We start from the raw sequence: 71,081 nt of genomic DNA, 5'->3' as shown, positions 1-71,081 counted from the left end.
GCCATCTCCAGAAATGCTTTGGGTCACTGTCTGCTGGCTTAGTGCCTCCTTCCCTCCCCGCCTCATCAGCCAGGCAGGGCTGGGTCCCCTAGCTCTGTATCTGATGAGTGAAGGATGCGCTGAGATGAACATTTATTGCCCCTTACAGCTGGGGCAACTAAGGCTGGGAAAGGGGAGGTGAGTTCCCTTGGGGGCCACACAGCTGTGTTGGGGTAGGAACCTGACTGGCCCCTGGGGTCATCCATCAGAAAAAAAATGCTTCAGTGGCTGCATTTCCTCAGGGCTGGCTCACACCCCCAGCTCAGGCCTGGGATCAAAGGCGACGCTGCAGGAAGCCCTTCCCATCCCGACTTCCCCAGAACTAGGACACGCTTTGACGTCAACACGTCCACATTCCTGCCCTCCAGCCCCAGGGCGGGGGCACTGATTTCCTCCCACCAGCCTTGGCATCACAAACAGGAAGCTGGGTCATGTGGGCAGGTCGGGCCAGGGCACCGGCAGGAGGGGGCGGGAGTCCAATCCAGGCGTCAGCTCCCAGCGGCACCTACCGGGCTTGGGGCACCCAAGAAGGGCCAGGGAGTCATGTTATACTATATCACCAGGGTCACAGTTGTTCCTAAGGCACTCACGAAGGGCCGTCAGTGACTTCATCCCTTTTGGTCTTCACAAACTATTGCACTCATTGATTATGACTATCTTACTGATCAACAATAATGGCTACCTTACATTGAGCACTTACTCCAGCGTGAGCTTTACCTGGGTTCTCTCACTTAATTCTCATAATCCTCTTATTTTCCTTTAACAGATGAGAAAACTGAGGCATTGGCAGGTTAAGTCAAAAAAAGTCTGCAGCAGTGGGGAGTGGGCAGGGCAAGGATTTGGACCCTGTCTGGCCTGGAGCTGGTACTCGGAGCCCCAGTGGGTGCAGCATCCTCCCATCTCAGCCTCTGCCAGTGCAGTGTTGGAAAATGCAAATCTGATCATGTCTCTCCTGGGCTAATCCCTTCCAAGGCTCCCCTTTAGCCCAGGGGCAAAACTCCATGCTCTGAGGATGGCGCTCTACGCCCTTTTCCTCCTGCTGCCTCCACTTACCCAGCCATGTCTGGTTCCCAGAACTACTCTCATTTTTCATTACGACCACATTTTATACAGGAGGAATCCAAAGGTCGAAGAGGGGACAGAAAGTGGGTCAGGTCACAGAACCAGTGAGGGGCAGAGTCAGAATTTACACCTGGTCTGGCTAGTCCAAATCCTTCCACGCCTGAGGTTCCCAGTGTCACAGTGCAGAGAAATGGCGGGGCCCTGATGGCAGCTTTCTGGGCCCAACTAGGGATGCAGGGGGGAGGCCTAGAGATCATGGTCAGTGATCTCCCCAGGGGGAGTCTGAGCACCTCCTCCTCAGCCCTCTGAAGCTCCAGGGCTGTCTGAGTGGTCCCACTTATCCCAGAAGCTGCAAGACACGCTGTGAGGCTTTTCCTGCTGGTGGGTCCTGCCCTCCCGGGGTTCACGTGAGCCAGGGGCTACCTCAGCTTCCCGCTCCTCTTTCTTGGGGCCCCAAAGTGGCCCCTCCACGCTTCCTTCCTCATTGTCCTCCCCTGCCCTCTGGGCAGGTGCATTTCCCACAGCGGAGGAAGGGCTGCAGCAGCCTGGGGTACCCACACTTGACTGTGCTTCAGAATGTCCCAGAAGGCTTTTATTTATTTATTTGTTTGTTTGTTTGTTTGTATTTTTGGCTGCGTTGGGTCTTCGTTGCTGTGTGGGCTTTGTCTAGTTGTGGTGAGCGGGGGCTACTCTTCGTTACTGTGCACGGGTTCCTCATTGTTGTGGCTTCTCTTGTTGCGGAGCACGGGCTCTAGAGCACAGGCTCCGTAGTTGTGGCTCACAGGCTCAGTAGTTGTGGCTCACGGGCTTAGTTGCTCCGCGGCATGTGGGATCTTCCTGGGCCAGGGCTTGAACCCGTGTCCCCTGCATTGGCAGGCGGATTCTTAACCACTGTGCCACCAGGGAAGCCCCCAGATGGCTTTTAGATTGCCAGGCCCATCCCCGAATCTCTGGTTTGGCGGCCTGGGTGGGGCCTCAGAGCATGCATTTTTGTTTGTTTGTTTTTGTTTTTTTGGTTTTTTTTTGTGAAGCCATCTCATATCCCTATGATTCCTTCAACTAAAAGTACAAATTCTCCGAATATCTAAATGAGGAACTTTAGGTTTGTTGTATATCTTTAGCAATACCCGATCACCAATTTTATTGAGGATTTATTTCTGGGTCTTTTCTAGAATTTTCTTTCTTCAAACTTTGATGTTTTACATACGTTCAGCCCTTCTCATAGCAAGTGTAGGGACCCCTGCTGCCCTGCCAATGGGAGGATATTATCCCTGATGGCACAAAATGAAATCATTCTGGGTCATTCAAGGTTACCCTTAATATAGGACTCTTTGGGTTAGTTTTAAAATCTCATTTGGAAAAATGAACAGAGGATCTGAATAGAAATTTTTCAAACAAAGACATACAGATAGCCAATAGGCACATGAAAAGATGTTCAACATCACTGATCATTAGGGAAATGCAAATCAAAACTGCAATGAGGTACCACCTCATGCCTGTTAGAACGGCTATTATCAGAAAGGTAAGAAATAATAAGTGCTGGAGAGACACATTCCTCCACGGTGTGGGAACCCTCCTGGTGGGAATGTAGATGGGTGCAGCTGCTATGGAAAGGTTTGGAGGTTCCTCATAAAACTAAAAATAGAGCTACCATATGATCCAGCAATTCCACTTCTGGGTATCTATCCGAAGAATAGGAAAACACTAATTCAAAAAGATATATGCATTCTTATGTTCATAGCAGCCAATAACCAAATATGGAAACAACGTAAGTGCCCATCGATAGATGAATGAATAAAGAAGCTGTGTTGTGTGTGTGTATATATACACACACAACATAATATTATTCAGCCATAAAGAGATGAAATCTTGCCATTTGGGGTAACGTGGATGGACCTTGTGGGTATTATGCTAAGTGCTGTAAGTCAGATGGAGAAACACAAATACCATGTGATTTCATACATACGTGAAATAAAAAGAAACAAACAAAATAAGCAAACCAAACCAAACAAAAACAAACACATAGATACAGAGAACAGAGTAGTGGTTACCAGAGGGGAAGGAGGGTGGGGGGTGAGGGCAAAACTGGTGAAGGGTGACAGATGGAAACTAAACTTTTGGTGGAGAGCACACTGAAGTATATTCAGAAGTTGAAATGTAATGTTGTACGCATGAAACCAATATAATGTTATAAACCAATGTTACCCCCCAAAAAACCCAATTCACTTGGTATCATGGTGTATCTCAGAGGTCCTACACGATCGCTAGCAATCACTGAGTGTATCACTCAGACAGACAGTTTGGGAAGATGGATGGTTCCAGGGGGACTGTATACCTCTGGGTGGAGGCATGGATTTCTAACAGGTGCCAGGACCATGCTGCTGCTGCCAGCGGACCACACTTTGAGAAGCACTGGCGTGGAGGAGGCCAGCTGGAGGGGTGGTCAGCTGGCAGGCAGGGGGTGAGCAAGGGCTCACCACGCTCCACCAGGTACAGCTGTGCCTCGGTTTCCTTTTCCATCAAACATGCGGAACAACAAGACAGTCCTTTTTCAGGCTGGTTTCCTCCACAAACGTTTTGGAGCAAATACATTTGTTTCCGCTCCCTGAGGTTCTTGGGCTCTGGTTCTCACAAGGGCAGCGAGGACTTGTGCCATCACCCTGAGGTCTGTGCGAAGGGAAGCACCAGCTCCGTGGGGCGGGCGCTGCTGATTTTCCAACCCCACCTGACAGATGGGGACACGGAGGCTGAACGTGCACTGCTCACACAGCTGGGAAGCCGCAGGGAAAGGAGTCAAACCCGGTCTTAGTTTCTAGCTGCTCTAAGTGCTTCTTAGGGAGGCCACCGCGCTCACCCCTGAAGGAAGAGACCCCAGGCTGCGGGGCAGACCTGAGTCCGCTGGGCGATTTCTCAGGTGACAGCGCCCTCTCGTGGTCGGCGTGCAAAGGCGAGGAAGACCCGGAGCCCGGCCCCAGAACCTGACAGCCGCTCTCTGCCAGGGATTGATCCTTTGGTTTAGTCATCCCTTCAATTCCACAAACACTTTCGGAGTGCCTACTGAGCGTTCGCCGGCGACACGTTGGGACCAACAAAGACACAGTGGCTGCTCTGGCCGCACTTACAGTCCATCTGGGAGAACAGAGAACATACCCACGCTGATGTAGAAATACAGCTTGTATTAAAAATGCATGGAGGAACAATTCAGGGTGTGTGGGAGTGTGTGCCTGAGGCACTGGCCTGTGGCAGAGTCAGCTAAGGCCCCTGGGAGGAGAGGCGTGATTAGGAGTTAAGTGGGAGAAGAGGGTGGCGGAGGAGTGGGCATCAGTGGGGAGTTTTGCGCAGAGGACAGAGCATGTGCGAAGGCTCTGAGTGGAGAGGAAGCCTGGGGAACGTTCAGGTTGGAGGAATCTAGCCAAGCGGGGCGGGTGGGAGGGGGCACCGTGCTGGGAGGAAAGCTGGGGCCGTGGGCGGCCGACCTCACAGGGCCTTCTGAGCCTCAGCCAGCGGGTTTCTTGTGTCCTGGGTGCATCAGGATGGTGTCAAGGTTACAGGTGTGGGCTGTGGCCCCAAGCTGCCTAGGTTTGAATCTTTTCTCTGCCTTTTGCCAGCTGGGTGACCTTGGGCAAGTTGCTGAAGCTCTCTGTGCCTCAGTTTCCTCCCTCTGATAATTGGGATGGTGGCAGAGCTCCCCTCATAGGGCTCCGGTGAGGAGTAAATGAGTCTGCACCAGGAACATGCCTGCAACAGTGCACGGCCCTTGAGTGCTGGCCGATATTGTTATTGTTGTTGTCATTGTTATTGGAGGGTTCTGGGGTGGGGTGACAGGATCAGAATCTCAGTGACAGGAGGACTCCAGGCTCTGATGAGGACGGCTTGGAGGGGTTGGAAACAGGGAGACCAGGGAGGGGCTGCTGCAGCCTTCCTGAGGTGGGGATGATGGTCACATGGGCTAGGATGCTTTGGGGAGGAGAAGACACATTGCTGGTGTAATTAGGAGGTGAGGTCAATGCAGCTTGGTTGATGGATTGGATATGGGAGGTGAGAGAGAGAGGGTCCAACATGATGCCCAAGATCCAGGACTTCACAACAGGCTGGAACACGAGATGAGGCCCAGGGGGTTGCTGTTTGATTGACCGATAGATTGAGTAATTGATAGATGGCGAGGGTGCTGGGGCATTGAAGAGGTCCAGGGTCAGATTGCAGCTCCTAAGCATGGTCTGGAGGGGCTGTCCAGGAGATGGTGCCTGCAGGGTCCAGCGCTCAGAGAGTGGCCCAAGTGAGAAAGGGGTTCTGGATCACCCTTGGAGGGGCAGTTATTAAAGATGTGGGTGAGGATGCCACCACAAGGGAGAGGAAGTGGAGGTGGGGGAGCCCCCCCCTGCAATGGCTGGTTAGGGAAGGACGGACGGAAGGGAGCCTGGAGCTAGAATTTTGGGATCTACCAGCACCTGCCCCAGGAAAGCACCTCTCTGTCTGCTGGACCCGGGCACTCCTTCCTCAAAGGGCCTGTTTGGCCTAAATCCACCATGTGCATTTTCCCTGTTTCCTTTAAATGCCCCTCCCCTGATGCTTTCCTCCACCGTGTGGGCATTCCGGTAATGTCTACTACCTGGCTTGGCCCTCCCTTTCCATGCCCTTCCTCTGTGTGCCCTGCTCAGCTGACATAGTGAAGATGCTGCCAAATGCCCCACATGTCCAGCAACCCTCCGTGCTTTTCATCCCCCCATCACCCCGCAACCCCATGCCCTGAGGAGGCCTCTTCCCTGAGTTCTCTCAAATGGGGGTGGTTTGACTTTGCAAAACTCACGGATCCCGGGGTAAGTCAATGATGTGGGTGCCTTCCTCGGTTCCCCGAACCTCTTCGAGACCTTCCACTTCCTTGCAAAACACCCAGTTCCTTCGAGGTCCAGAGTGTTCAGCAATCCACCCCCCGCCCCCAGCTTTCCTCTTGTACCTCCTTGGCGTCAGCTGCCTTGACCAACCTCCCAACCCTTCTCTGCTCCTCATGGAGAGCTTCGAAGCCTAGGGTCTTCCTGTTCACCTGAAGCTTTGCCATCATCTTGGGTGACTTGGCTGGCCATGGGGTAGGTCCAATGCCATAGCTGTTCCTCTTCCTCCCTGTGTCCATGGATTTGATATTTCTTCTTTCAGTTCTGTCAACTTTTACCTTGTATATCACAGGACCATGTCATTAAGTACATAAAAACTTAGAATTATTATAGCTTCCTAGTAGACTAAGCCTTTTATCATTATCTATCTCTAGTAATGCTTTCTTTAAAGTTTACCTTGTGGGGATAGTAGTACAGCTACACTTTTGATTATTGTTTGCATGATGTTTTTCTTTCCATATTTTTACTTTCTACCTTTCTTATCCTTATATTTAAATTGTGGGGGTTTTTAAAAAGTTTTAATCTGATACTCTTTGTATTTGGTCTATTTAAAAAAAATTTTAATATATATTTTTTAATTAATTAATTAATTAATTTTTCGGGACGGGCTATGTTGGGTCTTCGTTGCTGCGTGTGGGCTTTCTCTAGTTGCGGCGAGCGGGAGCTACTCTTCGTTGTGGTGCACGGGCTTCTCATTGCGGTGGCTTCTCTTGTTGCAGAGCAAGGGCTCTAGGCACGCAGGCTTCAGTAGTTGTGGCTCGCGGGCTTAGTTGCTCCGCGGCACGTGGGATCTTCCCGGCCCAGGGATCGAACCTGTGTCCCCTGCATTGGCAGGTGGATTCTTAACCACTGCACCACCAGGGAAGTCCCTGGTCTATTTTTCTTTTTAATAAATTTATTTATTTTATTATTTTATTTTATTTTATTTATTTATTGTTTCTGGCTGCGTTGGGTCTTCGTTGCTGTGTGTGGGCTTTTCTCTGGCTGCGGCGAGTGGGGGCTACTCTTCGCTGCGGTTTATGGGCTTCTCATTGTGGTGGCTTCTCTTATTGTGGAGCATGGGCTCTAGGCATGCGGGCTTCAATAGTTGTGGCACGTGGGCTCAGTAATTGTGGCTCACGGGCTCTAGAGCGCAGGCTCAGTAGCTGTGGCGCACAGGCTTAGATGCTCCGCGGCATGTGGGATCTTCCCGGACCAGAGATCGAACCCATGTCCCCTGCACTGGCAGGTGGATTCTCAAACACTGCACCACGAGGGAAGCCCCCTGATCTATTTTTATTTCATCAAATTACTTAATGTATTTTGAGTTTATGTCTACCATATTAGTATGTGTTTTCTATTTCTTCTAACTAGTCTATGTTCCTTTTTCTATCTTTTTTTTTTTTTTTGCCTTTGTATCAGTTTCCTAGGGCTGCCATGACAAAGTACCACAAACTGAATGGTTTTAAAACAATAGAAATCTATTCTCTCACAGTTCAGGAGGCCTTGTGGAAAAGCAGGGTGTCAGCAGCATTGTTTCCTGTGGGAGGCTCTAAAGGAGACCCCCCCCACCCTTTCCCCATGCCTCTCTCCTAGCTTCTGGTGATGGCCAGCAAGCCTTGGTACTCTTCAGCTTGTAGATGTCACTCCAATCTCTGCCTTCGTTCTCACCTGGCATTTTCCTGGGTCTCTGTGTCTTTACATGGTCATTTTCTTATAAGGACACCAGTCTTATTGGACTAAGGGCCCACCCCACTCCAGTCTGTCTTACCTAATTATATCAGCAAAGACTATTTCCAAACGAGGTCAGATTCTGAGGCATTGGGGGTTAGGACTTTAACATATTATTTTTGGAGGACCCAATTCAACCCCTAATAGCTTTCTTTTGAATTAAATACTTTTTACTACTCCATTCTGCTTCTGTTAATTTCTTAGTTGCACATTCTATTACTATGTTTTTGGTGATTATCATAAAGATTGCAATATGCACCCTTTACGTATAATATTAATTTAGTGTTTTTGCCATCTTGGACAATGCAAGGACTTTGGAGCACTGTAACTGCATTTTCTGTCACACTTTTTGTGCTATTGTTGCCAGATATATCTTAACTCTACATACATTAAAAATTCTATGCAATATTATTATTCCTGTTTTATATAGGCAAGCTTCATTTACACAAAACCATATAATTATCTTTTCCATGTGTATCTTCCTTCCGCTGATGCTTCCGTCTGAACTTATTTTCTTTCTGCCTGAAGACGCTCCTTTAATAAGTCCTTTACTGGGCATCTACTGGTGACAAGTTATATATTTTAGTCTCCCCTGCAAAATTTTGTCTTCATTTTGGAAGGCAATATCCACAGCGTATCAAATCCCAGGATGCAGGTTTTTAAAACATTTCACCTCTGTTAAGATATTTCATTGTCTTCTATTTCTATCATTACTCTTAAGAAGTTAGCTGTCAGTTGAATGCTCTTTTGAAACTAATGTGTCTTTTTTCCTTCTGGCTACTTATGAGATTCACTCTTTGTCGTTGATTTTCAGCCATTTTTCTGCGAATTGCCTAGGTGAATTTGTATTTGTTTTGCTTGGAGGTTCTTGGCATTTCTTGAAACTTTGGCTTGAGGTCCTTCATAACTTCTGTAAAATTTCAGCTACTATCTTTTTGAATATTGCTTCCACTAACCCCAAGTACCTCTGAATGCAACTGTATTTGGAGGTAGGGCCTTAAAGAAGACATTAAGGTAAAACAAAATCAATAAATGGAGAATCTGTCTTATAGGAGCTCCCAGGAAGGTTCCAAGACAACTACTGTGCATAGGCAAGAATGAGAATGGCACACAGTAGGAGCTCAGTAAATGGTAATTGAACAAGTGATCAAAGGTAGCAAAGAAGCATGGAGGGGGAAGTGTGAAAAATCACTTTGAAAGGTAAAGTTAGATTTGTACTTTAAGAGTTAAAGCAAAATAAATTCTAGATGATTCAATTATCTAAATGTTAAAACTGTATAAATGTACTAGAAGATAATATAGGTGCATATTTATATAATCTTTGAGTTGGAAAGTTAAAGCTTCACAACAAAGGCAAAAAACATAAAGGAAAAGACTGATAGCTTTGACAACATCAATTAAATTTTTTTCTTCTATTAAAAACCATCTAAACAAAACTTGAAAGTCAAATAATAAACGATGAGAAATATTTTCAACCTATACAGCCAGCAAAGGATTGCTGTTTTTGCTAGCACTCTTACTAACCAATAACACTTTGCCAGAAAATCAGCAAGGGTTAAGGAAAAGCAATTCACAATAAGATAGCCCATACTCAAATAGTAAAATGTATATGCTTGCCAATAATGAAATAATGGTATATTGCAACATTAGTGAGATGCTATATATTTAAATATCTAATTGATCAAAGATGAAAAATAAATAATACCCAGAGTTGGTGAGGTTACAGGGAAGTGGATATTCCCACATTGCTGGTGAAGTTGTAAACTGTTTCAATCTTTTCGGAAAGCATTTTGTCAGCGTGGATCTAACAGCTTAAATCTTTGACCTAACAATTCCTCTTCAAGGAATTTATCCTGTGGAAGCAGTTGTAAGATAAGCAAAAACTTCAAGGACCTACATGACAGTGCTGCTAATCATTGAAAGAATTTGCATACAATCAAAATGCTCTTTAATAGAGGGATGAGGAATAAATTATGGATCATCCAATCAATGGAATAATGTGAATTACTTAGACTTGATGATGAAAACATACAGTAGCAATTCAGAAGATGCTAATAACATGCTGTGGGACCATGAGGAGCCGTTGCCCTAGAAACCAGCACTCACTTAGGGCCACAGGAGTTGAACGGGGTCAAACCCGCTCCCCCACCCAGGACCCTCAGGATAATCCCCTCAATGCCTTCAGTCATCTTCCAGACTTTCTCTCATCCCCGTCCTGCCCTGTACAGCCCCTCAGCTGACCCAATCCTGTCCATCTTCCCTCTTCTCCCTCCCTCCCTCCCTCCCTCCCCCCCTTCCTCTCTCCTCCACAAGAAACAAACCAGCCCTCTCTCCTGTTCACTCACACACACATACTCACACACCTACACACATCCACACTCACTCACAGGCCTTCCCATATGCTCACCTTCCCCCCACACTCACACTCACCCACCCACAAGCACACACTCACACTTATGCACAGTAACCTTCACCACCCCTGTGTTCACATGCACCCACACTTTCACTGTACCCCCAACACTCACACTGGACACATCCACACTCACCCTCTCACACCCACACACGTTCACTCTCACACTCATTCATGCTCTACACACTCATCCCCATACAAGCACACACTCACCCACACACCTTCACTCACTGACGCTCACACACGCTAATACTCACCCACCCATGTATCCTCACACACACACTAACACACGCCGTCCACACACACTCCTACGCTGACACTTGACACATTCACTCACACTCACCCATCCACGATCACTCACTCACACTCACTTACACACACACCCCCACACCTCCTGTTCTCTCTGAGGTCCACAAGCCCAACTCTGCCCACGGCTGGCGGGCAGCTGCTCTGAGCCGTCCCTTCCCTCCTGCCTGATGGGACTCGGGCTGCCCTGGAGGACGCGGCACCCTCTAGGTACCCCAGGTGGAAGATGTTTCCACCCTCACACCGGTGCCTGGGAGCCCGGGGATGGATTTGCAGGTTCCTGGCTCCCTCTCCTTCTTGGAGACTCTGCCATCTGGCTCTGTCAGAGGCTGCCTCGGGGCTGCCATCGCCAGTCCCCTGGACGCCCCCTAATTCGCAGATGGCTGAGGACACTTGGGGAGACCTGATGCTCCTGGGAGTGAGTGACCCACCCAGGCCTTGCAGCTTCACCCCCTCCAACTCCAGTGACCTTTCCATCCCTCCACCTCAGCCATCCACCCCCCTGCACGCCCTGGACTCTCATCTCAGAAACCGCATCGCCATCGACCCCTCACAAGTCCAAGTGCCCAGCTCCCGGACAACGCTTCCCGTCCTGCCAGCTCACATACCCAAGAAGCTCACTGTCCCCATTAACCCAATGACCTCAGCCTGTCCTCACTCTCCTCCTCCCCCCTCCCCCCTCCCTCCTTCCCCAGCTTAGATTTCAGGGCCCATCATTTACTTCCCCGCCAACACCCTTTGCGGCTTGGCCCCCTCCTCTCCAGCTTGCTTGCCTGGCAAAACCCTAACCCTGGTGAACCCAACCCTTTGCCTTCTGTGGGCCTGTCCCTGAGCAGCTGATCAATCCCACCACCCAGCTGACGGAGCTCACTTTCAATTCAGTTTTATGATCTAAGCGGTCAGACGGTCCCTCGCTGCCATGCCACCCACCGTGGCTCTCTAGAAGGTTTCCTGTCCCGTTCCCCCTGGGTCTCTTTCCTCAAAGCCCTGACTTCTCCCACGGTCTCAAATGGTGATCTCAGCTCACTCCACGGAGTAACAGAGGTCTCCGGGGGCAAAACTCACATAGCCACCACCGCATCTACCACCTTCCTGCATCTGCCCCACAGAAGCACACGTCCTCCCCACTACAGCCACCATGCCTCTGGGGCTCTAGATCCTTGCTGGCTTCCTCAGGAGCCTTGTCTATTTGGTTTTCTCTCCCTTCAGCATCACCAATGCCTTCTTCTTTAACTGGTCCCCACCAGCATGCAAAATGCCAGCGCAGGGGTCCACAAACCTTGGCCCATGGGCCAATCCTGGCCTGCCAACTGCGTTTGTAAATAAAGTTTTATTGGCACAGCCAGACCCATCTGTTCAGGTACATCTACGACTGCTCCTGCACCACAGCAGCAGAGCTGAGAGGTTGTGACAGAGACCTGATGGTCTGTAATGCTGAAAAACTCTACACTCTGGCCCTTTACAGAATCAGTTTGCCCACCTCTGTGCTACAGCATTGGTTTGTGGCTGTGTTTTGGTATTGCACATGAGGGGGCTTTTGGAAATGGGGGTTGGTTTTTGGTTGTCACTCTATTTGAGGGGCTCTACTGGCCTGTATTGGGAGGAGCCAGGGTTGTTAAACATCTGGTGATGCCCAGAATAGTCCTGGGTCACAAAGAACTCTCAAATGCCAAATACCGTTAAAACAAATCCATCCATCCATCAATCAGTCATTGAAACAAAAATCTCATGATACTATACACTCCCAGCTACCCTATTTCTCTACTCACCTTTACAGCCAAATTTGCAGAAAGATTGGCTGCGCATTTTCATCTTCCTTTCCCTGGTCTCTTTCCAGGACACTTTCATCAGACATCTGTGTCCACCGTTCCGTTGAAATTGCTCTTGTCAAGCTCGCCAGGGCCTCCCCATTGCTAATCTAATGGCCCGTCCCTGTTCTCATCATAAGAACCTTCCAGCAGTATCTTCGCAGTTCACTTCTCTCTTTGAGAAACTCTGCTCAGCTCAGGACACCACGCCGGCCTGCTTCTCTGCTGGCTGCTCTTCCTCTCCTGCTCTCAGATCTCGGGGATCCTCAGTGGTCCTGAGCTCCCTCCTTCTCTCCACTTACATCGTCTCTCCAGCTGAGCCCATAAAATCTCGATTTCTATTTCTATTTCAAATCTAGTCTGTTCCCCCAGCTCTGGATTCATATGTCCAGCTGCCTAGGCAACTCCTCCTCTTGAGTGTTTCACAGTCAGCTCAACACAAATATATCCCAAACATAAAGTGTAGGCTCTCCCCTAAGACTTGCCCTCTCATCCCAAGTCTACTGGCACCACCAACCACACAGCTGCTCCAGCTGGAAACTTAGGGGTCATCCTTGATTTCTCCGTTTCTCTCTCCCAATTTATCAGCATATTCTGTTATCTCTGCCCCCAAAACACATCCTCCCTCTGTCCATTTGTGTCTACTGGCCCCGTACCCCCTGAGCGCAGACCGCCTGCATTTCTGCCCTGGACCACTCCAGTAACCTAGCACGTCCGTCCGCTCGGCTCTCCCCGACCTCAGGTCATTGTCCAGAGCCCTCCTCAAAGACTGACTGAACACCTACCATGTGCCGGGTGCCGGGGATAAAAAGTGAATGAGATAAACTGTCTCTGCTTCCACTCACCTCTGATAGGGTGAGAGGGAGAGAGAGTAAACCGACAGAACGTGGTAAATGCTATGGAGAAAATAAACAAAAATCCGCATAGCATGGTCATGAAGAGTATTCTGAGTAAATGACATTCAAGCTGAAACTTTGAGGTGGCAAAGCCTTGTGGGCCCCCTGTGAGGAGCTTTGGGCTTCATACGAAAATCTTTGAAGGATTTTAAACAGAGGAATTATATAATCTGGTTTAGGTCTTAAGAAAATCCTTCCAGCTGCTCCGTGGACAATGGATCAGGGTCGGGTGAGGTCAGAGGAGGTGGAAAGCACTGATTGGCCAGGCCGTGTTCACAGCTCTCAGCCAAAGCAAGGAGATCAGCCAGCACGATCCACATGGATGGGGTGGGGTAGGGTGGGGTGGATTGGAGTGGGGTGGGTGGCTCCCCTGAGGAAAACTGAGGTGCTGTTTCCAAAATAAGGGGAAAGGGACTTCCCTGGTGGCGCAGTGGTTAAGAATCTGCCTGCCAATGCAGGGGACACGGGTTCAAGTCCTGGTCCTGGAAGCTCCCACATGCCGCGTAGCAACTAAGCCCGTGCGCCACAACTACCGAGCCTACGCTCTAGAGTCCGCAAGCCACGAATACTGAGCCTGCATGCTGCAACTACTGAAGCCTGCGCGCCTAGAGCCCATGCTCCGCAACGAAGAGCAGCCCCTGCTTGCCACAACTAGAGAAAGCCCACGTGCAACAATGAAGACCCAACGCAGCCAAAAAATAAATAAAATTTTTTAAAAAAATTTAAAAAAATAAGGGGAAAGAAGGCTGGGCAGGAAAAAATGTAATAGCTACCCACTTCCGGGACTCAGGTGGAGTGTTATCAGAGGGAGTATTCTGCAGATGAAGAGCTTAAGAAAGTAAAGGGCCTTCCACACCTGGGATATGCGGGGGCTCAAGAAAACTTTACTGAATGAAGAGCTAACATGGGTCTAAGATATGAAGGGCTGTGCAGGCCAGGAAAGAGAAATCTCTCTTCCCTTCCGCTGATTCGGGAGGAGAGTGAAAGAAGAGGCAAGAACTCTCTATCGGGGTTTCTCAAGGATGTAATGCTTATAGAGCTGTGGTCCATGTGGTCCAGTCTGAGAAAATTGCTGTGGGATCAAGACCAGAGTCCAGCAAACAAAAAAAGCAGTGTCAACATCGTACAATTCTTCCACTTGTATCTCTCAGTCACCATCAAAAGGACTAACTTCCTACCTTCCTCTTCCACCCATAGGTTCTCCGACCCTCTCATCCAAATTCCTCTTGCATGCCTCTTGTGCTTCCCCCTACTCTGCGTTTCTTCTGAGAATCTTCCCAAAAAGTGGGCAGGGGGGAAGTGGGACAGAGTCAGCAAGTAGGAGGCAAGAAAGGTTCAGAACACAGTGACAGAGGGGTCATGGTCCCTGGGCATGGCCCAACCTTCCCCAGGCTTGTCTTCCTCACCCACCATGTAGTCATTTGTTTAAGTGAAGAAGTATCTGTGGGATGCCTACCAAGAGCTGGACGCTGTGCTTAGCATCCGGAATAAAAGATGAACTAGACATTTCCCCGGCCCTTGAGAAGCTAATGGTTTACTGAAGGTGATAGAGAAGTAAGCAAATTATCACAGATTAACGCAGCCTGGCGGTGTCGGCGTAAGGGGTGGGATCTACCAGGGAAGGCTTTCTGGAGGAGGTCATGTGGAAACTGTGAGGTTTGAATGGAGAGCAGGTAAGTAGGCATGATCCAGGCAAAGTGTGTGTGAGTGTGTGTGTGTGAGTGTATGCACTTGGAGTATGGTGGGGGAACATTCCAGACAGAGAGAGAAGCATGTGTACACGACCCACTCCATTAACCCAGGCATGTGTGAAATGAGCTGACTTTCCCCACAACTTCATTTCTATTTTGAGACCCCATTCCACTGGGGTTCTCTACCTTTCCGCCAAGGTCATGGCCAAGTTCCAGGGGTTTGTGTCATGCCAAGATGTTGATGGGAGTAGGTGTACAACACAGAGCCAATTCTCAATTCCATCTTTCCACGTGGTAGCCCTAGATTGGTCCTAGAGCATCTACTGTGCACTGGGTCCTTGCACCCTAGTTGTTTTCTGCCCTGTGGCATCTTTCCTTTGAGTATGGAGGGAGGGAGAGGTCCCAGGTAAGGGAGGGAAGTGCCGGGGGTCAGGGAGATTCAGTTAATATTTAAAACGTACAAGCCTTCCACATTTGTAAGGCAGTTTACTCTGGCTAGTGCAGAACAAAGTGGGGTGGCAGGGGTCGTGGGAGTGGAGGAGCAAGAGGGGGGCATGGTCAGGGTGGACCCCACACATCCTCTGTCCTTCATCCATGAAGAAGGGGGTGGCCTGAGCCTGACACGTGTCACTGCTCTCTCCAGTGGAGGTGGGTAGGCTTTTTAAGGCCACCTGGGGTCTCACAATTTCACTCTACCCAGATCATGCATTGAGAGGTCTTCTAGGCTGTTTGGGGCCATCATGTATCCATTCGGTTCCCGGAGAAACTGAGGGTAACAAGCGCCAACGACTCTGCTGGGGTCACGGAGCCAACAGAGCCCACATGTCACCCCCAACCCAGAGCATGAGTTCTTCCCTGGCAGACAAGTGGGGAATGATATACAGCCCTGGAGACGCCCCCTCTGATTTAATCAAACTTAGCATTAGCTGGGCAATTTGCAATTTCTCAGGGAAACCACAGCTCTGGGGAGTGGTTTAACAGGTGAATCAGAGCTCAAGTGTTTTCTATTCTATGTTAAGTAGGAAGGGAAAATAAAAGGGACTATTTAAAAAAATATTCAAAAGCTATCCTCAAGGTGGAGTATACCATCCTCTCCAAACTGGCTCCTTCTTATACCTTTGGTGGTTTTGTTTGTTTGGTTTTTGGCCGCACTGCACAGCTTGCGGGAGTTCCCCGACCAGGGAGTGAACCCGGGCCACAGCAGTGAAAGCGCCGAATCCTAACCAGTAGACCACCAGGGAACTCCTGGTTTTGTTTGTTTGTTATTGGCCTGATGAGCCACCCAGGCTGGAATGAAGCTGCCTCAGGGCCTTTGCACATACTGTTCCTTCTGCTTGGCAAACCGTCCTTCCTCTTCTGCACCTGGAGACAATCTGTTCCCCCTTCCAGATGCTCCTCAAGGGTTCCCTCTTCCTGGAAGCCTCCCCCACCTTCTCAGCCTTCGTCAGAGCTCCCACATTCTCCTGAGCTTACCCCAGTCATAGTGCTGGTCGCTCTTGTACCATTTGCTTCCATGTCTGTCCCCGCTCCCTGACCATGAGACTGGTGAGGGCAGAGACTGCGATGTGTCAGATAAATTGGCTTACTCGCTGGACTCCACTTTGCTCACCTTCTTTAGAAGATCATCTTGTCTTGCCAGCTCTCTTTTTATGCCCACTGTCCAGACCCTTCTTGTATTAGACAACTACAATAATATTTTTCTTATTATAACAGCAGTATATGTTCCTGATAGAATTTTTTTATTTTACATGCAGAGAAGCCAAAGAAAATAAAACCACTCAGTTCACCACCATCATCTCTCCATCACGATAACCACTGTTCACATTCTGGCGTATTCCTTCCAGCTTTTTTTCTATGTCAATTATTCATGTATATTTTAATGTTATCAAGTTGTTTATAGATAGGGTCTGCAGCTCTTTTTCTTCCCTTTATAATTTATCAATATTCTCATGTTAAATGTGTTCCAGTGAGATGGAATCGCAGGTCTTGAGCTGTAAAGATGGAAAGAGGAGCTCTGACCAGAAGCTGAGAGGATATGTCTCTGGGCGGTCAGGGCTGCCGTGTGCAGAGGCAGGGATAGAGCTATGGCGCTGTCGTTGACACACCCTATCCAGCCTCACCCACGGGCATTCCACTCCACACCCGGCCATCAGTACCATCCACTGCTTCCATGATGCCGGCTACTCGTGCTGGCATTCTGCCCCTTCTACCCAAAACATGGTTGAGTTTACCGTCTGCAGAGCTTGTCACAAACCCAGACCAGACTTCCTGACTGGCTTATTTCACTTAGCATAATGACTCGAGGGTTTCTCTTGATTGCATTTTCCTTGTTTTATTTTATTTTATTTGTTTATTTCTATTAATTTTTTTATACAGCAAGTTCTTATTAGTTATCCCTTTAATACATATTAGTGTATATATGTCAATCCCAATCTCCCAATTCATCACAACACCACCACCCTCCTCTGCCGCTTTCACCCCTTGGTGTCCATACGTTTGTTCTCTACAGCTGTGTCTCAATTTCTGCTCTGCAAACTGATTCATCTGTACCATTTTTCTAGGTTCCACATATATGCGTTAATATACAGTATTTGTTTTTCTCTTTCTGACTTACTTCACTCTGTATGACAGTCTTAGATTCATCCACGTCTCTACAAATGACCCAATTTTGTTCCTTTTTATGGCTGAGTAATATTCCATTGTATGTATGTACCACATCTTCTTTATCCATTCGTCTGTCGATAGGCATTTAGGTTGCTTCCATGACCTGGCTATTGTAAATAGTGCTGCAATGAACATTGGGGTGCACGTGTCTTTTTGAATTATGGTTTTCTCTGGGTATATGCCCAGTAGTGGGATTGCTGGGTCATATGGTAATTCTATTTTTAGTTTTTTAAGGAACCTCCATACTATTCTCCATAGTGGCTGTATCAATTTACATTCCCACCAACAGTGCAAGAGGGTTCCCTTTTCTCCACATCCTCTCCAGCATTTGTTGCTTGTAGATTTTCTGATGATGCCCATTCTAACTGGTGTGAGGTGATACCTCATTGTAGTTTTGATTTGCATTTCTCTAATAATTAGTGATGTTGAGCAGCTTTTCATGTGCTTCTTGGCCATCTGTATGTCTTCTTTGGAGAGATGTCTAATTAGGTCTTCTGCCCATTTTTGGATTGGGTTGTTTTTTTAATAGTGCGCTGCATGAGGTGTTTATATATTTTGGAGATTAATCCTTTGTCTGTTGATTCGTTTGCAAATATTTTCTCCCATTCTGAGGGTTGTCTTTTCTTCTTGTTTGTAGTTTCCTTTGCTTTGCAAAAGCTTTTAAGTTTCAGTAGGTCCCATTTGTTTATTTTTGTTTTTATTTCCATTACTCTAGGAGGTGGATCAAAAAAGATCTTGCTGTGATTTATGTCAAAGAGTGTTCTTCCTATGTTTTCCTCTAAGAGTTTTACAGTGTCCGGTCTTACATTTAGGTCTCTAATCCATTTTGAGTTTATTTTTGTGTATGGTGTTAGGGAGTGTTCTAATTTCATTCTTTTACATGTAGCTGTCCAGTTTTCCCAGCACCACTTATTGAAGAGACTGTCTTTTCTCCATTGTATGTCCTTGCCTCCTTTGTCATAGATTAGTTGACCATAGGTGCGTGGGTTTATCTCTGGACTTTCTATCCTGTTCCATTGATCTATATCTCTGTTTTTGTGCCAGTACCATATTGTCTTGATTACTGTAGCTTTGTAGTATAGCCTGAAGTCAGGGAGTCGGAGTCCTCCAGCTCCATTTTTTTCCCTCAAGACTGCTTTGGCTATTCAGGGTCTTTTGTGTCTCCATACAAATTTTAAGATTTTTTGTTCTAGTTATGTAAAAAATGCCATTGGTAATTTGATAGGGATTGCATTGAATCTGTAGATTGCTTTGGGCAGTATAGTCATTTTCACAATATTGATTCTTCCAATCCAAGAAAATGGCATATTTCTCCATCTGTTTGTATCATCTGTAATTTCTTTCATCAGTGTCTTATAGTTTTCTGTATACAGGTATTTTGTCTCCCTAGGTAGGTTTATTCCTAGGTATTTTATTCTTTTTGTTGCAATGGTTAATGGGAGTGTATCCTTAATTTTTCTTTCAGATTTTTCATCATTAGTGTATAGGAATGCCAGAGATTTCTGTGCATTAATTTTGTATCCTGCAACTTTACCAAATTCATTGATTAGCTCTAGGAGTTTTCTGGTGACATCTTTAGGATTTTTCTATGTACAGTATCATGTCATCTGCAAACAGTGACAGTTTTACTCCTTCTTTTCCAATTTGTATTCCTTTTATTTCTTTTTCTTCTCTGATTGCCGTGGCTAGGACTTCCACAACTATGTTGAATAATAGTGGTGAGAGTGGACATCCTTGTCTTGTTCCTAATCTTAGAGGAAATGCTTTCAGTTTTTCACTGAGAATGATGTTTGCTGTGGGTTTGTCATATATGGCCTTTATTATGTTGAGGTAGGTTCCCTCTATGCCCACTTTCTGGAGAGTTTTTATCATAAATCAGTGTTGAATTTTGTCAAAAGCTTTTTCTGCATCTATTGAGATGATCATATGGTTTTTATTCTTCAGTTTGTTAATATGGTGCATCACATTGATTGATTTGCATATATTGAAGAATCTTTGCATCCCTGGGATAAATCCCACTTGATCATGGTGTATGATCCTTTTACTGTGTTGTTGGATTCTGTTTGCTAGTATTTTGTTGAGGATTTTTGCGTCTATATTCATCAGTGATATTGGTCTGTAATTTTCTTTTTTTGTAGTATCTTTGTCTGGTTTTGGTATCAGGGTGATGGTGGCCTCATAGAATGAGTTTGGGAGTGTTCCTTCCTCTGCAATTTTTTGGAAACGTTTGAGAAGGATGGGTGTTACCTCTTCTCTAAATGTTTGATAGAATTCACCTGTGAAGCCATCTGGTCCTGGACTTTTGTTTGTTGGAAGATTTTTAATCACAGTTTCAATTTCATAACTTATGATTGGTCTGTTCATATTTTCTGTTTCTTCCTGGTTCAGTCTTGGAAGGTTATACCTTTCTAAGAATTTGTCCATTTCTTCCAGGTTGTCCATTTTATTGGCATAGAGTTGCTTGTAGTAGTCTCTTAGGATGCTTTGTATTTCTGCAGTGTCTGTTGTAACTTCTCCTTTTTCACTTCTAATTTTATTGATTTGAGTCCTCTCCCTCTTTTTCTTGATGAGTCTGGCTAATGGTTTATCAATTTTGTTTATCTTCTCAAAGAACCAGCTTTTAGTTTTATTGATCTTTGCTATTGTTTTCTTTGTTTCTATTTCATTTCTTTCTGCTCTGATCTTTATGATTTCTTTCCTTCTACTAACTGGGTTCTGTTTGTTCTTCTTTCTCTAGTTCCTTTAGGTGTAAGGTTAGATTGTTTACTTGAGATTTTTCTTGTTTCTTGAGGTAGGATTGTATTGCTATAAACTTCCCTCTTAGAACTGCTTTTGCTGCATCCCATAGGTTTTGGATCGTCGTGTTTTCATTGTCATTTGTCTCTAGGTATTTTTTGATTTCCTCTTTGATTTCTTCAGTGATCTCTTGGTTATTTAGTAACGTATTGTTTAGCCTCCATGTGTTTGTGTTTTTTACGTCTTTTTCCCTGTAATTGATTTCTAGTCTCATAGCGCTGTGGTCAGAAAAGATGCTTGATATGATTTCAATTTTCTTAAATTTACTGAGGCTTGATTTGTGACCCAAGATGTGATCTATCCTGGAGAATGTTCTGTGTGCACTTGAGAAGAAAGTGTAATCTGCTGTTTTTGGATGGAACGTCCTATAAACATCAATTAAATCTATCTGGTCTATTGTGTCATTTAAAGCTTCTGTTTCCTTATTTATTTTCATTTTGGATGATCTGTCCATTGGTGTAAGTGAGGTGTTAAAGTCCCCCACTATTATTGTGTTACTGTCGATTTCCTATTTTATAGCTGTTAGCAGTTGCCTTATGTATTGAGGTTCTCCTATGTTGGGAGCATATATATTTATAATTGTTATATCTTCCTCTTGGATTGATCCCTTGGTCATTATGTAGTGTCCTTCCTTGTCTCTTGTAACATTCTTTATTTTAAAGTCTATTTTATCTGATATGAGTACTGCTACTCCAGCTTTCTTTTGATTTCCATTTGCATGGAATATCTTTTTCCATCCCCTCACTTTCAGTCTGTATGTGTCCCTAGGTCTGAAGTGTGTCTCTTGTAGACAGCATATATATGGGTCTTGTTTTTGTATCCCTTCAGCCAGCCTGTGTCTTTTGGTTGGAGCATTTAATCCATTCACGTTTAAGGTAATTATCCATATGTATGTTCCTGTTACCATTTTCTTAATTGTTTTGGGTTTGTTTTTGTAGGTCCTTTTCTTCTCTTCTGTTTCCCACTTAGAGACGTTCCTTTAGCATTTGTTGTACAGCTGGTTTGGTGGTGCTGAATTTTCTTAGCTTTTGCTTGTCTGTAAAGCTTTTGATTTCTCCATCGAATCTGAATGAGATCCTTGTTGGGTAGAGTAATCTCGGTTGTAGGTTCTTCCCTTTCATCACTTGAAATATGTCATGCCACTCCCTTCTGGCTTGTAGAGTTTCTGCTGAGAAATCAGCTGTTAACCTTATGGGAGTTCCCTTGTATGTTATTTGTCGTTTTTCCCTTGCTGCTTTCAATAATTTTTCTTTGCCTTTTATTTTTGCCAATTTAATTACTATGTGTCTTGGCATGTTTCTCCTTGGGTTTATCCTATATGGGACTCTCTGCGCTTCCTGGACTTGGGTGGCTATTTCCCTTCCCATGTTAGGGAAGTTTTCGACTATAATCTCTCCAAATATTTTCTTGGCTCTTTCTCTCTCTCTTCTCCTTCTGGAACCCCTATAATGCAATTGTTGTTGCATTTAATGTTGTCCCAGAGGTCTCTTAGGCAGTCTTCATTTCTTTTCATTCTTTTTTCTTTATTCTGTTCCACAGCAGTGAATTCCACCATTCTGTCTTCCAGGTCCCTTATCCGTTCTTCTGCCTCAGTTATTCTGCTATTGATTCCTTCTCGTGTATTTTTCATTTCAGTTATTGTATTGTTTATCTCTGTTTGTTTGTTCTTTAATTCTTCTAGGTCTTTGTTAAACATTTCTTGCATCTTCTCAATCTTTGCCTCCATTCTTTTCCCGAGGTCCTGGATCATCTTCACTATCATTATTCTGAATTCTTTTCCTGGAAGGTTGCCTATCTCCACTTCATTTAGTTGTTTTTCTGGGGTCTTATCTTGTTCCTTCATCTAGTACATAGCCCTCTGCCTTTTCATCTTGTCTATCTTTCTGTGAATGTGGTTTTTGTTCCACAGGCTGCAGGATTGTAGTTCTTCTTGCTTCTGCTGTCTGCCCTCTGGTGGATGAGGCTATCTAAGAGGCTTGAGCAAGTTTACTGATGGGCTCCTTGTTTTATTTTAATGTGCCTGACACAGGGTTTCATGTGTGGGTTAAACAGAGCCAGTCAGATCAGTGGCCTGAGGTGGGAACCAGAGTTAGGAACCACGTACCATCCTCCCAGCATTGTGGGGTCTTGGGAAGGAACCTGTCCTGGTCCCAGCCCCAGTCCACCCTCACCGTGTCCCCCACCTCAGTGCCAGCCCAACCCCAGACTCAGATGTAACCTCAGCACAGCCTGTCACCCTAACATGCCCTCCTCGAGCTTACCCAGATCCACAATGCCATTCGCAGGAGCCTGGCTTCCCAGGTCACCTGGTGACATCCGAGGATCTGCTGAGGGTGGGGTGTGGCGGGGCAGTAGATCCATCAGCACTTGGACCGTGACTATCTATCTGTCCAGTAGTTTCTTTCTGCTTTGGTTTTTGCCGCCTCTCACCAAAGCCACTAGAGGACGACAGTGCTCCATCTTCTAGAAAGAAACAGCCGATCTCTCCCAAGGAGGAGCCCAGAAGGCTCCCTTCTCTGGACCTCAGGACTTCTAGGGTCACTGCCTCATGCTGGGAATGGGGAAAATGTGGTCCCAAGGGGATGGAGCCCTCACCCAGCATCACATGGCTATCCTCTCTCCTGACCCCCTGCCCAGGCTACTCCACTGCCCTTGGCCCATTCTTCTGTCCCTTCTGCAGACTGGCCTGTGGGAGGAAGCCTGCCCAGGAGCCACCAGCCAGGGGAGTCGTGGGAACCTCTGGAGGAAGAGAGGCTGGTTGTAGCAGAAGGAAGATGTCTCTGGGGACCTTTGCCCCACCCATCATGCTGCCCACAGCCTCTGTGCTCACGCCGCACTCTGCTGCAGACCATGCTTGGGCTGATCCCCTCTGCCGGCCAACCGCTGTCCACCCTCCGAGGCCCAGCTCTTGGGTGACCTCCCCAGGGAAGCCTCCCCCAGGACTGGCGCCCCCGAGAACAACTCCGGCTGAAACAACCCCGGGGGTGGGGAGGGGGCTAGACAGCAAGGCTGGGCCAGGAGGGACGGCTCTAGACAGCCTTGGGACCACCTGTTGGGGGACAGGGGCTTGAGGGAGACCTGAATTGCTCAGAATAATGGAGAAGATTCCTTTTTTTGTGGGGATGGGGATAACACTGGAAAAGGCAAATCAGCTAGCACTGGAAGCTGGGGTGTGGATGGGAAAAGCCAGAGACATCTCTCTGGGCACCTCCCTGCATTTCTTTCCTGTGGTGGCTTTGGGCATCTTCTCCCAGACCCCCTTCCCCATCCCTCCCTGGTGGGGCAGGTTTCCCTAGGGGACGCCAAGGTGGGCGTGGTCCAGCGCCGAGGCTGCTGCGGGGATGAGCAGGCCGCAGGCAGCTCTCCGCTCAGCTCAGCCGGGGGAAGCCTGGCCCTTCCCACGCCCCTCCTGGAATGCAGGGCTGCTCCGGGGAGTTGATCGAAAGTGTGACTTTCCCTCCGGAGTCTGAGGTCAGTCAGCCTCCCAGGCCCGGGCCAGCATTCTTGACAGGGAGCCAAAACAAGCAAGGGGCGAGGGGCCAGGGCCAGCTCAGAGGCCTGGGAGCCCCTGCCATCTGATCGCCCCTCGCTGTCATTCCTTGTGGGTAGGAGGTGTGCTAATGCCAGATATTCCACACTTGGGGGAGGGAGATGTTGAAATCAAGGTTCTACTATTTGGGAGACCTGTGCTGATCACCTGTAGATGCTGCTAGCCGTGTCACAGGCCCACTGCTTGAGGTAGTACAGGGCCTGGAGGGAGGCCCAGGGGACTGTGGGGCGACAGAGGTGGCCCCTGGCCCAAATGGGACAGGGAGGAGTGGGATGAATGCGGGAGGTGGCATAGCAGGCCTGCAGTACTGGTAAAAACCATAACCACCTACTGAGCACTTCCTAAGTGCCAGCCACTTCCTGACACGGAGCCTCCTGAGCAGTCCACCACGGGGCTGACACCCTCTCGCCTCAAAGATGCAGAAACCGAGGCTCAGAGAGGGTCAGTAACTTGCCCCACAGCAGAGGCAGGCCTGGACCCCAGGCTTGTCTGTCTCCTGAGCCCGCGCTCTCATCCCCCTATGCTAGACTCCATCACAGTGGATACCCTGCTGGGAACTGACAAGCCTGAATGCAGCCTCCTCAGGACCTGGGGAGTGAGTGGTTCTACAGCCCCACCTAGAGGCAGGGAAGTGAGGTGCATCCACACAGACTTCGAGATAAACAGCACCCCCAGAAGGCACCTTGGGCAGACCAAGTGCCCCAGTTTGTTGGGGTTTGAGTGTGGATGTGAACTCTGGCCTGTCCGGCTGACTCCTGAGCAGTTCCTCCAGAGTCCTCAGAGGATGGCTGAAGGCTTTCCCTGGCATCGGGGAGAGGCAGGAGGGGAGTCTGAGGCTCTCAATTGAGAGAGAAAGGTTTAGACCTGGGCAGGTCAGAGCCAGGAGGGGAGGGGGCTGAGGAAAGGGGACCAGCCTGCCCAAAGCACTCTGATGCAGCTGCCCCAGGGACTTCTGGAAGCTTCCCCTGGGTACATTTAACAGCCAAGGTTGGGGCTCTGTTCCCATAGCTGGATGCCTGGAAAGTCCATGTTTTCCACATCCCTGTGTGGGAGCCAAAACCAGCTTGCAAGAGCCAGGAGACTTGAGCCTGAAGGGAGAAGCAAAGATTCTCTGTCCCTGGAATTGGGCTAATAGACGTTATGTAAGTTGAGGACCTGGCTTGACAGCTTTTCTCTCCTTGCCCTTCTAGGTGCTGAGTCTGGTTCTCTCCCTTCCGCTTCTCTCCCCTTCCCTCCTCTCCCACCCTTCCTTTTCTTTCTTCTCTTTCCTCTTTCCCCTCCTCCTCCTCCTCCTCCTCCTCCTTCCCCTCCTCCTCCTCCCCCTCCCCCCACAGTTTACTCACAGAGAAGCCATGATGCCGTGGAAGGAGCCAGACGTGGTTCACAACCTGGGCTCCACAGCTCACAAGCTGTGTGATTCAGGCAGGTCATTGCCCTCTCTGAGCCTCTCTTCCCTTACCTGTAAAATGGGACAATAATACCTACCTGAATGGCTGTTTGTAGGGCCAATGAAAACACAAGTGAATATGTTCCATATTCAAGGAACACAGTGAATATGTTCCATATTCAAGGGCCCATTTGCCCTTGAAAAATCACGGGTTTAGATTCTGGGAAATAATTACAAAAAGAAAGAGAAGAAATCCTTTTGTATTTGAGAGGCCATGCACAGTGGGATAAAGTTACTTAATTTCTCTGAGTCTTGGTTTTCTCTCCATAAACGGGAGTAATGATGGGATCTACCTCAAAGAGCTGTCATGAGGATTCAATGGATGTCCTTAGCACATAGTAAGTGGTCATTAAATGATTTGTTTATTATTATTATTATTACTATTAAGGATTGTTTGTCCTGCGGGAACCCAGGAAATGAGGGAAAGAGAAGTCTTTATTTATATATTTTGGCAAAACTCCTCTGAGGCTAGCTGCATCAGGGATGCTGAGGGTCAGGGCATGGGCTTTGTACACTGAAGCTTTAGACAAGAATATTATGTGCCTGGGAGTATGGCCCAGGCATTGGTAAAAGCCTGAACATCCAGGAGAAAGAAGGATGCTTAAATTACATCACTAAATGATCCAGAGCTTTTATGCCTTGGATTTGATCTGTCCCAGCAGCCTCAGAACTACACTAGTCTGAACATGTCTGTTTTGGGGTCTGCCTTCCCTTTCCAGATTGGTTGATTCTTGAGGGTAAAGGCCATGTCATACCTGATTTTGTATCAGGTGTGGGTGTGTGACAGAGATTGGTTCAGGGATTAAGCTTTTAGATTAAGTTCTGGGCAGACTCTGCCTCTGAGACCTAGGGGAAAGGGTGAAAATGTGCCTCTGAAATCAAGATTTTGCCTCTTTACTCTGGAACAGGCACACCTGGGGTCTAATACTACTTCTACCTTGGAGGGAGCCTGGTTTCCTCCCTGTAAAATGAGGAGACAAATATTGTGGTGAAGATTCATTGAGAGAATGTGTGAAAATCACGGTTTCTTCTGCTTGATAAATGCTGGTTCATTTCTCTTACCCTATTGTTTCCAAAATTCAATGTCACCTAGCTGGGCTGTTCTAACAAGCCAGGAGGAACAGCCCTGGGCAGCAACTTCTCTTCTCCCTTCCCCGGAGTCCTGATACCACTGCAAGGCTCCACCCCGGAAATCTGGGCTCTAAAGCCTGGCCTGGAGGAAGCCCAACCAAACTGGTTAGCCTGGCCTGGTCTCCACTAGAAACTCACAAGCCCTTATCTCCACCGTGACTAAATTTGGATCTCAAACGCAGACAATCAGCCTGGGAATTCCTGATGAATTCTAGCAAGGGCCAGCTGTTCCTGTTGGTTTTTGCAGAGTAGGGAGATAATTTTTGCAAATAAGAAGTTTAAATTAAAAGTAATAACTGGTCATTATAGAAAAATTGGAAAACATGGCAGAAAAAAAGTTACCAATAATGCCATCACCCAGACACAACCCCCATGGACATTTTACTTCTTTTCTCTTGGTCATTCCAATGCATGGTCAGGTTTTAGGGCTATTGGTTGTTGTTGGTGGTTTGTTTTGTTTGTTTGTTTGTTTTACATCCATCCAAAGTGTATATGCAGGGTTGTTTTTGAGTTGTTTTTTTGTTTGTTTTTAATTTTTATTGGGGTATAGTTGATTTACAATGTTGTGTTAGTTTCAGGTATACAGGAAAGTGAGTCAGTTATACATATACATATATCTACTTTTTTTTTTCTTAAGATTCTTTTCCTATGTAGGCCATTACACAGTATTGAGTAGAGTTCCTTGTGCTATACAGCAGGTTATTATTAGTTATCTGTTTTATATATAGTAGTGTGTGTATATGTCAGTCCCAATCTCCCAGTTTGTCCCTCCCCCCACTCCCTTATCCCCTGGTAACCATAAGCTTATTTTCTACATCTGTGACTCTACTTCTGTTTTGTAAATAAGTTCATTTGTAGCCCCGTTTTTTTAGATTCCACATGTAAGTGATATCATATGATACTTGTCTTTCTGTGTCTGACTTACTTCACTCAGTATGACAATCTCCGGGTCCATCCATGTTGCTGCAAATGGCATTATTTTGTTCTTTTTTATTGTTGAGTAATATTTCATTGTATAGATGTATCACATCTTCTTTATCCAATTCTCTGTTGATGGACATTTAGGTTGCTTCCATGTCCTGGCTATTATAAATAGTGCTGCAATGAACATTGGGGTGCATGTACTTTTTGAATTATGGTTTTCTCTGGGTATATGCCCAGGAGTGGGATTGCTGGGTCACATGGTAGTTCTATTTTTAATTTTTTAAGGAACCTCCATATTGTTCTCCTTAGTGGCTGTACCAATTTACATTCCCACCAACAGTGTGGGAGGGTTCCCTTTTCTCAACACCCTCTCCAGCATTTATTGTTTGTAGATTTTTTGATGATGGCCATTCTGACCGCTGTGAGGTGATACCTCATTGTAGTTTTGATTTGCATTTCTCTAATAATTACTGATGTTGAGTATCTTTTCATGTGCTTTTTGGCCATCTGTATGTCTTCTTTGTAGAAATGTCTATTTAGATCTTCCCCCATTTTTTGATTGGGTTATTTGTTTTTTGTATGTGCAGTTTTATATCTTGATTTTCCCAGTATATTTTAATGTAAACATGTTCCTGTGTTATAAACTCTTTGCTGAGTGCCAGATGCTGTGCCTAGCACATCACCCACGTGATCTCAATAATGCTCACGTCCATCCTAAAACCAGGAGCTCCTATTATTCTTGCTTTGCAGATGAGGAAACTGAGGCACAAAGAGTTTAAGTGTCTGGCCCAATGTGGAGGTGAGGACCAGGCTGTCTGGTTTCACAGCCCATACTATTTCCCAGGGATATATCTGTATCATGTTTTATTTAACCTTTCTTAGACATCTGTTGCTCCTCCCTGCCCAGCCTTCCCTCTACATTGCTCCAATTTTCCCGTGGGGCCTCTGATTCCCACCCCCCAACCCTTAATTCAACAGGTGTGGTTATTGGGTGGAGGTGAGCGCAGGTCCTGGGTCTGACCAATCAGAGCCCCGGATCTCCCCTGCTCCCATGATTGGCTAAGGAAGGGGCACGTGATCCAGTTTGGTCCACGCAGGGATTGCTCAAAGGCAGGATGTAGCCTGGACCTGCTGCCAGGTGTCTTGAGAACTTGGGTGGGAAGGGGGGACAAAAGAGGGCAGAGGCAGAGGGGGAAAGACCACATCCTCTTGCAGCTTTTCAGATTCCGGATCGAAATGCACCCGAAGTGAGTTCTTGGGTTTTGATACTGGACTTCTCAGTTACCTGAGCCTTTTAATTCCCCAAAGCCTGTTCCAGTTGGGTTTCTGTCACTTGTAACCAAGAGCTCTTGGCAAGTACAGTTGGCCTTCCACATCCGCAGGTTCCGCATCTGTGGATTCAACCAGACTCAGATGGAAAATATTTGAAAAAAAATTCCAGAAAGTTCCAAAAAGCAAAACTTGAATTTGCTGTGCTGGCAACTATTTACATAACATTTGCATTGCATTAGGTATTATAAGTATTCTAGAGATGATTTAAAGTATATGGGAGGATGTGCATATGTTATATGCAAATACAACACCATCTTATATAAGGGATTTGGGCATCCGTGGATACTCCAAGGCAGGGTGGTCCTGGAACCAATCCCCTGATGATAGAATGGTGAGGGACAACTATAAACCCTGGTTGTTGGTCATCAGGCTTGCTTCTGTTTTTCATCATTATAAATAATGCTGCAATGAACATCTTTACATATAGAGCTTATCCTCAACAAGAATTATTTCCTGGGGATATTTTCTCAGGAGTTACTTGGCAAAAGGTTTGAATATTCTCAGGCTTCTATAGACATTTTGCAAATTGTCTCCTCAAGGCTGGCAATGATTTGTATCCCTCACCTCCACTCCCCAACTGTGTAGGCAACTGTGATTTTTAAAACTGAGTCTTGAAGAGACTTTCTTAACAAGCCAAAGTTGTATTTGTTTTTTTAAACAGGAAAATTATGTTAATATAAAACGGATAAAAACAGACAAAAATCAAAACACACAACACGCAAGAGCACAACACACAGGACCAGTGCAAACCCTTCCCCACCCATTCCCCCAGGTTTTGAAACCTTTATTACAGATCCCCAAAGATTAGACTGTATTGGAGAGGTCACAGTATTGAATCAGAAAGAGACATTTTTAAAAAGGTCTGTACACAGGTAGTGGGGTGGGGCGGGGGACGTACACTTCTTCACTCCAACATCAAATACACATTGCAGAAGGGTTTCAGTGATGAGCACAGATTTCTAGAACACTACCACGTATGCTAGTCCCCGGCCCACTTTTTAAAGTTGCTTTCAAAAAGGATTAAAAGTGCACAGACACTTTCATAAGGCACGGACAAATTGTTGTACAAGTCATCTCACTAGGGACTTGAGAAAGACGGTGAGAAAATTAAATACCAAGAGATGCCGGGAGGCCACGTGTTCCTGAGCCGGAGTCCTTCTGCCAGAACTGGGGCAGAGACAGGATTGAGAAGCGGAAGGTGACTGCCTCTCATACACCAAGAGTTTGCACAACCCTATTCTGGAACTGACTGGGGGTTCTCTGTCAACTTGGGGATTGATTTCCAGCCACCTGTCCCAAGGCCTGAAAGTAGCAGGTAGCTATCTCCCTGTGTCTCCCTGGCAAGACCTGAAGGCGATTATCGGTTGGTGGGGCTCTTGAGGGTTCTGCCCAAGGCCATTTCGGCAGCAACTCGGTGACTACAAGATGCCCGGCATTCCTAATGCAGAGAAGGCTTTCTGAAGTGTGCAGGGGGCTCTGGGTCTGGAAAGCCGTTGTGTACTCACTAAGATAGACCCCCGAGGCAACAGAATGGCCAGGAAAGCCCATGGACTCTGCCCCAAATGTCTCATAATGTCACTCCCTCTGACATCAGAGCTGGGGTCCTGTCCTCTCAGCTCCGTCCTCCCAGCACCCCACACCTAGTGGGCACTCAGCAAATGTTTGTTGAATGACTTTGTGTGCATGTATACGTGGTGTTTTACCAAACCCCTGGAGACTCATAACCTGATTTCTGATTTACTCAGTAAACCTTTAATGAGTACCTACTAAGTGCTACCACAGGACCCAGCACTGGATGGGTCAAATACAAGTTTACAAATCTGCCCACCTCCTGCTCTGGACTGCAAGCTCCCTATAGGCCTTGTCTTTAGACCCGGTTCCCATCCCTTTGTCCAGAACACAGGCCACACTGACCAGTGGTTGTCGGATGACTGAAAAAGCATTGCTGTAGTTAGGGGAACAGCTGCCCTGGGTAGCTAAATCCCAGAAGACTCCCAGTTCTGCGAATGGGCTAGAAAAAGGAGTTTGTCTTGACTTGGAAACAGCTCAATTTCTCTGGTGGTTCAGAATGAACAGGCACCAGACCACAACAAAGGGGGCATCCTCTGGTCTTCCTGTCCTCGCGCTGCGGGCCCTACTTAGGGGGGTGGTGGTCATGAGGCCCAGGAAGGTGGTGGGACAAGTGTCTCCCCAAAGTTGCCCCTGATGGGCACCCCCATGTAACAGAAGGAGGCCCTGGGGTTGGACCCAAGCTCACACGTGGCTCAGCTCTGCCGGGAGAAGGTGGGCAGTAGGCAGATAAGCCTGAAAGGAAGGACACTTGTGCTCCCAGGGTTCCGGGCGGCACAGGGGCCGCAGTCTGGGGCTGGAACCCTCACACAGGGGCCGGTGCCCAGCTCTCTCCAGGCGCTGCCCAGGTGAGCTTCAAGGAAGAAAACTCAAGCAGTCTCGAGCTTTCTGGGCTCAGGGCCAGGCAGCGGAGAGCATGGGTTTTTGGCATCAGGCACTCCTGGGTTTGAAGCCCAGTCCTGTCACCTCCTGCTTCACGTCCAGCACCTTAGTTCTCTTACCTGCCAACTGGGGATAATATCGTTATTTCATTGATTCTAGGAGCACAGCTTTTCCACTTAACATGTCGGAGTAAAATGAATCGAATAGCTGTGGCATCCTACAGTTGAAATTGGCAGTGTTTTTCCCTTAGTGGTACACAGAATGGTGTGTTTTGTCATCAGTGGTGTCTTTGATACGACTCAATATGGTACTAAGACCTACCTCACAGGATTGACATGGGGATGCACCTCTCCAGCCCAGTGCCAGGCACACAGTGATGCCAAATAAAGGAGAGTGGTTCCCTTCCCTCTTCCTCCTGCCCCCTCTCCAGACAGAACCTAGAGGGCGGTGTGGGCAGCTCCTCTGCAGCGCTGAATAAATCAGTTTAGAGCATCAGGAAATGTCTGGTTTTTAGAAGATAAACACCCCCTTAATTCCTCTTGGAAACAGGGAGGCTATTTATAGCAGCTGCAGAGCATGTTAAACAGGCCACCAGCTCCTTTCTTCCCAGGTAATAGGTCACCAGGCGCATGGCCTGGTCCACCCTGGGTCCAGGCCCTCGATCCCTGGATTCCTGGCAGTGGTTGCACTGACCCTGGCTGGAACCCGAGGGGACAAGAGAGAGGAGCTGGCTCCCCCAGGCCGCCGAGACCACCGGGGCTTGTGACTATGGCTCAATCCAGTCAGGGGAGCTGCTGCCTGGAGAACCACGGTCCTGGGGGTGACTAGCCCTCTCACATGGGGCCTGTGCGTGGCCTTGCCCACACCCAGCACGTGGGGGAAATGGAAGGCTCCAGCGGACCAAATTCAGCTGGGTGCCGAGCGCTGCCTAGGTTTGCAAACTCTTATCTTGGCAAATGCTGGGGTGCCAGTCACTCCCATAAAGATTCTGCTGCAAAATTAAAACCTGGGCATGTTTCCCAAGTTCATAAGGGAAAAAGAACTAATCAGGGATCCTTGCAGGGGCAAGAGTAGGGTTTCTGAAGTTGAGATCAGGTCGGAATACCAGGCAGAGGAGAAGCAGATGGTCCAAGGCCTGGAGCATCATAAGGGCATGGACTGACTGGCCTTATGGGCCTTGATCTGATGAGGGGGACCCCAGACACGCAACAAACACTTGCTACATGAATGCAAAAACTCTGAATGTCCTCCCTTCCCTGCCTCCCTCAACAGAAGAACAGACTAGGAACTGGACTAAAAACGATACCTGCTCTTTGCAAGGTGTCTTGGGCCTTTTAAAATGTGCCAGTCCTGCCAAGAGCTCTGGAGTGGGCAGGTACCAGGCTTCCTCTTGCACAGATTGGGAACTGAGAAACAGAGAGGCCCAGGGACCTCCCTAAAGGTACAGCACAAGACAGGGCAGAGGTGGGGCCCAGAAGGGAATTGCAGGCCTGCCAGCCCATCAGCCTAGGTGTGGTCCGGGAGTCTGCAGAGATGGGCCCAGGCAGGGGGGAGGGGGGAGGGGTTTGGGGCAGGGCCAGGGTCCCAGGAAATGCCCACCAAATAACCCTGGGGAGGGGGAGAGTCCCAGTGTCAGCATTTTCAGTGAGTGTCTCAGTCCCTAGTTAACATCATCCTAATGATAAGTTAACATCTTAGTAATCACCAGGGGGAGATAAGCTGAGAATCAGAACAAAGACCGGTTGCAAAGCCCCGCTTCCTGTCCCTACTTGGCCAGCAGGTCATCCTGGTGATGCCCACAGCTGCTGGCAAATGCCAGGCCCCGTGTTTCAGCAGGAAATGTGGAGAGTTGCGGAGTGACCCTTTCCAACCCCAGGTGGCTCACCGGCATCTAGGATTCCTTCCCTCCCCCAGGAAAAGGGAACCTGTTGCTTGTCTTCTCCTTGGAGACGGTGAGGATGCTACAGGCTAAAAGCATATAGGGATGGAGTCAAGGGGTGGTGTGCTCGTAATTAGGCTGTCTGGGGCTGAAGGGGTGACAAGGCTTCTGGAGAAGACACTGCCCAGAGCTCTGGCCCCAGCACCCAGTCAAAACTCCTCTCCAAGACTGAGTTAGAAACTGAAAAAGCAAATTGTTCTCTTATGTTCTCCGCCCAACTACTCCCCAAGGAGTTGCCGCTTCGGAGCTGTAAACAATGAGCTATTTTTCCTCGCCTTAGAAAATCTGAGTGTCCCTTTTCTATAGCATCTGAGGGAGTTCTGTTTAGGTGCAGGCTTTGTACATTCAAAACCAGCTGACGTCACAGCCCCGGAAAGTGAACAACTTCTAGTCACGCTACCGTCTGGGCTCCGGATTGCACATTCCTTAGTGTTAAATAACCTCCTAGAGCCAGGATCCCTGGATAAATACCTACACGTTCTCTCTAGGTCATTCTCACACACTCGCCCTCTCTGGACTGTCTCCCTCCCTCCCCTCCCCCTCTCTCACACACACTCAACCCAACCCCAGCAAAAGGCATTGCACAGAGGACGCCATTTCTCAGCTGAGAGGTCACCGGGGGACAGGGCAGTCTGCCAGGCAGTTCCTGAGCTTGCTCTTGGGACGGCCTTTTGGGGGCAAAGCAATTTCGAGCCAGAAGCAACTCTTGCTTGGACTGAGACCCCCGGGGGCCTCGTGTCCACGACTGTCACGCCTTGCCCACCACTGGAGAGCGGCAGGCAAGATAGCTGCTGCCCTTGGACTCCCCGGCAGCCATGGTGGTCGCCCGGCCCGGGGTGGGGGTGGGCTTCAGAAAGGTGACCTTGCTCTGGTCAAGGCCGTCGGCGGGCCAGGCTACGGCCTGTAGATCTTAATGACGTCCTTGATGGGCCGCCGGCAGATGGGGCAGCAGGCCCGGGCCTGCCTCTTGAGCCGCAGGCCGCAGCCGTGGCACAGGCACATGTGTCCACACGTGTAGATGACTGTGTCCACTTCGCCATCGAAGCACACCGCGCACTCGCTGTTCTTGCTGCCCGCCAGCTCCGGTGGGGCGAACACGGGGGACACTGGTGGGCTCAGTGGGGAGCTGGGGGCCGTCACTGCAGAAAGGGAGAACAGGCAGACCTTAATCCGTGGTTCTCAGGTGGGCTCTGCTGGGGCAATCCCAAGAAGGCAGGGCTTCTATGGCAGAATCCGTGGGGGGACAACTTTGGGAGACACCAGTTTTGTTTATTCTCCTGGGTTTTGCCCCCTTTCCTACGCTCCTACCCCCAAGCATCAAGCACCATTATCACCCTCTGGGATGCCATATCCAGATGTTTCTCCTCCCTACAGCTGAAGAAAGAAAGGATGCGGGGGAAAGGCAGCCACCTTATTTAGCCCCAGGAAGGGCTGGTACAGCCACCAGGGCGAGCCCCTGTCTCCCTGCACCCTCCACTCCCCCATTCCTGAAGGTGTGCCCTTCCTTACCCAGGGATGATTCAGATGCCGAGGAGGACTGGTTGACACTGAAGGCCATATCGGAATCGCTATCGTCCTGGGAGCCGCTGAGAGATCCTGATGGGGATGTGGTCGCAGGGCTGGACTGCAGGGTGCCTGAGACCAAAGAGACTCCATCAGGGGCAGTGGGAGGTGGGCTCTGCTCTGCTAGTCCCTGGCTCTCCACTGCTTTGCACCTTCACTTCCTCATGTATCTAATGGGAGGACAAAAGCTACCTCACAGGGTTCTGCTAAGAACTGATGGAATCGTACAAGTGTGATAGACATCTGGTCTTTGCTGCCTAGCCTCCATTCTTGTTTATTTCAGAAACAGCACTGGAATTTTGTTTGAGGCACTACTTCACCCTCACACACACGATCTAGGCCAGGCCAATAAGAACTTCCACCCTTGGTCTCAGTGGTGGTTCAAGCAAGGCCTGCAAGGCCAAATTCTGTGACTTTCACGAGAACTACTAGGAAAGAAGGGGCCCATTCCATTGGGAGATGAGCCTGGTGCTGTAGGGCCTGCCTGAGAGTCAAGCCAACACAGAGCAAAGTACAGCTTTCATGTGGAATCCTGATGACATCCTTTCAACACCTAGATCCAGCTGTTCCTGAATCCATCCACTATACTCCCAGACTTCTGAGGCATGTGTGTACCCCCCAAATTCCCTTTTTGCTTAGGGCACTGTGAGTGGGGTTTCGTTACTTGCAACTACAAGACTCCCAACTAGTGTTCAACATGGATGGGTCTTCTTCCCTGAACTCACTGTTGGTTCAGATAATGATGAGTTATCTCTGATGTGAAGAGACAGGCCCCTTCCTTTACCCTACTTGAGGATGGATGGACAGATTACAGAACCAGGGCTGCTGTCAGACGGGGATCAGGAGGGCAAGTCCCTGGCCTCCAGAAGCAGTCACTTCCTTTCTACCTTCTCCTGCCTTCTCTTCCTGACCACTCAAAGGCTCATCCTGGTTCTTCTGGAGGTGCTGGGGAGGGGGAGAGAATGACTCTAGGCTTAGTTCTTGCAAAGCCCCCGTGGGAACTTGGGCAACTCATCTCAGGCTGAAATGATGACTATTGTCTGATGGTCCCTTAAAAAAAAAAACAAACCCAAACCAACCAAATTACAACCACCACTACCCTGTTCCTCCTCTGTCCTCAAACAGCAACAGTCACTGTCGTTACTATTGCTACTTATTAAACATGCTGCATGTGGCAGGCACCTGCTTAAAAACATTATATGCACCTCATCATTTCATCCTCACAACAACCCCACGATGCAGGTCATCACTCCCTTTCTACACTGAAGGAAACTGAAGCTCAGGGATTCTCTGATTTGCCCAGCATCTTCATGGCTGACCAGCCACGTGACTAGGACATTTATTTAATCTCCCTGTGCTTCAATTTTCAGGAGGATAAAACTGAATGAGGTGACATATGAAATGTTCATCGTTTCTGTTATCGTTCGGACTTTACTTCTCGAAACACGAAAATGGAGCTGTGCTCTCTGGGAACCTTCCCTGATCACCAGCCCCGCTCCACCAAGTTGGCGAGAAGAGAAGCCCCTCTGCTGTAGCGAACACCACACCGCGCAAATCTCCATTTGGGTGTCTGTGAGGACGTGAGGGCGCTCCATGGTCTGTGTCCTCTCCTCTGCCGTGCCCCATCCCACGAGCTCAGGGCCTGGCCCACAACTGGAGGGTGCTGTGTGTCTATTTGTGGCAGAATGAAGGCAAGAAGCAATCTCAAAACGGGATGGTTCAAGCCTGCGTTCCACTTTCTGTGGACGGTGTTATTCTCATTTTCCTCTTTTAAATGTAGTTGTATTTTCTTTTCCTCCTACACTTAATATACATTACATATGTAAAAAATATTTATAATACATCATAATAATGGAAATAAAAATTGCACCGACAAATTTACCTGCCAGGCCCTGACACCAGCGGGTACTTGGGTTGGTGTGGACAAAGGGTGGTCCAGGGAGCTGCGACAAAGGCATCCCCGGGGCACTGGTTAGAAACGCATCTTCTCAGGACCCACCCCCACTGAATGGGAAACTCTAGGCGCAGACCAGGTGGTTCTGATGCGCGCTCAAGTTTGGGGGACCACCGGCTGGGCTTCAGCAGCGGCTCCGGCTACCTATCCAGTGGCGCCAGGATTCCCGGGGCGAGCCCCGCATACGCGCGGTCGTGGGACTCACCGAGGAGGCGCAGCTGGCCTGCGGCGCCGCCGCTCACGGCGAAGAAGGCCCAGAGCGCCTGCGTGGTGTCGACGCACAGCAGGCGGTCGCGCGGGCGCCCGTTGACGCCCAGGAGCACGTCGCCGCCGGGCCGCAGAGTGAAGCTGAGCGCGTCGCCCCCGCTCGGTACGGGCCCGGCGCGCGCCACCACCCAGTACTCTTTGCGGTCGAGCAGCGCGTAGGGGTCGGTGGGCAGCTCGGCGGCGCGGAGCCCGCCCGGGTCGCATGACGTGATGCCGAAGGCCAGCGCGCTGGGCGCCGCCAGCCCCGGGCGGCCCACCTCCACGAAGAGGCTCTCGCCGGGCCGCAGCGGGCGCTCGGAGAAGACAAGCGTGCGACCGCCATCGGGCCGCGGCGCGCAGGCCACCTTGCGGTCGAGCGACAGGCTCACGTCGGGCCCGCGCGTCGCGTGGAAGCGCAGGTCGGCTTCTAGCAGCGCCGGCGACGACGAGGGCCGCGGGCGCTCGCGGGGCCCGCACGGGATGGCTGCGGCCGCGTGGTCGGCGAGCGGCGGGCCCGGGGCGCGGCCCAGCGCCAGGTGGCCCAGCTTGGCCACCACCTGGTTGTTCTCGAGCTCGTTGTTGTCGAAGTTAGCCGCGTCGTGGCTGCTGGGCGGCAGGCAGGCGCTGAAGCGGGCCTGGCCGAGGCGCGCAGGCGTCAGCGTGTCGGCGAACCCGCTCTCTGCGCGGGGAGGGCAGAAGAAGGGCAGTGAGGGCGCAGCCGGCCAGGAGCCCCCGCCTTGCCCTCCCCGCGCCCCCACCCCCACCTGGGCCCTCCCTTTCTTTTTCTGATTCCTTCGTGAGGTTATTTAAGATCCCCAGGTGCACAGAATTGGATTAAGCATCATCCCGAGAGCACTTGACTATTTATCTTCGGGACGGGCAGATGAGGCCCTTCCTCCCTTTTTCCTCCCTCCTCCTCTTACTCCCATCCCTCCATGCTTTCCTCTCCCTCTTTTCTGTCTTCTCGTCTTCCTTTTTTTCTTTCCCCCTTCCTCCCGCCCCCCTCAGAGGTTTTCATACTTTTGAAGATTTTTTTTTCTTTTAATTGGTGTGTTAGTTTCTGCTCCATAACAAAGTGAATCAGCTGCACATACACATATTTAAAGGGCATTTAAAAATCATTATTGTCTGCTTCCCCAACTAGAACATAAGCTCCAAGGGAAAGAGCAAACCCTTGGGTTTGTGGCCTTACTGTGTGACAGGTTATTATTTTAAGCTCCTTTTCACAGGTTCTCATTTAGTCCTCATACAACCTGTGAGGTGTGTACTGTTATCACCACCATTTGGTAAAGAAGGGAGCTGAGGCACAAAGGGGCTAGGGAGCACGACCAAGGTTGCACGGCAACTAAGTGGCAAAGTCAGGACTCGAACCCGGGGCTGTCTGGTTCCATGCTGCCTCTGAAAGAAGGCGGGGCATGGGCCTGGCCTCCTCACTGCTGTGTCTGCAGCAGGGAGCACCGTACCTGGGTGCTACTCCACCTTTGAATGTGTAAGGTTTCTGCAAGAAATGGCCTCATTGTATAGGACAGGAAACTAAGGGGGCATTTTTTAAAAGTCACAGTCATGAAAATATTTTTGAATAATTTTTAGTAACATGAAAAAATGCTCTTGATCTATATTAAGTAAAAAAGCAAATAAAAATAGTGTTTGTCGTCCAGGTAATACAGGTCTTCACACTTTGGTATCAACAGATTACTTGTGGACCGTCCCTGTCTAGAATGTGAGTCCCTGGAGGGCAGTGTCTGTGACAGTCTGTTCACCACCAAGTTTCAGGGCTTAGCAGAGTGCTTGGCAGACAGCCTTCATTATTATGTAGTTTACTGGATGAATAAATGAATGAGGTCTCTAGCAGAGACTGACTGCCACTCTGAATAACAAAAATATCAGGGAAAGAAAGAAAGTATTTTGAAGTTTTTGTGATCAAAATATTCTTGTTAACCAAAGCAAGTAAAGGAAGCAAGAAAAAGTGTTACTTAGACTTTTTAAACCAAACCATTCTAAGAGTTTGTTACCATTCTGTAATTTATATCATGGGGAAAAAAATATTTCTTCCTCTTCAGTTTTCCAAATATAAAATTAAATCGTAACAACAAACATGGTTTTGCAAAAAACATGCCCTAACCCCTGGTGAGAGCCTCCTATGTTACTCCCCACCCCCGCTCCATACAGGGCAGAGTTTGCAAACTGGCCATCCAAGTTCTGATGCTGGCTCACAGACCTGTCTGGTTGGCCTACTGGTGTTTGGGGTTTTTTTTCTTTTTTTTAACTTTTTATTTTAAAAAACCAAACATATACAAATAGTAAAATGAATGCTGTTTACCCAGATTCAACAATTACCATTCATGGCCAATCTTGTTTCACTGACGCGCCCATCAGTTCTCCCTCCTACATTATTTTGAAGCAAATCCTAGACATGCCATTTTATCTCAAAAAATTTCAGTATGTCTCTCTAAAATTTAAAGACTTCTTGTCATATTGTGTGTGAGAATATGCTTTTTTCCCAGTTTGTTTGAATGAAGATCCAAATAAAGCCCCACTCATTGTCATTGGCCTCTTTTAAGCTATGGTTGCCTCCTTTTTTCCCCTTCCATTGGTTTGTTGAATAAATCACCCCTTGGTCTTTCAAAATATTTTTTGAACTTGTGGCCAGTACTTAAGAGTCAGGAGATTCACTTTACACTGGATTTATAGCCTCTCTTGGATAATCAGGCCTAGTGACACAGGACCTGAATTCTCGCCTGTCATCAATGGGTTACAGCTTGCCCTTTTGCTGAGGTTGTTTGCTTGCCTTCCCCATGGCCCTGAGCTGGCCCCTTCACCCATCTCAACTACTTGCTTGGGATCTGTGGACATTTGAGTTTGTCTTGCGTTAGAGGATGCTTCCCCATAACCTGAGGGAAGAAGTAGGATTTCGGTTTGGTCCTTTTAAAAAGTATATATGTGTGCATGTGTCTGTATCTATCTGTCTATAATACTATATGTGCATAGGAAATCAAGTTCTAGAAAGACATACAACAAAATGTTAATGGTCATTATCTCTCAGGTGGGTGAGGTTATGAGGGATTTTCTTCAAATTTTTCTGTATTTTCCAACTTTTCTACAGTAAACATATACACTGCAAAGTTTTATCATCAAAAACCCCAATATTTTGAAAAATCAAGTTTTCAATTAATATTTAACAATGGGGGGGAAATGCCCGTGATACAGTATTAAATGAACAACAGAGGATACAAAACCGAATATATGATTTGATTCTAATTATGTGGGAAATATATGCATGGGATACAGAGGAAAGATAGAGGAAGGAAATACATAGAAATTCGAGGGTGGTTATCTCTGGGTGGAAATTTGCTTCTTTATGGTTTTCAGATTTTCTCATTTTTCACTAATGAACATGCATTGATTTTGTAATCAGAAAAAAAACATGAATAAAAGTAGACTAAAACAAGCACTTTTTTTGAAAAGGCATTTTAGACAAGTGGATGTTTCTGGGAGCCTCTTGGCGTAATGCATTTTCCAAGGGCTCGCTGCCCTACTACAGTCATCCTGTGAGGCCAAGCCTGAAGGCATTGGCCGTGGCTTGCCCTGGGCCTCTGCTCTTGCCAACACACTCTGCTTCTGTCCCCCACCCCCAAAGCTCTTCCTCCTGGCCCCTAACAGCTCCACATAAGAGCCTGTCCTTCCGTATAGCATCCTAATTGAGAGCATGGCTTGGAGGTGGGTACTTAGGTTCTTGGCTTCAGCCCTTCTTGGCTATGTGACTTTAGGTAAGTCACTTTACCTCTTGAAGTCTCAGCTTCCTCAGCTTAAATATCGTATATTAACGCATATATGTGGAACCTAGAAAAATGGTACAGATGAAGCGGTTTGCAGGGCAGAAATTGAGACACAGCTGTAGAGAACAAACGTATGGACACCAAGGGGGGGAAGTGGCGGGGGGCGGTGGTGGTGTGATGAATTCGGAGATTGGGATTGGCATGTATACACTAATATGTATAAAACAGATAACTACTAAGAACCTGCTGTATAAAAAAAATAAAATTAAAAAATTAAAAAAAAATGGAATACTGATGATACCTGCCCCCCACACTCCCACCCATGTTGTTATAGAGATTAAATTAGATGCTTTTATAAAGAGTCTAGCACAGGGGTCCCAACCCCTGGGCCACGGACGCGCTATCAGTCCCCATGGCCTGTTAGGAACCAGGCAGCACAGCAGGAGGTGAGCAGCGGGCAAGCCAACGAAGCTTCATCTGTATTTACAGCCGCTCCTCATCGCTCTCATTACTGCTCACATCGCTGATCTGACAGGAGCTCCGCCTCCTGTCAAATCAGCGGCAGCATTAGATTCTCATAGGAGCGTGGACCCTACTGTGAACTGCGCATGCGAGGGATCTAGGTTGTGAGCTCCTTATTGAGAATCTAATGTCTGATGATCTGAGGTAGAGCCGAGGCGGTGATGCTAGCGCTGGGGAGCGGCTGCAAATACACATTATCATTAGCAGAGAGGTTTGACTGCACAGAGACCATAATAAATCAATGCACTTGAACCATCTGGAAACCATCCCCCCACCACCCGGTCTGTGGAAAAATTGTCTTCCACGAAACCAGTCCCTGGTGCCAAAAAGGTTGGGGACCGATGGTCTAGCACAGAGCATGGCACGAAGTGCTCAAAACATGGTAATTATCATTATTCCTTAAACATCTATTAACAAAATGTATAGAGCACTTGCCATGTGCCAAGCACTGTGCTGGGCACTGGCTGAAGAGGAGAACAAGCAGGCATGGCCTCTGGGTCCATGGAGCTCTCATTCCAGTGGGAGAGACAGATTTTAATGAAGCAACTGACAGAAAACTAACTCTTCTTCCAAACTGTGATGAGTGCCACCAAGAGCTGCCATCTCACGATGCTCTGAAAGACGGGCACATTCCAGTGGGGAACTCAGACTCCAAGAGGCAAGGTGAGTTACTCCAAGTCACACAGCCAGGAAGTGATAGAACTGGGATTCTCTGTGTGTGTCAAAGGGGGACTTGGTCAGAAGTGGGGCCTGAGAGTGGGTCAGAACAGCCCAGTCTCTGATCACGGAGCTATGACACGAAGGCTGAGGGAGTGGTGGCCGGGAGGTGTAGTGTAAGCATTTCAGGCAGAGGGAACAGCATGTGTGAAGTCTCTGAGGCAGTGAAAGCTTGGTATGTTTCTGAGGCTGGTGTTACAGAGTATGTGACAGCACTTAACCTGGGACCTGGCACACAGTAGCCCCTTGGAAAAGCTTGGGTCTCCTTCCTTTATATAAAGGAGCTTTGTCCCTATCAGGCACTGTCCCTGAGTGAGACAGGCCCAAGATAGCAGAGTGCTGGCCTAGGCCCGACACTTCAGAATCCACCTCTCAAAGCTTCTCTATGGAGAATCAGCCAGCTGGCTACAGGCAGAAATCCAGCCACATCAAGAGGCCATCAAGGAAGCTTATCAAAACTCCCTGGCTCTAACCTGTGACTCGTCTCCAAATCCACTCCCTGGACCTGATGAAAGTATACACAACCATTTACTTGAGCACCTACCAGAAGCAACTCCATGCATTCATTACCCTTATCAATCCTTACCACTATCCCATGCGGCTCTGCAAAATGGGCACATTTCACAGTGGGAAAACACCGAGGCTTTGAGAGATGAAGTGAGTTATTCAAGGTCACACAGCCAGCGGTGACAGAAATGGGATTCCATCTCAGGCTATGCAACTCCAAGGCTGGGCTCCTTATGACAAGCAACGCTGCCTCCAAAATTCAGCTGTCCTTGTTTAGCTCTTACAGCTGCCCAGCATGGGGACTCAGCCTCAGGCCAAGTGGAGTTGTGGTCCCCAGCGACCTAATATCTTTGAGAGGAAGGGTCCAACAAGTACCCCCCCCCACCCCCCCATGATCATCCACCAAGCACCATCACGCAGCAGCAGTCCGAGGCCAGGCGCGGAGGCTGGAATGGCTGGGATGGGCGCCCTGACCTCCCACTCTCCCTGGGCCACCTCCAGGGCCTGCCTCTGGCCTGGGATGGAGCTCAGTTCTTCCCTTTCTTTCTCTTCCCTGGCTCTCTCAGGTCAACTATGTCTGGGCCTGGAAGTAAAGCAGAATTTATGCCCCAAGAGAAACCATCTGTGTGTGAAGATGAAGATGAAGACTGGAAGAACTGGAGACAGAGGGGACCATCCATCAGTCACTTCAGTGTCTCAGAAGGACTGCTTTGGGCCGTGTCCTGGAGGCAGAAGTGACAGGACACGCTGACAGAATGATTGCCGGGGGAGGAAAAGAGGAGTCCAGCATGACCCCGGAGGTTTTGGCTGAGGCACCACGTGGGTGGTGCCATCCACAGACAACAGGGATGGCTGTGTGAACGTGTTCCATGTGGGAAGCCTCTCGGACGCCAGAAGGAGATGTGAGTAGGCGGAGGGAACTCTGGAGTTCAGGGGAGGTGTCAGGGCTGGGAATATGGATTTGGGAGCCAACAGCTTAGAGATGGGACTCAAGGCCCAGCGACAAGCTCATATCATCTGGAGAAAGAGGGTAGATGAGAGAAATGGCCTTGCCTCTTTGTTTGTTAAATTCTACAGTTGTTTAGGTACTTTTCTACATGCATGTTGTATTATATGATTTAAAAGTAAGAAGCAGGGCTTCCCTGGTGGCGCAGTGGTTAAGAATCCACCTGCCAATGCAGGGAACACGGGTTCAAGCCCTGGTCCGGGAGGATCCCACATGCCCCAGAGCAACTAAGCCCGTGCGCCACAACTACTGAGCCTGAGCTCTAGAGCCCGTGAGTCACAACTACTGAGCCCACGTGCCACAACTACTGAAGCCCACGCGCCTGGAGCCCATGCTCCGCAACAAAAGAAGCCACGACAATGGGAGGTCTGCGCACCACAACGACGAGTAGCCCCCGCTCACCACAGCTAGAGAAAGCCCGCGCGCAGCAACGAAGACCCAACACAGGCAAATATAAAAACACATAAATAAATAAATTTATTTTAAAAAAATAAAAGTAAGAAGGAAAGAGAATGAAGAGGGCCTAGGATAGAATCCTGGGGCTCTCAGCATATGGAGACAGGCAGGGGAGAAGCCAGCAAGCAGGCCAAGGAGGAGAGGCTCAGGAGGTGGGAGGAAAAGCAGGAGCTTTGGAGGCCCGGAGCCACGAGCAGATCAGAGAGGCGGGGAGAGGTGTCCTGTGGCAGCAGGGAGAGGCCTGGTGAGAGGATGGAGACGACAGCTCTAGATTTGGCAGCACGAGGCTGAAGGGTGAGCTTGCAGGCTGAAGTCCAGTGAAGCGGTGCGGACGGCTCTATTGCAGCCAGGTTTTAGCACATTAGGGAGGAGTTTGATAAAATTGGAGTGAGAAGGGTTTCTGATGGTCCACGAGCACTGGCCACTCCGTGTATTACTGCCACAGCTGGGAACAACTTTCTTCAACGCACCTGGTGGTGCCCTAAGCCAGGAGAAGATGAAGTTGAAGGGCTAAAACTCTCACTGGCCGAGATACTGGGGCATCAAGGTGAGTCCTGCCAGACTGGGTCACTGATGAATACATGGGTAACTAGTAGCGACCAAATGTTGAACCTCCTCAGTATCCATATATTCCTGCACGTATTACAAAGCCTAAGGAATATAAGCAGTTGTTTTTGGTTTAACTTCAAGAGAAAGCCTTGTTTGCAGAACCTAAAAATTACAAGCTGGTAGCTGCCCCATTGTTTGAATTGATGACGCACCAGGCTACGGACCCACCATTTCTTGTCTCCCTCAGCTTCTGAGCAGGTTCCATTTTACCTACAACTGCAATCCTGTGCCAGTGCAGAGGTAGAAGAAGCTGTCTCTGGGAGCACAGCTATATGCAGTGTAGAATGAACATGGTAGAAAATGTGCTTTGGGTATATCTCTTCCCCAGTCCTTAAATTGCCAACTATACTTTCTGTTGTTTGAATAGTAAATAATATGAAGAACCAGAGGGTGGTGTAAACAAATGTGATAATGTTTCATTTCCTTTGGGGCCTACTCATACTTTTTTGTATAATGTTAAAGAGAATTGATTTCTTTCTATTTGTGTTTTCTTTTTAATTTCATATTAAAAATTTTTTTTAATCAGAAAAAAATTTCACGGTGGCACAGTGGTTAAGAATCCGCCTGCCAATGCAGGGGACATGTGTTCGAGCCCTGGTCCGGGAAGATCCCACATGCCGCGGAGCAACTAAGCCCGTGTGCCACAACTACTGAGCCTGTGCTCTAGAGCCCGTGAGCCACAACTACTGAGCCCATGTGCCACAACTACTGAAGCCCACGTGCCTAGAGCCTGTGCTCTGCCACAAGAGAAGCCACCCAATGAGAAGCCCGCGCACCGCAACAAAGAGTAGCCCCCGCTCGCTGCAACTAGAGAAAGCTGGTGCGCAGCAACGAAGACCCAACGCAGCCAAAAATAAATAAATAAAATAAATAAATTAAAAAATAATAATAAAAAAATATTTTAAAAAAATTTCACTGGGATGAGCTGAAGAAGGAAATGGGAGGGGGTGGTATAGACAACACCTTTGAGAAAGTTTCTCTCTGAAGGAGAGCAGAGAAATGGTAGTAGCCTGTGGAAGAGATTGTCAAGGGCAGTTTCTTTTAAAGATGGGAGCTACCAGAACCCTTGTGTGTGCTCATGGATGATTCTGTGGAGAGGGAAAGAGAGGCTAGAGAAAGGGACAAATGACAGGAGAATGTCCCTGAAAAGGCAGAGGGGACAGGAGCAGAGCTCCTTCTACTATGGCCACAAGAGGGCAGGCAGAAGGGCAGGGGTGTTGGAGATCCAGAAGAGAAGGTGAGGATGTTGGGCACTGAGCCCGGGCTTTTCCAGATGCCTCCCTGCTGCCAACCAGAGAAGACTGGACCAGGGCAGACAGACCTCGGCTGGTCCCTGGCCAGTGCTGTTTGTGACCTCAGCTTCCTTCTGCAATTTGGGGAGCTTCACACCTGCCTCACAGGCCCATGGGGAGGACTAATGGCAGGGCTGTGGAAGGAATAACCACGTGCCTGGTGCCACGCCCGGCACAGAGTGGGCCTTTAGGGGCCCCTAGTAGGACATGGCCACAGAGTGGAGCTCTCACTCCTGACTGGGAAAGGATAAGCCTTCGGGGTACCCTACCAGGCAAATGCCTTACTGTGGGGCTGGGAGCTGGGCGCTGAACTGGGCTGTTTGTAAAGAAAACATTAACTGCAAAAGCCGATTACCCTCTGCTGCTCCCCACTGGGGCTCCGGATGAAGCCAGCTGAAGCCGCTCCTCCCTGCCTGATGTGGGTGCTCACAGGTCCCACGCCAAGGCACCTCTCGGGTCCTGGACCAAAGCCCCTTGCCCACCACAGCCACTGATCAGCTGGGTGACCTCAGGCAAATCCCTGCCCCTCTCTGGGCCTCTATTTCCTTATCTACAGCATGGAGAGGTGCACTCAGACCTGCAGGCTCTGATTTCGATCTACAACTTCAAGTCTTTATCAAACAGTTTGTTCATAATACTAGTGAACAAATACTGGCTCCAGAACCACCAACTGTTAGGTGACCTTGGCCAAGTTATCCATCCATGCTGGGTCTGCCGATGGGGATGATACTATTTCCTATCTCACAGGGTTCTTGTGAGGACTAGAAGACATCACCCAGGTAAAGCCCTCAGCGTGGTGCCTGGCACAGAGTAGGTCCAATAAATTAACAAAAGGGCTCAAGGCTTTCAAGGGGGTTAATGACTCCCTTATGATGCCTTTGGAGAGCCACTGTTGCTGGCTATCTGGCACCCAATCCCCGCTTCTTCTGGTCTCAGCACCCAACTATTCTTTTGAGGGAACTTCCCCTGCCCCATTTCCACTCATTGCCTTGAGGAGGGAGTCTTAACTTGGCCAGTCACTCTATCCCATCCCTCTGGCCATGGAGATCAACGAGGTTAGATCTTGAGATTTTAGCTAGACCTTGTGGGAAAGCAGCTCTCCTGCTAGATTTGTTAAGTTCGGGACTGGAGCTGCTGGTGGCCTTGCCCCCAACCCAAAGGGAGAGCCTGACTGAGGATGATACCAACAAAGACTACAGCTGAGCAAGAAATAAAGGCAGGCCAATATTCTGGGTGCTATTGCTTGGGCCTCTGCATCAAGCCAGTCTAACAGGGAGCTGTTCCCTGGAATTTTCAGTCACAGGAGACATTAATTCCACCACCCCCCCTCTTTTTTTTTTTTTTTGCTTGAGTGAGATTGAACTGGTTTCTGTCACTTGCAACCGAAGGTTTCTGACAGCATAGCCTGCAATGCCATGGCCTTGGGCTGGCGTTCCATGTTCAGTCTGACCAGCCTTCTACCGCTCGGCAGAGGAAGGAAAATGAGGCCATGACACTGACCACTCCTGAGCTGCCTGGAAGAGGGACAGGGCTGCCTCAGGACAGCATGGGGCCTGCATTCCAGAGCTCTGGAAAAGGGCTTCCTTGGAGAAAAAGGAGCCAGGAGAGGTGTGCATGACCTGGCTGAACCTTCCTCTCCTGGGTCCAAGAACTACTAAAATCAGCAGAAAGTAACTTGTCTTTGGCCCAGAGGAGCACCCAGAGAAATCAAGGCTCTCAGGATGGACCACTCCAGGCCCCAGTAAGCCCATCCTGGTTGATGCCCCTGAGAACGGTAAACTAGCAGCCACAGGGCAGCCCTGTGGGAGAATGTATCCAGCAATGCAGTTTGCATGTGAGCAACCCAGGTGTCCATCAAAGCAGGAGGCCATTAGAGAACAAGGAAGCAGAGAGACAGATACAGATAAATCTTAAAATGGGGCAAGTGAAAAAAGAAAAATAGAATAAGATCCTTAGCACAATACCATCTACCTATGCATACAAAACAGCTCTACATATTTTTAAAAGATACACACGCCCAAGGGCTGCCAAACATCAGAGTGATGCTTATCTGGGCAGGGGAAGGCGTGAATGGGAGTGGGGATTGGAGACGAAGCAGAAAAGTCAAAACAAGAGAAGGGGCTTGTGTGATGATACCATGCCCTGAACTGAGAGGTCTGAAGAGCTCAGCTTGGTACCAGGCAGGGAGGAGGGACAGGCACCCATGCAAAGAGGACCACTGTGATCACAATCCTGGCTGCACCCTGGGATCACCCGAGGAGCCTTTAAGAAATCTGAATGCCTAGGAGCCACCCCCCCCCCCACCTCCCTGAGGTTCTGATCTAATTGGTCTGGGTACAACCTGGGAAGTGGGGTTTTCAGAGCCCCCCAGGTGACCTCAATGTGCAGCCAAGGCTGAGAACCACTGAACTACAGCGTTCTCATCCTGGCTCTGCCACTCACAAGCAAGTTACTTCCCTTCTCCAAGCCCTGGATTCTTTATCTAAAACGGGCTAAGTTGCCCTATCTTGAGGAAAGACTGAATGTCACAAGAGGGGGCACCTCAGGGTCTGGCCACAGAGAAGCAGCGCTCTCTGCTGCAGCTGGACCCCCCTGCAGGAGGAATGCTGGGCTGAAAGCACAATTTCATCGGGTGAGAGAAATAGGCAAGGCCTACAAATCTCTTTTTGTTTCTGAGACTTAATTTTGGCTCAAGTTCCAGGGCAAATACAGTGCACCCCTGTCCCACCAGATGGGGAGGACACTTCCCAGATGAGGGTTGCCAGATAAAATATAGGATGCCATGTTACATTTGAATTTCAGATAAACAACAAATTCTTCTCTACCCAATATTCTGTAATAACCTATATGGGAAAAGAATCTGAAAAAGAATGGATATATGTATAAATGAATCACTTTGCCTTACACCTGAAACTAACACAACATTGTAAATCAACTCGACTCCAATATAAAATAAAAATTAAAAAAAGAAAACAAATTCTTTTATAACTATGTCACAAATATTGCATGGGGTATACTTGTACTAAAGAAATTATTCATCATTTTTCTGAAATTCAAATGTAACTGGGCATCCTAAACTTGACAACCTTACCCAGATGCTGCTTTAGCTTGGTGTTGAGGGTCTATGCAGTGTGGTCTGAGAAAGGTGAGGGAGGGATGAGGGGTCCCTATTCTGGAGTTTCACAGCTGAGACTCTCTAAGGGAACTATGTTACCCCATTGTTCCTAGTGAGGAAAAGGAGGCCAGAGGAATTTGCATGACACTAACATCAGTTGCCTTTTATTTATCCACTTGGTACTGTGGACACCACCCTCAGAAGCCCAGTTCTTCCAGGAACTGGGAGGGAGGGACCCCCTTTATGGTGGGATTTCTGTGGTTCTCATGTTGTGCCGGCAACAGCAGAGTATCTATTACCCAGGCTCAAACCGTACAAAATCATGACTGTTTCGCTTTCTTATTTTTATTATAACTTGTTTTTTCTGAGTATAAATCATTGTTGATAACTTGGGGGAAAAAAAGAAAAAAACCACTCATAACCCCTTTACCCCGATGCAACCAATGTCAATCTCCTCTTTCTCTGGGAAGGAAACATTTATTGAGCCTTGATCACATGTCAGTAACCTCTCCATTATCTCACATAACCTTTAGAAAGAAAAATAACTTTATTGCCCTTTCTGATTATAAAAGGTTTTTTACATATATATTAAAAAAGATAACTCATAGAGGTATGAAGAAGGAAGTGAAATTCACCTATGATCCCATCACCGAGAGATAGCATTCCTTCTAATCTCATTTCCCCATCTGTATGTAATTGTGAACATGGTCCCGTGGCACCTGTGCTAGGTGCTCCCTGTCAACCAGCTCATTGCAGGCACTACGGGCAGATAAGGAAACTGAGGCTCATGCCTGCCACCTGACACTGATGTTCCAGTGGGCCCTCTCCTTCCCTCCAAGGGGCGTGGGATGCTGGAGGGGCTCAATAAAGGCTTGTTAAGTGAACAAATGAATGGGCAAGAGTCCGTGACTCCTCACAGGCTTGTTCAGTCTCATTAAGTCATCAGAGGCTGCTTCCAATTTGTATTTTTTAAAAATCCTAATCCACTTGCACTGATTATGGAGTGGCTGTGATTTCTCGGCTGTTACCCTGAGACATGGGCTATCTGAGGGAGCAGGTGAATGAGGCCTGATTGTTTTCCTGCTCTATAGGAATAAAAAGCTCCAAGAAAGAGTGACAGGAGATCTAGAGGAGGTTTTAGAAACCTACATTTCCAGGAGGTGAAATACCAAAATCTTCCATGGAAAAGAGTGTGGGGCAACACAGTTAAAATGCCCAAGTAAGGCCCCAGCTTGGAGGGTGGGTAGCTCTTCATAATTTGGTCTTCCTAAGCCTGGATTTCAGACATGTGCTTCAGCCCCCATGCAAACGGGCAGAGATTCTTACTTCTTAGCTGTTATTTCTTGAGCGCCTTCTATGTGCCAGGTGTTGTGCTGCATCCCTTTCATACACCATCTCATGTTCCCCTGCCCAACAATCCCACGAGGTGGGTGCTATCACGAACTCAATTTACAGATGAAGAAACTGAAGCTCAGAGAGGGTTCGGCCACCTGGCTAAGGCCACATAGCTGGCAAGTGGAGAGCCAGGTGTGGAGTAGAGATCCGTGTGACTCCCAACCCTCTGCTCCTAACTGCTCAGAAATTCTGCTGCCTTTCTTCTCCTGGAGATTTGGGGGGCCTGAACGCATACATCTCCCCTCCCTGCCCAATGGTGGTGTGGGTGGTGGTAGACAAGGAGCCCGGGGCCAGAGTTTTCCTTCAAGATGCAGGGCTGAAAGACCAGAAACAGCCCAAACATTCAGATATACAAACTGTGGTGCATCCATATCACGGAATACTACTGGACAATAAAAAAGGAACAAACTTCTGATACACCATCAACATGGATGAATCTCAAAGACCTTGTGCTGAGATTAAGAAGCCAGACACAAATGCATATACTGTATGATTCCATTCATGTAAAGTTCAAGAAGAGGCACAATAATCTATAGTGAAAAATCGGAAGAGTGGCTGCCCTGGGAGAGAGGGGGGCTGCCTCAGAAGGAGCAGGCAGGAACTTTCTTGGCTTATGGACAGGTGTATAAATCTGTCAAAACTCAAACTTTAGATCTGTGCGTTCACTGCAGGTAAATGACATATAGGGCTGTGTCCCCTGAGAAACCTGCTCTCCTTTTGCTCCCCCAGAAATGGAGGCTGGGTTGGCTCAGGTGCAACCTGTGAATTCAAGAGCTAAGGTCGCAAACAGAAAGCAGGTCAATGGTTGCCAGGTGCTGGGGGGAGGGGAGGATGGGGAGTGACAGCCCAATGGGTATGGATTTCCCTTTGGAGTGATGAAAATGTCTTGGAACTAAATACAGGTGATGGTTGCCAACTGAATGCCACCGAACTGTACACTTTAAAATGGTACTTTTGTGTCATGTGACTTTTACCTCAATTTTTTAAAAAGTTTAAGGAGAGAGAGAGAGAAATAAGGTCTTAAGAGCAGCAGACTTGTAGCCCCATGAGTTCTCACCACCTCCTCTGTTAGAGCCAGAGCCACACTTATCTGCCTGCTTCCCCAGTGGACCCTGAGCCCCTTAACCGTGGGCCTTGATTCGACACATATTGCCGACTGCCTGGGCAGTGTAAATACTAGAAGACTAGGTCATATGTTTGACTGCTGTACGAGTAAATGGATTGTGAGTGAATGAATGAGCAAATGAATAAACACGTGTGAGTGAGTGAATATATGAATGAGTGAATGAATGAGCGAGCAAAAGAACAAATACTTGCATGAATGAGTGTGTGAGCAAGTGAACAAGGGAGCGAAGGAATGAGCACAGGAATGGATGAAAGAATGAGTGAGTGAATGAGCACGGAACTGAATGAAGGAGCAAGTGAATGAACCTGGGCCAGACCATGGACTCTGGACCACACTCCTGTGGGTTCCAATCCTGGCTTTGCAATGCAAGTCATTTAACCACTGCGTGACTCAGTTTTCTCATCGGTAAAACGGGGGTGGTAGGTTTTCGCCAGAAAGAAATGAGTTGAAATATGTCAACTGCATAGAAGACTCCTGGCAAAGTGAGCCCTCGGTATTCGTGAATGTTACAGAAATACACATTCATGCGCGCGGGGACCCGCTGCCTGGTCCAGGCGGCGCCGCCCTATCCCCCTGCCAGCGGGAGCCGCGACCTACCGAGGAGCTGCACCTCGTCGGTGATGCCGTAGACGTCGATGAGCGCCCAGAGAGGGCCGCTCACGGCCACACCGCAGTGGAAGAGCACGGGCTCGCCGTCGTTGACGCTGTAGAAGACACGGCCGTGGCGGTCCGCCCAGTAGGCCAGCACAGTGTCGCGCAGCGCCAGGTTCTCCGGCAGCGCCTTGGCCCAGTAGCCGGGCCGCGTGACCAGGTCGGGACAGGCGTACTTGGGGATGTCCTGGGCGCTCATGAGCGATGGGTCGTGCGCCGTGAAGCCGAAGCGCAGCGCCCCGCTCCAGCCCGGGCGCACGGCCACCAGGCGCAGGCGCACCTGCTCGTATAGCCGGATGGGCCGCTGCGTGAACGTGACCCCGTTGCAGAAGCTGTTGCGCCGCGTGGCCCGGCGCGAGTGGCCGTCCAGCCGCACGTTCTTGCCCTTGGCCTGGGCATGGAAACGCGGCGCTTCGCCCAGGACCGGGCGCCGCTCCGGGCCGGGGCCGCAGCAAGGCCGGGTGGCCAGGAGGCGCGCCGGCGGGCTCGAGTCTGCGGGAAGAGACAGGCAGGAGGGTTAGGCGCCTTCGCAAACTGTTAGGCCCCTCTGAAACTGTTCAGAGCTATTTCACTCCCAGACAGGCCAACACCAATGAGCTGGTCACAACAGCCAGGTTGGGGTCAACTGACTTCGCCATCCCCATCATATACCTCCACATCTAGAGGCTTCCTCCAAAAGCCGCTTCAGGGCTGCAAAGTCCCTCTAAAGGGAACAGCGGCCTTGGATTCTTGGGGAGTAGTGGGGAGTCTTTGGTTGCTTTTCTCTGTGTAATTTTTATTAAAAAGCAAGGCAATTTGGGCGCACTCTTGGGATCTCCAGTGCATCCTGGAATCTCAGCTCTCTGGCACTTCCTGGCTGTGTGATATGCAGGAGATCCTATCACTTCTCTAGCCTGTTTCCCTGCTTGTAAAATGGGGACATTGCTTAACTCACACAGCTGCTAAATGAACATGTGGATGAAGTTCCTAGAATACTGCCTGGCACAGAGCATGTGGTTAATAAGCGACTAATAACATGATCATAATACTGAGGTTCCAAAGGACACCCAAGCCAGGATTCTGATTTCCCTTCCCCTTTACCCACAGAAGAGGAAGGCATTCTTTATAAGCAAGGCTGGCTTTTCTAGAACATACACCTTTCATAATTCATTTCTATGGGAATTTTGCCCCAAAGGACCTGGAGAATCTTGGGATAGTCTCCTTTCAAAGGATCTGGACACTGGCCACAAACCCAGGTGGCCCCGTCTGGAGGTGGGGGCATCATCCTTCCGACCTTTCCTCCTCCATCCCTGGTTACTTACCATGCATTTCCTCATTTAATCCGTATAATAACCATATGAGGTAAGGACTACCATTATCCCCTTCATGCAGATGAAGACATGGTGATTCAGAGAGGTTGATTTATTTGCCTGAAGTCACACAGCTGGCTTCACTAAAGGCAGAGCTTCAATTGAAGCCATGTTTGTGTGACCTCCATCCTGCCTTTTTAGCCATTTTACCTTATTCTCTCTGCTGTTTAGGAATCAACACAGGATGGACAGAAGGGCTGGGCTGTAGACCCCTGATGTAGGAGAGGGATGCAGAGGCCACCTGTTGATTCCTTGTACCCCTAGGCAGGCCTGCTAGGCATTGAACTGGTGGAGGAGGGCAGCAGGCAAAATGCTCACTCCATTAGTCATCCATCCATCCATCCATCCTTCTATCTACCTATCCATCCATCCAACCATCCATCCATCCATGCATCCATCTATCCATTCATCCATCCATCTGTCCATTCATCCATATATCCATCTGTCCATCATCCATCCATACATCCACCCATCCATCCATCTTTTCTGCAGATGCATCTGCTGGTGTGAAGCACTGAGGGAGCACAGGTGATGATACAATCCTGCCCTTGTGGAGATCTGAGTCTCTCCGTGGAAGAGAAGACACACAGATGAATAGACATGAACATTAGGGACCAATAATAACAATAGAGACCACATTAGGCATTGGCACTGGGGGGCTATTAGGCCCAGAGGAGACCCCAGACTCAGCCAGGGGCCGGAGGGCAGGGGGTGATGTCCACAGAGCCAGGTCTTAAGGGAGTCTACATTCCAGGCAGAGGGAACACTAGGGGCAGAGGTGGAGGAAGCTGGACTTGGAGGGGAGGGTAAGTACTATGGTAGGTGTGACAGAGGGTATCTGAGGTTGGACAGCCACTGCTTTGCAGGGGTGAGGGGTGAGGGTGCCATCGCATCATAGGGACCAGACAGGAAGGCCCTGAACGCCGGCCTGGGAGGCTCAGAGTGCACAGCATGGGGAGAGGGAGCCAGTAGGGGCTTCCAGTGGAGCAGGCCAGCACTGCCTGTTAGGGAGGGCCCCTAAGGCAGAGAGGAGGGTGGACACAGAGCCAGGCTGTGGGCCATCTCCGGAACCACAAGGATAAGAGTGAGGGCCCACTGGACAGCAATACCGGCAGGGCAAAAATCAGACGAGTGGGGGAAATACTGCCCGGGTGTAAATCATCAGGAGAGGCCACCCAGTAGAGCAGAGCCTGCGTTCTCCACGCACGCTGTGGCCTTGTACCAGCCACCCAACCCTGGGCGGCAGTTTCCTCCTGTGTCCAACAGGCCGGATTCTCTCCGAGGTCCCTGCCACTGGCAAACTCTCCAGGAAACATTAAATAGGACCAGAGATCAAAAGCACCAAAGACCGCAAGCCACCCTTATTTGATTATTTTTATCTCAGCTCCCATCACTGTTGTTTTTCCAACCTTATCTCTCAATCAGAGACTTTCTTTACAAAACTGGCTTGGGAATCCTAAGCAGATGTTCCTTCAGAGTGGCCTGGCGATTTCAATGGATGCTGGGGTGTGGAGAGACACTGCTTTGTTACTACAAGGGGATGTTTCCTGCTAAACCAGCTATATGTTAGGATAAAAGGCAGCCAAGTAACCAGCGAAGTTTACATATTTGTTTAATTTTGATTATATGATCCAACTTCCTTCAGGGAATGAGGCATAAACACTACTTTTCCCTCCTCTGAGGCCAGAGTCCTGATGTGAGATAAAGAAAACCAAAGTGAAAAAGTCTCTTAAGAGGATGTGTTATTTACACAAATTGAAAATGCTTAAAATGAAAAAACAAAAAGCAATCTCCAAATTGTACACCAGCGTCTGCTTTTAGCTTAGCTCAGGGAAAACAGCTTCTACATGAAACAGAAAACTGTGGCCATGGACCCCACGGGCCTCGGAGAACATCCTAGTTCAGGGATGTCAATGGAAAACCTGAACTTTGTCATTTAAATTACAGCAATAAACACTACAGCCATATTAGAGAAAGTTTGGGAAGAAGGAGGAAATTTCCCCTCTTCTCCCCACATTCACACCTTAACTCACATTGCATTTTTCATCTTCCCTGCCTGGCCCTTATCCACGGAAGAACCACTGGCTGTGCCCTCACTAGGCGCCATGTCATGGGCCGGATGTTTTGATACAAGGTTGTAGTTAATTCTCAATACAAATTCCCACCCACAGGATTATTGTCTTTATTTTCCAGGAAAAAAAACTTCCTGCGGCTACAAGGAGATGTGAACCCAGCTCTGTCTGACCCCAAACCAGTGCTCTTTCCTCCTGTCCTGACTTTCCTCCATAAGTAGCACAGAAGTACTAAGCCCTAAGTAGTACTGAGTACCTTGTCTAACTTCCTTGCAACCAGAGCACACATTTAATTTTGCCTCCTGCCTTTTCTTTCCTAACTCAACATTACATAAAAAGCATTTTTTCCCACATGGCTCCCAAGCATTCACTGTTCTGTTTCACGACTGCAGAATATTCCACTGAGAGCCAAAATGTCCCCTGCCGTTCCCCTCCTGGTGATCACTTCAGCTGTTCCCCCAAATGGCTGAGTCCATGGGCACAGAGGTTCCTGGCTGCTGGTGCCAGGACCAGATTTAAATGGACACCCTGTCACTGGTGAGACGGTGTCACCTTCTGCCAGGGAGGGGCCCCCAGCCCACGCCAGGGACCAGACCCTTTCCTCCCATGCAAGGCCGAGTCCCCACTGGCCTCGTGCGGGTGTGCCTCCCTCTCTCTGGCCAGGAACTGGGTCTAGAGACTCTAAGAACAAGGCAGGGGGAAGGAGTTTCTATGCGGTGGGAACCGAGGGGAGACTTCTGTAGTCTCTTCCTGTGTGTAGGAAGGAGGGGACAGTCCTGGCCCACCCCTCATGGTTAACCAAAGGCTGCTCCAGCCCCTCCAAGACCAGAGGGGAGGGTCTTTCCAGCGTTTAGTCAAGGAAGCAATGCCCCACTCGAAAACGTACGAGTACAGATTTTGGGGGGTGGGTGATGAGTGGCTGTGGGTATTTAGGGAGGAGGGAGCTCTGTTCTGGCTAAACAAATGTTGCCACTGCCGGCCTTGGGCTAGTCCTTCAGGAAGGCAGGGGGACATCAGAACCGCTCCGGGGCTGCTGCTCTGTGGTTTACTCACATCAGTGCTTTAGAACGGCCCTCAGGGGCTCTGGGTTCGAGCCCGTGCTTTGCTGCTAATTTGTCTGAGGGGCCTTTGGACAAGTCACCATCTGTGAATACTGTGTGAATGCAGAGCCTCGTCTCAGGCTGCTGGGAGGGGCGATGAGCGCACAGAAAGCTCCCAGCAGGAGTCCCAGCATACGATGGATGTGCACTAAACGTTCATTCCCTCCCCTGCAGGGAACATCAGGTCCAACCCCTGGGTAAGCCCCTCACTCCATCTCTCCCACACTTTTATTTTCTAAATCTCAATGTGAGAGGCGGTTAAAAAGAGCACAGGCTTGGAGTCAGACAGATGGGGGTTTAAATTCTGGTATTGTCATTTCATAGCTGTGTGATCTTGAGGTACATGCTTAACTTCTCTGCCCCGCCCCCCAACCAGACCTAGAAAACTGGTAAGAGTCATCTCCACCCTGCATGATTGCTGTGAGGACGAATGAGGCCAGCTGGTCAGACTCGGTGTGTGGCACGTAGTAGGTGTTCACTTAACACTGGGTTCCCCCTCCCGCCTCCTTTAGTTACCTTATTTAGTTTCTTTGCCGAGAAAAGGTTTACTCCTGGGTCGAAGACGGCTGCTTGTAGGGTCAGGGGAATATATCCTGCAACGTTTCTCCCATGGAGGGTTGGTAACCTTGGCCAGGAAAGGCCTCTTGAAAACCCCAGGGTCACTTTCCCTGGGTGTCCAAGGACAGAGGCCTATTTTTAAGCCATCCCAGCAGCATCCCAAACGTGCACTGTGCCACCCCTGAATGATGCCCGCTCATCACCCCAACCCAGCCTTTCCTTTGATCTAAAAAGAGCCCAAGGAAATGGCATTTACTGCCAGGAGGATGGCAGGAAGCAACAGCTCCAGCTTCTCTGGCTGCCGAGATGACGGCCTCCAGCTTGCTGGCATTCAGCAGATGGCATTCTGGCTCAAATTTTCAGCAGATTCCGCTCCACCAGGAAAGGCAATTGCCAACTGCGAGGACAGTCTATTCTGCCCCCTCCCTCTCACCAGAGGATTTAACTAGCCTTTTACTGAGCCTTCGTTATGTGCCGGCACGGGCCTTTGTGCATTGAGTTCACATTCTTACAACCCTGCAGGGTAGGTTTTACCATCTTCATTTTCCAGAGGAGGAAACCAAGGCAGCAAAGCTGGGCAGTGGCAGGAGAGGGCCAGGCTCGGGCCCCTCCTCCCATCCCCGCCCCCTCTCCAAGGCGGCCACCTGTGGCCTTTGGGGGCGGGGGTCGTGTGCCTTGCTAAGCGCGATGACAGCTGTACCGGCACCTCTCCCACCGAAACACACCCACCCTCCACTCACACAATTTGATGTACAACTTCAGGGGCTTTCTGAACCCACACAACATCCAACCTCAGACTGTGGACCTTCAGTAAGAAGCCTCTGGTTCAAGTGACAGAGGTAGGAAGCAACAGGGTGCACGTGTGTGCGTGCGCGCGCGCGCGGGCTTTCGAGAGGGAAAGGCAAGGCTGGTATTTGGCAAGGCTTCCCGTCACCCAAAGCAGGGCAGGGATATCAGTCTCCTCTGGCAACAGAAAGCAACTTTTCTATTGGTGGGTTTGAAAGTGGATTAGAAAAAAATAACCAAGCCTCCTTCACCTCTGCCAAAAAGGGCAGTGACATGCACCCAGCAGACAGACGCCAGCCTAACGGGACTTTGTTCTCTGTTTCAGAGGCCTGGTCGGCCAGCACCCAGGGTGGAAAGGGGCCAGCCCACACTTGGAAACCGCCACCCGCCTCCTCCCCGCTCCTATTCTCTGCAAACAGGACCCGGTCAGCGCACTGCAGCCGGAAAGGCACAACACTCCTGTCAACAGCTGCAAGGAGGCCCAGGAGGGAGGCCGGAGGTCACGCGACACTGCTCGTTGGGAGAAAAGCCCTCTCCTTCCAGGTCTAAGTGGCAGCCCTCTTGGCTCAAGTGGGCTCAGATGCACTGAGTTCCCAGGGGGTGAGGTCATCCCGACGCCCCCTCCAAGCGTGTTCAGCAGAGTTGGGATTCCCAAGCCGGCTCCGACCCTCTGCTGGGCCCCTCGGTCGAGGTCTCTTCTTGATAAAGGGACCCAGGAAGCTCCAACTTCAGAAGCGCCGGCTCCCAGGGTTAGGACCCCACTGCTGCAGAGGGTGGGGGGAAACGTGCCCTCATTCTTTTTCAAGTACATCACTTCCTCCTTCATCTGACATTTAAGGAGCATCTGCTCCATGCCAGGGCCGCGCTGGCTGCAGGGACGCACGCGCTGACGAGTCACACACAGTCCCTGACCCCAGAGCTGAGAGACCAGCAGGGGGGGATGGACACAGACACCATGACTGCACAGAGTGGTCAGCACGGAGGGCTGGGGCCATGGGGACGCTTCTCAGAGGGGCCACTCTGCAGTCTGAGGAAGAAGTGGCTGGGGGTGGGGCATGTTAAAGGATGGGGAACTGTGTTTCGGGCAGAGGGAACAGCACAGGCAAAGGCCTGGAGGTGACAACAAGCTGAGCGCACTTGGGGAACTGCAGGGAATAGAGTGTAGAAGGGAAAGGGGAGGGTGGAGAGGGAGTCAGGAGCTACATCACAAAGGGTCTTAAAGGCCTAGCAGAGGAGGTTAAGGTCCTCAAGAAGGCTCCGGGGGCCACTGAAGGGTTTGGAGAAGGGAAAGAGCCTCTGAGGATCCATCTCTCTGAAAAATGAGATTCAAGTCCTGGGTCTTCCCATAGAAACTGCCTGTTCCTTTCTTCCCTGCCTATCAAAATGATCCGGCACAGCAGGAGCGGGAAAACCAGTCCAGGTTTCAAATGTAGCTTCCAACCGCTGGCACAGTCTTGTCCCTTGGCTTCTCCTCCAGGCAGCTTCTGGCAGCTGCCTGCTAAGCCAGCTGATGGGCCAGCTCTCTCCTTCTCTTTGCCCTGATGGCAGCCACTCCCCCAGCCTGGGTGGTGCCCAGAAGCCCGGCTGTTCACTATCCTCAGCCCTAGATGGGCACCTGCAGGGCCCCTGTCCCAACTTTAAACAATAGGTCCACTGGCCCTGCTTTTCAGGCTCAAAAGCCGCTGGAAACTCTCCTAGAACACCAACTGTTCTCGCCTCTGGAGCTGAGGAAATGCTCTTCACAAACCCCATGGCTGGGTGGTGTTTGCTGGCCCCGAGGGGTGGGAGCCCACCTCTGTGGCACTCCCAGTGTGTGCCAGGGGCTCACCACATGGCCCATTCACTCATGGTCACACCCTGCCAGGTGGCTTCCAAGTGAAGAAACTGAGGCCCAGAGGGGCAGACCTCCTGGCCAGAGACCACCCAGCCTGTGAGGCTAGTGCCTGTTTTTGAATCTGGTCCTGTCTGACCCTGAAGGTTGCATCCTTCCTGTTTTATGCCTCATTCCTCCCAAGGTCTCTCGCTTACCCCCTGACCTACAAGAAAAAAGTAGGCTATGTACAAGAGGCGTAAGCCACCTTCTGGGACAGAGGTGGAGTGAGGCCCTGGCTTGGTCTCAGAGAGGGGCAGGTGTGGTGGTGGATGTCATCAATCAGCCTGTTTTGAGCAACTCAAAGGCCACAGGTTGGCAGAACTTGGGATGAACAACAAGCAGCATCTAAAAAAAGGAAAGCGGTGGCAGATTATAGCAGGGGGATGGAGGGGGGACTATTTGGTCCTATTGCTCCTCTCCTTTTCATCCATTTCAGGAGCACAGGTTCCTTGCCTTCAAGGAATCCAAAGTCACCTCTGGCAAAGAGGGTGAGACATGCCCATTTACAGAGTCCCCATCTTATGTTGGCTCAGACTTCTCATGAAGTCTCCTATTTATTCCTCATCACAATCCCATGAGGGGGTCACCATCATTCCCCCCATCCTAAAGATGGGACATGAAGGTTCAGAGAGGGGAAGTGACTTGCCCAGGGTCACTTAGCTTACATATAGAAGAACTGAGGTTTGAACAAGAGACTACCTCCAAAACCAGTGCTCTTTCCACCATCTCTCTTGGGATTCCAGCCAAAGACCCCATCTGTAATCTCTGTGTGACCCTTTGCAAGGCTCTTGTCCTCAGCATCCTGATCTGCCAAATGGGAGGTGGGACATGGTGATTCTGAGCATTCTCGGAATTTATGCGATGGGTGGGCATCTCCTTGGGAAAAGGAAAGAAAACACGCGCCTGAGGGATATAATTATGATGTAAACAATGTGTAATGTTGAGGATGTAAACAGAACACACTTGCTTAATAGCTGTGGACCTTGTGCCGGCTGCCAGTACTGCCCCAGACACCATCACCCCACCCATATCCCCAGATGGTTTACTCATTAAAGGACTCTCTCCCTTCTGTCCAGAGGTGAGACAAGAGGCCAGCTCTGAGCTGCCCTGAGTCCTGGTAATAAGGAGAATGAAGGGGAAGGGATGAGAGCGAGCTGGCGCTGATATCCAAGAATGGCTGCTGCTCAGAAGTGCCTGCTGTTAAGTGTGGAAAAGTGCTGAGGCTGGGAGGTCACAGGGGAGGGAACAGACCCAGAAGGGGGCAGGTGGCTTCATCTTTCTGTGCCTCAGTTTCCTGATCTATAAAATGGGGCTAAAGCCTCCCAACATGCAGAACTGGCAGGGGGATTAGAAAAGTCAGAGATTATGAAGGGCCCTCCACGCGTTCAGCAGATGAGCACTGGCTAGCACTTCCTATAAGACCCCGGGGTCAAAAGGCACCTTAATGGACAATTCATCCTGGATCCATCTGATGCTTTAGTTGCCTCTACAATGTCCATGTCAAGTCCCAATTGGGCTAAACACCAATGCCACTCTGGCAAAGGGTACTTTCTCCCCCACTGCCCTCATTCCACTTCCAGATAGCTTCCACAGTTAGAAAGTTCTTCCTTTGACTGAGCTGAAATCTCATGTGATGTCCACACACGTCTGGTCATGTCTGTGTTTGGTCCACAGTACCCTTCCCTATCAAGTCTGCTCCCCTGCCTCATGGATCTGCAGGCAGCTCTCAGGTTCCAGGGGTCCCCAGGCTATGTTGCTGGGGATCCTTTGCCCCTCTGGGGCTGACATGGCCCTTGCTTTGCTCTCGAGAAAACTCCCAGGACATCAGTCATCCCCTGGTCTGCCTTGAAAGGGGGTTGGAGATCTACACATCAGACTTTGGGAATATCAGCTGGGGTCCCCATAAGCCACCGGGAGAGTGGCCCCACCCTGCCATGCCTAAAGGTGGGATGTGAGATAAACAACCTCAGAAGTAGGTGAGCAACTGAAAAGATATCTGCCAGACAAATCTAAATGCTCACAAGTTTCTGCTCAATACTATGAAGGCTTCCAGGGCAAATGTGAAATGCCCCCCACCTGACCCCCTGTCTCGACCTGGCAGTCATCCATCCCACCTCAACATTGCTTCCTTCTAGTGGGAATCATGTTGGACTACCCAAGCTGTGTGCCCTTAGGCAAGCTACTTTCCCTCTCTGTTCTCTCAATAGTTATATGGGACTAAAAATAGTAGCTCTCTCACAGGGCTTGTCCTGAAGGCTAAATGCAGGTACCTGCTGAGAACAGTGTCTGGCACAGCCCGGCTGAGTGATACAAGCTAGTGGTTATTATTATTCTTTTGTGTCTGTCTCCCTTGGGAGTACCAGGCCCAGCAGGGAGCAGGGGCTTGTTTGTCTAGTGAATACATAATCATAACAGGTGCCCCCTGTGAACACTCACTATCTGTCAGAAGCTTTGCAGGCCTGAGACGTAACATCATTATCTCCTTTCTGCAGAAAAGGGAATCAAAGCTTAGAGAGGTCAAGTCGTTCGTCTGGATAATAAGGGGCAGAGCCAAGACTCAGACCCAGGGATGGAGGCCCCCAGCCTGTGCCATTACCAACTCTGCTAATAATGACAGCACACCAGGGAGACAGGATGCTCCTGGCCTGCAGGAAAGCCTGGGTGCAGGGCGACAAAGGGCGCTCACCCTGGCCCCGGGCCCTTGCTCACCGACTGGTAGGGGCTGCCTGGAGCTCTGGGTAGCAGCCGGGCTCAGGGGAAAGGATGTGGGTGCATGGTGACACCTGCCAATGGGGGATGGGGATGGCCGAGCCCAGGCCAGCTTTTACCAGGCAGACACATCAGGAGCCTGAGCCCTAGTCAGGCAGGAGGAAGGGGTGCAGGGCTCCAGTTCACCCCTTCTCCTCCAGGGCAGGATTCCCAGAGGCCACCTCCACCTTTTTAGTTAGAGTCTCCAGGCCTGGGGTGAGGTGAGCGGGGTTGGTGGATGGACCTTTTCTATGGGCAGCTTCATTCTGGCTGCTGGGGACAGAGGCGATTCACCTTCCCAGGACAAAGAAGGTAAGAAGGTGTGCCTGCAGGAAGGACAGCTTGTGGGGAGGAGGGACTCAGGAGCTCAGGATGAGGCCAAGGGGCAGCAGCCCCAAGAAGCCCCAGGGGGCAGCGTCCCATAGTGATGGGGGAAGGGGCTTTGGGGTCAGGCAGGCTTGGGATCAAATTCTGTTCTGCCACTTCCTAGCTGCCCGACCCAAGGCAGGTCTCATGACCCTTCTGAGCCCAGTTTCCTCATCTGTGAAGTGGGAGACTACTTCTGGAAGGCTCATCCTGATGGTTTAAAGGGGATGAAACAGAAAAAGGGCCTGGCATGGGGCGGGCATGCTGCAGCTCTGACCACTCGGCTACACCCCCCAGGTGGGCGCTCACAACCTACCGCACGCTGGGCCCCTTCCTCTTCCTTCTCTGCTTTAAGCTCTCACCACACACCTGGCTTCTGGGCTTCTATTTTAAGCCCTCATACAGCACCACCAAGTACAGAAAGCCCTTTGGTCCAAAAGAGGACAGAGCTGACTCTTCTTGCCCATGGGGAAGATTAAACAGCCTGTTCTGAGCAGCCTTTGCAGCCCAGACCAGCAAACACAGCACATCATCCTGGCGGGGAGTGTGGCATCTGAGAAAGCTAAGTCTTCTGACTGCAGGCCGGCCTGCAAGAAACCCCTCTTCCTCTGACCTGACCTCTACCCACTGCTCTGACCTCATATTGCCACCCCCACTTGCACTGGGACCCCCGAACTCTGCAGCTCCCCCGTCACATGCCCCGTTCTCCCTCCCCTCAGGCCTTTGCACATCTAACCCTCTGCCTTGAACAGCCTTTCCCATTCCCTTGTGGCTAACTTCTCTGCTTTCTGGTCTCAGCTGGACAGCACCTCCTCCAGGAAGCCTTCCCTGCATCCTCCTCTAGGCTCTCATAGCCCCCTGGGCTTCCCCTCCCCCACTTACCAAACTGCCCTGTCCCTGTTAGTCTCTCCCACTAGACCTGGAAGTTTGGTGAGCCAATGCAAACTGCAAAATGCAACCTGCCAGGCAGATTCTTCTCCTCAGAAATGAGGTGTCTTGGACAGGGCTCAAGGAACCCTTGGGAACTGCTGTCAGTGCTATGAAAGGGATGCCTCCCAATCCAGCCCCTCAGCTCCGGGCTCATGGTCACCTGGGGCAGAGCTTTCAAGGCAGGAAGTGAAGGGCACTTGTCAGCCAGCCCCGTCTAGCGACCCCAGGGGCAGGCCTGAGGCATCTCCTGTCCATGGTGGCAACAATAACCATGACAGCGACTGCCCTGGGCATTGTGCTAAAGCCTCCGCCCGCTCTGTTCCGTTTAATGTTCACTCCCACCAACTGCGAGGGAGCTACGCATCCTCCCATTTGCAGGGAGGAAACCGAGGCACAGAGAGGGGAGTCCTTGCCCAACATCACTCCACTGGGAAATGGCCGCGCTGAGATTTGAACCCAGGTAGCCTGACTCCAAGACGCATGTCTAGACCCAGACACCAGACCTCCTGCTGCTGTAGACCAGTGAGTGGGCTCACCATAGCCCTTAACCACTGTGACCCACGGAGAGAAATGCATTTTACATTGTGACACGCAACACGCACAGGTGCACGCACACATGCACAACTGAAGCCAAAGTTTCTGAGGCAAAAATACTCTTCCTACGTGAATGCACTCGATATTTTATTTTTTATCTTATTCTATGTCATTCAGATTTTTTTTAAAAGGTGGTCGTGCACGACCCACAGTAGACAGACAACAAGGCCAGGCCTTGTTCGGGGTGTTGGGCATCGGCCCCTCCTTCTTTGAGGCACAGGGTAGCAGCACGTTATGGTCTGCAGTGATATAACCAGTCACGTGACCTGCTCTACTAGAGCATTCTATCCCTCTCCCACCAGTGGCCAGCTCCACGGGGCCCGCCTGTGGCTGTCCATCCCATTCAGGGCTGAACCCCAGGGCTGGCACACGACATGTGCCCAACAGATGTCAGATAAGTGAACGAAGGTGCACAGTCAGGAAAATGCAGAGCAGGGCACACCCCAGGGTCACCCAGCCTGGGCGCACGGCACTTAAGCGGAGATCAGGATGGCTTTGGTGCAACTGAGCTACAGAAGACCCTAAAGGCAGGCAGAAAAAGATGACATTCGAATGGGGGAGGCAGACATTCAGTTGGACTTTCCTTCAGATGTCGCCTCCTCCAGGGAGCCTTCCCTACCCCCCTTTCCTGCCTGGGGAGAGAGAGAGGGAAGGGAGAAGAGGTGGGATCAGGAAGAGGGTAAAAACAGAGGGAGGCCCTAGTTCCTTCTGGCTCCAGATTCTCCACAGGCAACTTCTCCATGTTTCCTATACATTGGACAGACCCATTTCTCTTCCTCACTTCCACTGATGGATAAGACTGCTCCACCCTTTCCCCCAACGCCCACCCCAGCCCCCAGCATCCTCGTAGGCCATCACCAAGGAACCTTGACTAGTCAGGGCCCCTGACCATGTGTTGACAGCCTGGTAGGTTTCAGGGCTGTTGGATGAACCACTATCACTTTGAGAGGCTCAGGCTCAGGCCTCTTGCTCAACGGGGAGGCTATAAAAGTGATTCTTCATGACCCGGTGGGAGAGAGGCAGATGGGGCCAGATAAGGCGGGCAAGCCCAACCTAACTTTACGTTGTGACTGGGCAAAGGAGGAAGAGCGGTGCAGAGAGAGGGGAATGTCACTGGTTGGGTCATCCATGCAGCCACCGTGATGGCTGTGAGAGTGACAAAGGCTGCTGTCCTCCCTAGAGCTGAGACAGTCCAGATCCAGGGAAAAGAGTGGCTGCCGGGCCCTCGGAGCATTACCGCCCACTGCCAGAGGGCAGCAGATCTGACCCATGTAGGCCCAGTAGCCACACGGTTCCGTATTCAGGTCAAATAAAGAAAGAGGCTCTACAAAGAAGGCATCTGAGTGGCCCAGTAGGAGCAGGTGCTTCCGGTCTGGACGTGGCATTTGCAGACTGACCATCTAGGTTAGGAAGATCGGTCCTCCCCCTTATACCGGTGAGCCTTTGTCCTTCACCTCTCCAAGCCTCCATCTGCCTCCCTGTAAGATGGGGATAAATATAGCCCCTCTAAAGCGTTGTTATGAGGATCTGGAATAGGTAATGTGGGTAAGGCCCTTGACTCAGGGCTTGGCACAGAGCAGGGTCAACACGCTTCCCTCACTCCAGAGCTCCAGGATACCACTCACTGAACTAACACTAGAAAGGGCCGTTGACTTGGTCAAGCATGGACAGACTTAATGATTAAACCCAACCAACAGTTTGAATTCAGCCTCTTCTCCAACCAGAACTACGGGTGAGCCCCAGAGGCGTGTGGAGGGAAGGGATTGAAACGTGCTGGTGGGAGAAGGGGGAGAGTTCCTCCTCCCCATCCCCCTCCCTGCTGGAATTGTGCCCTCCTCTCCCCCTCACCCCACGCATGTTTACACTTTTCTTTTTTTGCTTCGCAAAACCCAGATTAAGGCTAAAGGAGCACAGAAAAAAGGACCATGTAGAATTACGAACAAGACAGACCTGGGTCTGCTAAGCCCAGCTTTACCACTGCCTTACTGTGTGAGTTGGGGCAGGTGTCTCAACCTCTCTGTGCCTCAGTCTCCTCATCTGTAAAATGGAGGAGAATGGCACCTTATTTTGCAGGTCTGAACTGCAACTAGAAAGGGAATGGGTAACGCACACAGTAAGAGCATAGCAAATGCGAATTCCCGTGCTGACCCCTGCACACTTGTTTACAGGGCATTGATCTGAATTGCTGATGCCCTTTGCGAGGGCCACCAAGGGGCTTCCCCTCAATCGATCATAAAAGACATTCCTTTTTGGGGGCATTTCCTTATTGTATACAATAGCATGCCAGGTGTACTCTGGGGCACCCAATAAATGGTATCTGAACCATGGATGTCAGGGGAAGACTGCAGGACTTTGGAGCTAAATAAACCTGGATTCAATCCTGGTTCTGCCAACCGGATGACCCATGTGAAATGGGATGAGTCATTTTACCTCTCTGAGACTTGGTTTCCTCATTTGTAAAATGGAGATGATAATCCCTACCTTGCAGGGCTGTTGCAAGAACTAAATTCATTCATTCAGCAAATATTTACTGAACATCTACTATGTCCCAGCCACTGCTCCAGATGCTGAATATACCACAGTGAATAAAACAGGCAAAATCCTCCCTGGGGAGACAGACGATAAAGAGCTAACTACATGTACAGCGTGGCACATGGTGAGCCATGCTAAGAAAAAACACAAAGCAGGGGAGAGGGAGTGGGAGACGCTGGGGGCAGGGGCTATGGCAGGAGCCGCATGGAGCAGAGACCCGAAGGAAGCAGGGGGAAACCATGTGGAGATCTGGGGTAAGGATGTTCCAGGCAGAGGGATCGGCAAGTGCGGAAGCCTTAAGGAGAAGCATGCTTGGCATGTAAATGAAGCCACATATGCAGGAAGCCTGGCATGGAATCCAGGTGCTCGGCAAATGCCAGCTCTCTATTTCAAGTCCCGTAGAAGGAACCCCACGCATGTGTCCTTTTCCTGAGAATGAAAGCACAAGGATTTCTACAGGGCAACACTGAGCCAAGTGTTCTTTCAGCCTAAGATGCAGGCAACATGTGAGCTCCACCACCAGTTTTTGGGCTCCTGCCAGGCACCAGGCTGTGGGCTGGGTAATCAGGGATACAAGACGATCAAAACGTGGGCTCTGTCCTCAGGCAGCCCCAAGGCGAGTCGTAGAGACGGGTGATGACAATGCAAAGTGGTCTGATGAACAAGCAGAGACAAGAAGGTATTTAGGTGGCAGAGCAAAGGTGTGGGTGGTCAGGGAAAGCTTCCTGGAGGAGGTGACAACTGAGCTGGGTTTTGAAAGATGGATTAGACAGTGAAAGGATATTCCAGGTGTAGGGAGCATCACGTACTGAGCACAGAGGTACAAAAAACAGCACAACGTGTGTGAGAAACTAATTACAGGCAGGTCAGAAAACAATAAATGGTTCTTCGTGGTTTTGACACCTACAGCCTGATGTGGCACAGGAATGCCAGTTCCATCTCCTTCCTCAAACTCAGTGCAAGCTTCAGCACCAGTGGAGTTTGAATTTTCCACGATTAGCTACTGCCGTGAGTAACCAACCTTAACCCCAGGCTCCCAGCCCGGGGTGGCCCTGTCCACAGAGAGAGGGCCGAGTGGGATGGAGACTACATAAATATCCAGCTATATTTAGCCCGCCTGGCATGCCTCTGTCCCTTCATCTACCCCAAGGCTGACCCACAGGTGGCAGAATGGCTTTTCTACTAGAACAGCATAAACATTTCTTAATTAAGAAATCCCACAAAGGGGCTCATGTCTTTGTGGCTGGGAGGACATCTGCTGCTCTATTTGCCAATATCCCTGGACACCTCCAGACTCGGTGGCGGGTTCTCCCCATCCCCATCCCCATCCCCATCCCGTCAATAGCCCTGGCCATAGGAGGCGTGGCCACTCTCAGGTAAGAGGACCTGGATTCGAATCCCACCTCTACCACTGATTAACTGGTCACGCTCTGCTGGTGACTCCGCCTCTCAGAGGATTTGTGCAGTGGCCTGAAAGCTGCCCAGGGGCTTATAAAGTAGAAGGAGGGGCTCCTCTCCTATAAGCGGGCCTTGGGAATATGGGGCTCAGCACCATCCATTTCAATCCCTTCCAGGGGAAGAAATAATTATTTTTTGATATATAATTATGAAGGAGAGAGCTATATGGGACTGTTAGAGCATAGAGGAGGTGATACCTCCCTCTCCTCCTAAAACCTCACATATATGTCTCTCACCTTCTGCCTAAAGGATGCTACAAATGCCCAGCCTTAAGGCAAAATAAAGATTTATTCTAAAGACTTGCCAGGGAGGAGGGTGGGCAGACAGACATGGGTCCCAATCCAGACCCCCTCCCCACTAGCAACATGGCCTTGGGTGTGTCATTTCGCCTCCACTGAAACTCAATTTCTTCATTATAAAATTGGAATACACACCTTTACCGTGAAGCTTCTTTGCATACCGCGCTGGGGTATGCAAAGTGCCAGACACTGAGCCTCCAAGCCTTTGAGCAGCGCTGATCTATTCCCACAATTACCAGGTATTTTCTAGCAAGGCCTCCTCTGTCTTCACACCCCCACCTCCTCCCAGCTCTGGATCCCCTTACTCTGGCTCCGGAAATTCTGGGGCGGTGTTAACTAGGGGGCGATGCGCTCGACAGCGGCGACTGCAAGGGGCTAGAGAGCTCCCAACTGAGCCGACACCAGAGGGGGGCGCAGCCAGGGTGCGCGTGGGAACGTGGCCAAACCAAGGCAGCATGTACCGTGGGGGCGCTGAGCGGCTGGTAACTGAGGTACCCCTGCGAGCACCCCCCCCCACTCTCAACCGCTGCAGTCTCGGCACAACGGGCGGCTTTTGGCCGTCGGAAGCCCTGCGGAGCCTGATTCCATTCACCCCCCCGGAGCGCCCCGGGCTCCTTCATCAGCGCCCTTGGGCTGGAACAAAGGCAAGGGGTCGCGCAGCATCGCCCCAACAGCCCCTTCGCGCATCTGGCCAAAGCCGGGAGAAAGAGCACCGGGGTCCCCAAGGTAACCAGGACGCGGTACCCGCCCTCCCAGAGCGCAAAGCTCAGCCGCTCCGCGCGCGCTCAGCCGGGAGTCGGGAAGCACCGGAGGTTTCAGCCCGCCGCGCCCGCCGACGGCTCCAAGGGTAGGTGGGGTGGGTCTCCGGAAGTCACCCAGAGGGTCCCCCGAGGAGAGAAGAACCCCAGCGCCCGCCTCCCGGGAGGGGCTCCCCGGCGTACCTGGCAGGGTCCTGTGCACAGTGTTGCCCATAGCTGCGTCGGGGCGCGGCGTTGGCGGTGGCGCGCTCGGGACGCACGAGGCTAAATACGCGGTGGGCCGGGGACCCGGGCCGGGGTCGGGCTCGGGCTCCGGGGCATCGCGGCTGCACTGGCGAGCCGGCGGGCTGCAGCTGGGGAGGGTGCGGTGAGGGTGCGGTGAGGGAAGCAGCGGCTGGAGGAGGAGGCGGAGCCACCAGCCGGGGCCTGCCGGCTCCGCCCCCGCCTCCCGCCGCCTCCAACCACGCGGAGAGGGGCGGGGCCGTGGCCGCAGCATCTTTTGAAAGTTTGCACCGGGAGGCGGGAGGGGAACGGCCGAGCCTCCCGCCCTCACGGCTCCCGCGCCCGGGGCTGGAAGGCGCGCTGGGCAGCTGGGTGCCCTCAGGGTGCCAGGTTCGTTAGCCTGCTGGCCTTTCTGTCATTAATTGCAACATTTTAAGAAGGCCTACTGTGTGCCAGGCGCTGGGCCGCAGGGGGCCAAGCCCTCACCCTGCGGAGCTTCTATGCGGGGTGTTGAAGGTGCGGGGGTAGGGGTGGGGGATGAGGAGGTCCGGGACGGAAACACAAGCACAAGGTCACCTCGGACAGTGTAAAGGGCTTGAAAACAGTTCAACCAGGGTGATGGGTTGGGGTGGGATCTCGTGCCTACAAGTAGGAGAAACCTAGACAGTGTCCAAAAGTTGGGAGGAGGGAACCTATATTCATTAATTCACTCACTCGCTCATTCATTAAAATATTTATTGAGCACATCCTACGTGCCACAGGCTGTGCCGGGCACTGTAGATACAGACAAGCCATGCTAGTCTAGTGATGAAGACAGAAATAGCAAGCAATTAAGATCACATAATATAATGATCAAAGCCAGGAAGAAAATAAAACAAGATAAGACTGATGGGGTGACTCTGCGGGGCTCAGGGAGAATCTGGGGGCGTGTCAGCTCCATCTGATGCACAGCAAAGAATCGGCATGGGAAGAGCTGGGGACAGTGTCTCTGGCAGAGGGAGTAACAGGCATTCCTTATTCATTCATTCACCCCACAGATCTCAGTACCTCTCCTGTGCAGGAACCCAGACCACACTCAGTGGGGCATGAAGCCTGCTAACCCCTGCCTTCATTGGGCTCCATTTTTCAGATCAGAACACTGAGGCTTAGGAGGTGAAATGACTTGCCCAAGAAGACCCAATTCCAAACCAGTTTTTTTTTTCGGCTTTACTTTCCATGCTCTTGTATCCTTTATGACCTTATGAAATGTGTTATTACCCCCACTTCACAGATAGGCAGATTGAGGCTCAGAGAGTGGAAAACAGGTGCTCCAAATTTCCCAGTAAGGGGCAAAGCTGGCCTGGAGATATGTGATTGAAAGGTGGGTATCTGGGAGAACAAGCCCCCGCCCGCCCCCACCCCCAACCCCAGCTTAGTTTCTCTGGTGCCTTCTGCCTCGAGTGCCTGACCCATCCCA

General features: G+C 49.9%; 1 protein-coding gene and 1 pseudogene across 1 annotated transcript; one reads left to right on the top strand and one right to left on the bottom strand.

Moving 5' to 3' along the window:
- Positions 1-33,560: 33,560 nt before the first annotated feature.
- On the bottom strand, positions 33,561-69,758 carry NEURL1B (neuralized E3 ubiquitin protein ligase 1B). The gene is made up of 5 exons (XM_061189935.1): positions 69,587-69,758; positions 51,927-52,472; positions 36,768-37,487; positions 34,555-34,680; positions 33,561-34,184 (listed from the first exon to the last, which is right to left on the bottom strand). The coding sequence occupies exons 1-5, from the start codon at positions 69,615-69,617 to the stop codon at positions 33,940-33,942; spliced, it is 1,668 nt and encodes a 555-aa protein (XP_061045918.1). The 5' UTR covers positions 69,618-69,758; the 3' UTR covers positions 33,561-33,939.
- LOC133089542 (cleavage and polyadenylation specificity factor subunit 5-like) lies at positions 43,889-44,645 on the top strand (annotated as a pseudogene).
- Positions 69,759-71,081: the final 1,323 nt, after the last annotated feature.

The sequence above is a fragment of the Eubalaena glacialis genome, chromosome 4, assembly GCF_028564815.1.
Source record: "Eubalaena glacialis isolate mEubGla1 chromosome 4, mEubGla1.1.hap2.+ XY, whole genome shotgun sequence".
Classification (NCBI taxonomy): domain Eukaryota; kingdom Metazoa; phylum Chordata; class Mammalia; order Artiodactyla; family Balaenidae; genus Eubalaena; species Eubalaena glacialis.
This window is presented reverse-complemented; position numbering and strand designations above follow the sequence as displayed.

Coding starts and splice junctions, on each gene's coding strand:
- NEURL1B (XM_061189935.1), bottom strand. CDS start 69,617: ATGGGCAACACTGTGCACAGGACCCTGCCAG. Junction 37,488..51,926: donor CGACGAGGTGCAGCTCCTCG/GTAGGTCGCGGC, acceptor CTCCCCGCGCAG/AGAGCGGGTTCGCCGACACG. Junction 34,681..36,767: donor AGGCCAGCTGCGCCTCCTCG/GTGAGTCCCACG, acceptor CTTTGGTCTCAG/GCACCCTGCAGTCCAGCCCT.